Genomic DNA, 72,089 nt, shown 5'->3' on the forward strand with positions numbered 1-72,089 from the left:
ACCACTTCTCTACCATCCTCCCAAATCATGTCGATCATTTATTTGTGTTCCTTCTGTCTCAGCATGTTAAAGAACTTGGAACTTTATCACCATGTTGTAACCAATTAACTCTAGACCTAACTCTTATTCCCTATATCTTTTGGTGTTGCAGACCTCTCAACATATCTTTGGTGTGAGATAGAGCATGAGAGAGATTCAAATTGTCAAGGCTTTCTTGGTTTTGTGCATCCAATACTTGTAGATTGTCAACTAGATTCTTCGCAATCCTCCTCTCATCCTTGGCTTTCTTCCTACCTACTATCTATAGGAGGGGACCTTCTAACTCTTAATATTCACGTTCCATTTATCAATAGCAGATGAGGTGTGGATGTCCCACTTTTGTTTAATTGTATAATCATGTCGATAGCATTCTCAACATCTTAATCTTCCAAAAGACTGATGTTGAGGATTAAACTTACCCCCCTCATAGGGGGCGAGGCAAAAATTTCATTTAAGGCAATTTGTGTAATGACTGGATGGTGATTAGATAGGATAAAAGGATAAACTTTCACAGTACCATCTCCTTGTTGCTGGAATGACAGAAAGTCCTTATTCAAATCTAGAACCTATCCAACCTATAGTAGATTATTTCCCTTGTTGAAAGTTGCACCAAGTAAACTATATACTCATATTATAGTCCTTCTTCAATCCTTCAAGGGGGTCTAAAAGCCTAAGTTTACTCTTCATCCTTGCCTAGTGCAACTCTTCCCCACTTTTCTATTCTAGGTTCAATCCACCTAGCTTGTCCTATGGGTGTTCTACCTTGTTCAAGTCTACCCCAATGATCCAGGGAATATCAAGGAAAGTACACAACCATTTCCAAAGTTCAATCCTTTCCCTATAGTCATTCGAAGCATAGAGTGAGCAAATACCAACCTTAAAATCATGGATGTTAAGAATGATCCACACTACCCTATTACAAGGGGATTTACCACTACCTAAAATATTATTTCCCCATCTTCCATTGATTAAAATGATAGAGCCCCCTTTTCCCTTACCATGTGTAGTAGTGAATTGTATAGCATCTTTTTGAATGTATCAAAGATTTAATCCCAATGTCAAACTAACAGCTTTAACCTCTTGAAACATCATGATGTTAGTATTTTTATGTTGGTTGAGCCACCTTTTCACCACATAAATCCTATCAGGGGATTCAAGTCCTCAAACATTCCAAGATATACACTTTATAACCATCGGAGACCTTTAAGCAATTATATTCTTAGTAGCTTTGAAGCTATCAAAACACTTAGGGAGTTATTTTGTTATTATCCACTTTCTTGGGGAATGGGGATTGTTTTCGCTTAGGTCTTCCTCTTTTCCATCTAACTTTGATAAACAAACCATTCCTCATAGGCACCAAGATTTCATAAGTTTCAGATTTATCCTCTATAGATTGGCCTAGGTTATGCTCCTCTTTAGTCAATGAGTCACTAGATAAGGATCTCATTTTCAAGTCCAAATTCAATGGATGATCATCCATAATATCCTTACAGAGGCTCATTCTGGAATGATCATAAGGGACAATGGCAAGCTTGTGGATTTCATTAGAGACCAGATTTCTATTGGTAGGATCCGCAGTAATAATATTAAAATAAGGTCTATCCTTATCAAATTCATCCTTTTGGCTATCCAAGTTCGGAGTTTCTCTCTCACAAACTTGAGGGAGAGTGTTAGTTTTATTTATCACCAAGGAGAGGGGTATTCCTTACAATCGCCCCATCATGTGTTTCCTCATATTGGGTCTCCGCAAGAGCATTAAAAGTGTTAGAAAGATTCAAAAAATCAATTCTCCCCTTGGGAGTAATAAGACTAATAATCTCACTCAAAATCATGTTAGATTTCCTCCTTTCCTCAATACCCCTAACAATAGATTTGACAAGGAATCCATTATTATCTTCAATCATACTAACTTCAGGTTGTTGGACCTAAGAATCATCATCCATTGGTACAAAGCTTGGGTTGACAGACAAGCCCTTGGCAATCTTGAGCTTATCAAGCACAAGTTGTTGTGCATTTTTCTTTCAAATCTTACAAGATCTGGGCAACACAAATTGATCAAAATCATCCATCTTAGGGTTCTTAGCTTGAGACAAAGAAGCAAAGATGGATGAGTGAGGGGGGGCGACATTGAAATCCCTAAATTTAACCGAACTATCAAGAACACGGAGCCTATCAGATGCAAAGGTAACCACATTTTTCACTGCATCTTTTAATGTGTTAAGGTTCACCATAAGCGTTGTCTAAGAATTTCCACCATTATTAAGTAGAGACTCGAGGGTGGTTGAAGTGCCATTGTCAACGGCTTGCATAGAATGGTTACTAGTAGTGCCAGAATGGTTTGCAGGGGGCTTGTGTTTGGTTAGAAAAGGGAAATTTCTCCTAATGTGCCCTTCCCTTTTACAAATAAAATAGGCATTAATCCCTCCAAGGATTTCCAAGAGACGAAATAAGGGTTCTTCATCTATATTAACTTCAATAAACCTGGTGAATTCTTGGCTAGGGTTAATCAAAATTAGAACTCTAGCATCCATATGAGGGACAAGAGATTGGGTATTGTCTACCCTAATGACTTTCCCTAAAGATTCAAGCATCTAAGGAATGAAATTCCACAACAAAGGGGGCATATTTTTAATAACTACCCAACAAGGACAAGAAAGGGCTCAGATTTCATCAAAAACTACATCGAACCACCATTTAAAGGCCCTAAAAGTGCAATTACCTATAGACCAATATTGTTTCTCAACAACAGCCACCTGAAATTTAGCATCTTTAAAGAAAATGATAAATAAACCTCTTTTAATCATTCTATAGAATGAGAAATGAAAGCCTAATTTCTTAATCCATATAGGGGAAAGAACCCAGTAGTTGTGCACCCTAACTTCGCGCTTCTCAAAATCCTACTTGGAAATTTCAAATCACTCCGATTTTTTTACAGCAACTTACTTGGCAAGTCCCCTGCTTATAACTAAGGTTTCAGGGCCACATCATCAAATATGATGCCACATCAGCATGCTTTTTGCCAAGGTGTCCAAAACAGCCCCCCAAAAAAGTGAGACCAATAGGCGTGCAAAAGAGACCCCAATAGTTGTGCAGCTAACATGGCATCACCTGATTGGTTACTTTTTACAATATTAGTACATTTCTTAACAACTATTGGTACATTTCCTAACAACTGTTGGTACATTTCCTAACAACAATTGATATTTTTTGTTTCAAACAATAGGTTTTATTTGTTCAATTTTTGGAACAAAAGGTACCAACAACCCTCACAACAATTGGTACATTCTCAATTACTGGGTCCTTTCCCCTATTCTTTAACCATTCATCCAAGAATTTTCTAGTCGAGCACTTAGCAGTGTCCACGACTGCTAAAAACACAGCAATATTTTTTAGCCTATTCTTTTTCAATGTTTAGGGCATTAACCATATCCGAATTAGGGGTAATAGAAAGGTTGGACAGAGTAGGAATGGATTGCTTACCTCCTCCTTAGGACACGCCATTACCTTCAGCAATAGAGGAAATGCTTGCTTCAAATTTGGCAAAGTCAGAAATAATGACGGGGGAATCAATAAGGGCAGCCTTGAATGACTTCGCATTCTTAAAAAGGGTTGAGTCTAAATTAATGGGCAAGTCATCCACATTAATGGCCTCGACAGTCGAGGCATCACCCATGCTCGAGCATTAAACTCACCCTCTGCACAATTTGCATGGCACCATCACCACCACACAACAAATAACAAATAGAGATAAACAATAGCGAAAGAGAAATATCATGCTTGTGTGGAGGAGGTCGTACACCCTCCTCCACAGCCTGGCCTGACCCAATGCCAATGCACCAAACCCTCGACTTTCAAGGACATGTTTATTCTGGCTTCAAAACGGCAGTACGAATTGACTAACATGCATGTTAGTCGCGCATTTTACACCATCAATTTTGCAATAAATGGTTGTGATTGACTAACACATCACTATCACGTTGTACGAAAGCTCTATTTTGGAGCCAGAATAGCTTCGGCCCCAAACCCTCGACTTTCATGCCTTCATTACAGAGCATTTCTCCCTATCTCATTTGTTTTGAAAATATTATGTCTATTATTGAATTTAATATTTTGATGTGTAAATGGTTTTCATAATTAAAGTAAAAGATAAGAGATCTTGTTAACAGACTCATGTCATTACATTCGACCCTTTATAGAATGTCTCTCAATATTAAATATATATACTAAAAGATATTTATTTTTAAAAAAAGTTCTTTTTGAAAGTTCTTTTTATGCAATTTCATTTATTAAAAGAAGAGGAAAAGTCTATATTATAATCCAAATCCGATTAAAGAATTATAGTATGTAAATTTCTAATTTAAAATAAATAAATTTAATTGATAATGGTGGTTTAATGGTAGTTAGATATATTAGTATGTTTGAAGGCTTAAGTTCGAAATTTATTTAATAAATATATTAATATAGTATGTTCTCATTTACTTTTGGCAAAAGGATATAAGAAATTATTTTGTATTATTAAATAGTTAAAAATAAAAAATCTATCAAAAAAATCATTTTATTTATTCTAAATTATATTGTTACATAGATAATTGTATTATGCAATTTTTAATTTTTTTTCATAAATTTATGATTTCTCATGACGTGTGATATATGAAATAAATTTATAGTGCACAAACCCTACAAGAAGATAAATTAGAAACTAGCATAGATATTTTCTACATTAATTCTATGAAGAAAACATTTGCTTATATGATAAAATATTTTAAGCAATATGTAAATCAACATTTAGAAAAAAAGAATGTAAGAAAATAATAAAGTAGAGTGACACAAATATACTCTAGAAGAAACCCAATCTCAAATGCATGAATCAATATATTCTCTAATAATAATAGTCATAACACATTATCAAAATTAAAAAATTAACATGGAGATCAACAACCTATTCCTCTAGAGAAAATCCAACATAACTTTATAATGATATCTCTTTTCCACCCCCATCTCACTCTCTTAATGTATAGACTAAAGAAGTCCCAAAAAACCACTAGGGGAAGCGTAGCAATAGTCATTATAGCTAACTTTGTGCATCCATAGATTCTAAATGGTACATCAGAGTATTAGTTTTTTTTGTTGTCTCTATATGTGACTTAACTACTTATAGCTATTGTTCTAACTTCTAGGTAGTAATGATGCATGTTGTGGGATCCATTATGTGCACAAGGGTCAAAAAGTACACTTTCAAAGTGTTGCCCAATACCTACTTAATGATGCCCAAATAACCATGCACTTAAAATTGACAATATTTATGCACAAATGCCCAAGTAGTTGTGTGCTAAGGGTGCCAATAATGGTGCACAAATGTGCCAATTATGATCCAAAAATGCTAAAAAATAGGTGGCTATTGGTACATGAAATTTATTAATGGACTTTTAATTAAAATAAAAATCGTTCCTTTAAAGTTAGCAATTGAAGAATTGAGTGTGCAAGGAGTGAATGGCTATTGAAACATGAGTAGTAATTGGTGCTCTTCCCCCAAACAATGTTACCATGGACTCAAACAAATTCCCAAAATATCATGATAAGATTTATGTGAACCACATTTGATTTTGAACTCACTAGCTCTATTAAAAGATGCCTCAAGACATCTCATGACATATCATATATGAATAAAACTTATATAGCATAAGAACCCCACAAAAAGATAGCTCACGCTTCACCTTTTACTTTTATTAGTTTTATCTATCTCCTTGTTAACACCATTCCTTCTTTTCAATATGTGTGACAAAAGTACCTCCATAACTAAATTTTAGTATAGAACAAAAATAACAAATAGCATTGTACACACTATTCTGAACTCGTTATTATTATTAAAGATACTTTAAGACATGTCATGACATGTACTATAAATAAAATAAATACTTTCAGCCGTGACATATATACCACAGAAGAAATAAAATAAAATTAAAATAAAAAGGATACTTTAAGCCATGACATATCTACTAAATGAAATAAAATATCTAATGCACAACCACAGAGCAAAATAAAGCACATTTCATTTGTTTCTGTCATCTCCACGTTTGCCGTCGTCCTTTTTTCCAAGAGGACAATAATTGCTAAATTTCAAAAACAGTCAGTCTGAGAAAGTGATTATTAAGATCAATAAATTAACCACTGACAAAATATAACCTCACAAAAATCGTATTATTAACAGATGGTGATAAATCATTCATCTTATTAAAGGTGTATTACTCATGTCCAAGAAATTTGGACATGATCTCATTGAAACAGGGTTTTTCTCTCATAATATATCCGAGAGATTCGAACCCATAATCTCACTTCGATCCCTAAACAGAGTTTTTCTCTATAGAAGGAAGAAAATTACAGTTAGAGAGTCATTCAGATCTGAAAAATGGAAGCCCATCTCCAGCTTTATGAGATAATGCTTTCTGCTGCAAAGCCCATGGCTCTCAAAGCTGCTGTCTTGCTTAACATCCCACAGATTATAGCTACACATGGCAAAGAAAATCCTCTCTCTGTGGAGGAAATTGCTGAACATATTTCTGCCTCCACAAAAGATAAGGTTCCACAGAAGGAAAACTTGTCTAGGATTCTGAGATTGCTGGCTTCTTGTGGGGTCTTCACTGAAGATGTAGATGAGCAAACCAAGCAAATGAAATATGGGTTGAACAGTGTTTCAAAATTGCTAGTGAAGGAAGAAAACAGGGATTCCCGTGAGCAATTTCTGATGTTGGTGACAGAAAAAAGTTTATGTGGATCCTCAACACCATTTTCGTGATGATGTGTTGGAAGGGTGTCATCCCTTTATCAAAGTCCATGGCATGAGCCCATGGGAATATGTGGGTACAAATGCTGAAGCCAACAATCTTTTTAACAAGGCCTTGGCCTGCCATACAAAAGATATCATGGCTTCTGTGGTGAAGATGTATGATGGGTTCAGGAGTGTCAGAACTGTGGTGGATGTAGGTGGAGGACTGGGCTCTGCATTGTCTGTTATAGTTGCTCAATATCCACACATACAGGGCATTAACTTTGACTTGCCTCGTGTCATTGCAACTGCATCTCACATACCAGGTGACCAACTTCATCTCAATTTTCATTGTAGAAAAAAGTAATTGGTTTTGTTTAGTTTGATGATTTTTGGATTTGACTGCGTTAGATTATTTTTCATCGACGTTTCGGATAGTTCTCATCCTGATGATGGATCATGGAGCATGATCCGAAACGTCGATTTAAAATAAACTAACACAGTCAAATCCAGAAATCGTCAAATCAAACTATAATGGACTGTGAGACATCCATGCATTCAATTAGTTTTGTCTAATTTGTGGATTTATGGTAGAACGATTGGTGTGAACAGTTAGACACTTATTAGACTAATATAGATATCTTAAATACATCTATCTAATAAATGTGTAGAGATATCAACTTAGAGCTATTTTATTGTCTTAAAAGTTATTTCATTCTACTTTAAATTATTTCATTAGAGGAGTAGGGTCTGCTTTGTCTGTTATACTTGCTCAACATCCACACATACAAGGCATTAACTTTGACTTGCCTCATCTCATTGCAACTGCACCTCCTATACCATGCGAGCAATCTCATCTCAATTCTCATGGCAGGAAAAAGTAATGAGTTTTGTTTAGTTTGATGATTTCTGGATTTGACTGTCTTAGATCATTTTCCATCAATGTTTCAGATCATACTCTATGATCCATCATCAGGATCTAGTTCTCATTCCGATGATGGATCATGGAGCATGATCCAAAACGTTGAAGGAAAATAATCTAACATAGTCAAATCCAGAAATTGTCAAACTAAACTATCATGGACTGTGGAAACTTCATGCATTCAATTAGTTTTGTCTTATTTGTGGATTTATAGTGGAATGATTTCCGTGAACAATTTGACACTTATTAAACTAATATAGATATCTTAAATACATCTTTCTAATAAATATTTAAAGATATCAATTTAGAGCTATTTTATTATCTTAATAGTTATTTCATTCTACTTTAAATTATTTCATTGGAGGAGTAGGGTTTGCCTCATCTGTTATAGTTGCTCAACATCCACACATATAGGACATTAACTTTGACTTGCCCCATGTCATTGCAACTGCACCTCCCATACCAAGTGAATAATCTATCTCAATTTTCATGGCTGGAAAAATGGTAGATTTGTCTTATTTGTGGATTTATAGTGGAGTGATTGGTGTGAGCAGTTAGGTATTTATTAGACTAATATAGATATCTTAAATACATCTATCTAATAAATGTTTAGAGATATTAATTTAGAGCTATTTTATTGGCTTAAAAATTATTTTATCTTGCTTTGAAATTATTTTATTTATTCCATGTATGAAGACATAGATTTTATGTCACTTCTTTTGAGAATATTATATTTGTTATTATTGAATTTGATATTTTATGGTATAAATAGCTATCAAATTTAAAGTAAAAGATAAGAGCTTTTGTTAACTTATTCATTATAGACCCCCTCTTGTTGCCATTGTAAATTGCCTCTCAACATTATAGATATATTAAATATATATCTATCTAAAAGTTGTCAAGAAAAGTAAATTTAGAGTTATTTTATTTACTTAAAAGTTGTTTTTCATACAATAAATATGGAGACATAAATTTTATGTGTGGTTTTTTTTGAAAATATTATGTCCATTATTGAATTTAATATTTTGATGTGTGAATAGTTTTTGAATTTAAGGTAAAAAATAAGATTTTTTGTTAACACACTCACATCATTACACTTGACCCCACCTTGTTATCCTAGAATGTTTCACAATATTAAATATATATACTAAAAGGTATTTATTTGAAAGGAAAGTTTTTTTAAAAAGGTTTTTATGCAAATTCATTTATTTAAAAGAGGAAAAGTCTATTGTAATCCAAATCCTATTACAAAATTATAGTATTTAAATTTCTAAATTAAAATAAATAAAATTAATTGATAATGGTGGTTTAATGATAATTAGATATGTTAGCGTGTTTGAAGGCTTAAGCTCAAATTTTATTTAATATATATTTTAATATAGTATAATCTTATATACTTTTAGCAAAAGGATATAAGAAATTGTTTATATTATTAAATAAATAAATAAAAAATCTATTAGAAAAAACAATTGTATTTGTTTTAAATTTTACTATTACATAAATTATTCTTTAAGTATTCAATTTTTATTTCTTTTCATAATTTTATGGTTTCTATGTGTTATTTTTTAATCATAAGAGTGGAGCATATTGGTGGAAACATGTTTGACAAAATTCCTTGTGGAGATATAATTTTCATGAAAGTAAAATCATTGACATTAAGAAACAACATACTTTAGTCTCTTGTGGCTTCTTCTCTTTGTCTACTACATCAACACTATGCTTGTGTAGAGTTTCTTATTATAATTATTGCATTCTTTTATGAACTTTCTCCTTCTTTGTTACATGAATGCTACATTTTTTGAAAGCTTGATATTATATTTATTGCTGTCGATTTTACATGATTGGGATGATGATCATTGTATAAAAATATTGAAGAAGGGCTGTGAAGCAACACCAAATGATGGGAAGGTCCTAATCATTGATGCACTAATTGATGGTTCCCAAGGAAGCTTAAATCAACTTGGATTATTGTTTGACATACATATGATGATCTATACTATGGGTGGAAAGGAGAGAAGTGAGGAAGAATTTAGCCAATTATTTTTCAAAGCGGGATTTAAGAGCTACAATATCATGAAACTACCTTTATCCGAAGTTCTTATTGAAGTTTATAAGTCTTAAAGAATACCTAAGACATCATAATGTTACATTTTCCTTTAAATCATTCTAGAAGTATCTCTATCTTGAAATTCTCTTTTGAAATGATGTGAAGTTGTAAGATTATATTGATAAAATATATTTGTATATGAATGAGTAAGGGTTGTTCATTAGATATATTTCATTGAATGTTAGCATATCTTTGTTTCTATTTCTTTGTAAATGTAATAGTGAAAATTGTAGCTTAGCCCATAAATAATTAATGGCTAGTGTATAAGTAGTATATTTTTCATAAAATTGAAGAAAAAAAATATGAGTCTTCATTGGTTTCAATTTCTTACATCCCAAGAACATTCAAATTTCTTGTTCTCCACTTTAGATCAAAATCATGATGCAGAATTAAATCTATGCATAAAGATAAAATTCAAAAATTAAGCTAGTTCCTTTCTCATTATCCATCTTAAATTAAAATCGCAATGTAAAATTGACCTTTATGAATTTGAACTCATTTCCTCATTTTCCTACTAATTGTTCCCATTGACTTATTTTAAAATTTATGTTCATTCCCAGTCTTTCTACTAATTATTTCCTACTAACTTAAATGTAAGTTATAAAAAATTACTCTAAAATGGAAGTGAACAAATTTGAGGAATTCACTTAGTAATCGTATTCCATAGATATAACTACCATGATTAAAAATTCTTTTTAAAACAAAGCTCAAAACATACTTCTAGATTGAGTAATCTTAATTATACCATAATTAAGTAATTAGTCAAATATAATTAGATTATACAAAATAATTAAATGAAAAATATAATATAGTTATTTAATTTTATTAATTAGTTCTATCTTTATTTCACCTAAATAATGAATAATTAATTAGTTATTACATATAATAATTTTAAAAGTGTGAGGGATATTACATAATTTATACAATTATTATATAAATGATACTTTTTATTAAAAATATAATATTGCATGACTCTTCAGTGATTTTAATTTCATACATCTCACGATTTTTCATATATTTTTTGTTCCCCACATCTAAATCAAAATTAGGATAATAAAACCCTACACTTTTTAATTCAAATTTTAAATTGGACTTATTCCATCCCTTTCATATTAGCATTGATCATTAATTTGAGCACAAAATATTTCATTTTTAGGATTACTGAGTCATCAAAACCATTTTTTTCCAAATTTAGCAATTGTTTATGAATTATATAAATAATTATGATATATTTAAATACGAATGATATATTATTGATTTGTGATATTTTACATTTTGATTGGATTTATAATTTTTTAAGTTGGAACATATCATTTCCATTATTTTGTTTATTTTTTATTAGAATTTCTATTTATTTTTTACTATTTAATATTGTCAGATGTTTTAACATAACACATTATTTTTACTAGAAATAATAAGTTTTTTAATTTTTTTGAAAATTGACCATTCAATCTAATATATCATATACATACATTATTTGAAAATATTTTGCTAAATATTTTATTTACAATTATTTTTTATTAATATAATAGAAACTTGGATCTATAATTTTATCATAATATGCTTCACTTTTGCTACGTATAGAAAATTAAACTTTGTTAAAACATGAACATTCAAATGTAGTGTATTGTAATTGTTTTAACAATTATAACATAGTTTGCTAATGTTTCCTTTTGTATCAAATAGAGAATATCATTTTTTGTAATGGACCTATGTTACATATAATATACACACAAATATGGAAAGATAACTCTAAGGGAAATGTATCTATAAAATATCATCTTTTAGTGAATTCATTTGATATAGATGTGCAAATGATGTATGTTGGATTTAAGCTTTAAAATTGTAACAAGGCATATGCACAAAGTTGTGGTACCAAAAAGGTACCACACTTCATTTTTTTTCAAATTTGATAATTTGGGGTAATGCCAAATAAGGCGTGCATCCTATTTGGTGTGCACCAAACACAAAAAACCAAACTTAAAACCCCAAAATCATCATTTTTGTTTTATTTTGTTGCAAACTTGTGCCTTGGATGTATTTTTTCTCCTCTAACATACACTCGCCAAAGGAAGAATGTAGATTTTGCCCTTGAAGTTTTCCATTCTTTGCCAAAATGTTGCCATGACAATGAGAGGTCAAAGAGGTATGTATTTCTAATTTCTTAGTGTCAATTTTTTATTAAATTGTAGATTAAACTAGGTTTGTTAATTTAAATTTATTTTAATTGTTGGGAATTGAGATTCCACAAGAAAATATTGAAAACACTCAATCACCTCCTCATGAAGACCCTCTTGAAGAACAAGCACATCTAGAACCTCCTACAATCCCTAGACATCTCATAGGTACACAAGAAAACATATTAGGGTAAATAGAAAATAACCAAAAATAGCTTTAGGAATTGATCATAAGGCTAAAAGATCCTACTGGAACAAACTCTCATGGGACAAGCCTTGGTTATTCTTTGCAATCTATCATATCTCATATAGTATCAATGAGTAGGCAAATCAATTTTTGGTCTAATAAAAAGAGAAAAGAGAAAAAAGAAAAATTATGCTAACAAACTATCATATGAGAGAGTGAAGAAAAATAAAATTAACAAATTTGACATGTATGCACTTTTCACAAACCCTTGAACCAATCAACCTTTACACCTTGGATGCAAGAGGTTCCCTTTCCACTGGTGCCACCATGAAGGGGATTAAGAATAATTTTTGGGATAGGTGGTGGATGGTTTTTTATCACCCTCCATGCAATGATCATGAGGTACCCAAATACTTTTTGAGGGAATCCTATAGTGAGTTTCTTTGTAATTAAATCCCAAACTATTTTGACTATTTAGATTTCCAGGGTAGAGGTGGGGGCTCCTCACATGATAGAGTGGGGGCAAAACGTGATCCAAACTCACACCAAAACCCTTGGCCAAACCTATGGTGGAGAATATAATTATTCCTTCCATTGTGAAGGAGAGTGTTGAGGTTGAAACTTTAGATTCCACTACCTCACTCACTCAAACCCTTATACAATATGTTAGGCCTATAGTAGAGGGTGATGCAGGCAATTCTTCTAGACCTATACTTCCAACTCACTTTTGTTGATCTTGCGGCTCTCTTTTCACTTATGATCTTGAGAGTAGTGAGCATGCACATGCATGACATGAATCTGCTATAGAGAACATTGTCATGACAAAATCTTTGCTAAATGAAATATTCGGCATTGATACTCAAGTAAATTTAAATACAAGTTCATTTCATTCTTTTTATTAAATTTAATTTTAAAATATAAGAATATAACTAAATTAGTAAATAATTATGATAGAAAACTAGGGTCAAAGTGTTCACAATATTTGCAGCATTCCCACACCCACCCTTTTTCATGACTTTGTCAAAACCATAGGCATGTAACCAGTAAAAAAATATAATTAATATATGTGGATATTTCAACCTTGTGTGAATGATTTTCTCATTACTCATTTTGGATGTCAAATAGTTTGATGTTGGAGCCTCAACTTCGACACCTTATAATGAACATCGTCAACAGACTAACACCTAGGTAACCAATTTATTCACTAATGTTGTTGTAAAATAATTTAAATAGTTTTGGTAATTAAACAACATTACCAATTTCAGTTGCTTTGACAGAGGTATGAGACAAATTAGTAAAATTAACATTATATTTGTTCTTTTGGTAGTATATTGTTGAAAATTTTAATGATGCTTGTATTTAATTTGATTTCTATCGTGATGCTTGTAGGAGGGGCTTGTCACTCCAAATCATGAGTGTGCGCATGTTGTGGATGAACATCATGATTATTTATATGTGGTAAGTGATTATTCTTTTATATGTCAATCTAAACTTTAGTTTTTGTATATATTTACATCTATAGTTTTTATTGTATCAAGTGGAGGTATAGAAAAGTTTGAAGAGGAGGTCAAGTAGGCACACTCATAAGACACCTACATCATATACATCTCCATCCACTCAATAGACAAAGATGTCTCGTGATCGGTTTCCTTCTCCTAGAGGGAAATCACTAGATTAGGGTCCTATGTTGTATGCATATATTGCATTTTTAAACATTTGTTTTGTATTATGGATATGTGACATTCTATGTCCATATGGCTTTTGGCAAGCCTATTTGATTTTATTGGATACATTTTATGTTGGAGATTGATGGAGTTTGTTGATAGCATGAGCTTGTATGGTTGTCATTGATGCCAAACCTGGTTATCTGGATGGATGTTGGTTCATATATGCTTTGCCAAACCTGGTTATTCAAATGGATGATGGTCTAGATATGATTTTGGTGTTGGTTGTGTCATCCAGTATTCAAGGTGGTCCATAATGGTTTTGGTGTCATTCAAATATGTTGCTAATTGTATTCCAGTTTGGTGGATCATATTCTTTTGGTCTGGATATGTGTTGGAAGATGTTTTGAGATGGTAATTTGGGTCTCACCATGGTGTGTGGAGATCCGTATGGAATATTTTGCATCTAAAGAGGTTATATGGTTGACTGATTATTAGGTCTACATGTTACACTTTGTAACACCCTTTGGAGTATGTGTTAGCATGTGCAGATTGTTGGATCATTCATGGAAGGATGTATTGTAATATGTTTTGATTCCCTCTTTCTCTTGGAGTGAACTAATCTAAATATTTTAGGTCCGGGTGGCTTATTTTGTGTAATATTGCTTATTCTATTTTGGTCAACCCTTAATTAGGATTTCAATGTTGTATCTCATAATTAAGATGTATAGATGAATGAATTGTGTGTGGATAAAAAGTGGATTGTGTGAGAAGTGTATGTGAATGATTTGCAAGCAGAGTTGAGTTTGTGGTGATGCAAAATTTGGTTTGAGAAGAGCTTTGAAGGTGATATATTCTACAAGACAATGTGTTGGGGCAGTGAATATTATTAAAGATGTTTGCCATGATATTGGTTGCTTGATTCAGTTGTTCAAGGACAATTTCATGATTAGGAGAATCCTTCTCAATTTCAATTCATCTATTTCATTCATTGTTGACTAGCAGTGAGCCCTTCGGCAACAGTTTTTATCTTGTCCTGAAGAAGGGTATGTGCATGATCATGGTGTGCCAAAACAGGCCCTTAAGTGGCAATGAAATTTCTAGAAAAACAAAGTTATGCAACTTGACATTAAAATTTGAGTAAGTTATGAACATTATTTTAAAAATGTGTAAGAAGAGAATCTGGAGCAAATTGAATGTAGTTTCTAAGCTACTAGTTATTTTTTGAAAAAAAACTATATATTTGATGAAAATTTGAAATTTCAATACACTGGTACTAAAATTTCAGGAAAAAAATAAGAAGTAGGTGTATGTCTGACCACCCTAATCACAATCAAAAGATAATTATTTTTTATAAGATTTATAATATAAGTACTAGACTCATGTCCGAATGTGACACATATTTTGGTGTAATTTTTTATGAAGTAAATAAGTAATTATGAATATTTTATTACAAATTTTTAGAATTTCAAAAACTCCTACGTCTGACCAGCTTAACTTGGTGTAAACTTTATGAAATTCAATTTATTTTTTCTATAGTAGATGAAGCATAGAATGTGTCGCATTTTTGGATTCAAAAAAAGTGATATCGTTTGAAAGTTACGTGTGTTTTTCAATCAACCTATCAATCAAGACTTTAGTTAGAATTCAATTAGAAAATAAATAATAATTATTTATTAAGGTCAAAATATAACAATCCTTATATTGTTGGAAAACTGAGAACGTCCTTAAAAAAACCTTTTTGTTTTATCAATTTTCGCTAAAAGAAAAGTCGTCATCCACTAATGCGAAGTCTAGAAAATCAAAGAATACTCAAAAAACACGTTTTTTCTGTTGAGTTTTTAGGCTCGTCATTTCCAAGACAAATCCCAAAGCATTCCCAAGCCAAATTTCAAAATTTGAAATTTATCTCATAAAAATCGAATATCGGATATCTGATTCTAACAGTTATGATATTAATAATATTCATAATATTAATATATTAATACAATATTAATATATTGCATTAATATATTAATAAATTATATATTAATATATTGTATATCAATATATTAATATATTGAATATTATTATATTAATATAATAAAATTTAATATATTAATATATAATAAATATGTTATATATAAATACTATAATATATAAATGTATATATTATAAATATTTTTGTTAGTGGTCATATAGTATTCTGAGGGTTCACATGGTGTCATTAGGCGTCATATAGGGTCGTAAGGGGTAACACGTGTTAGAATAGCATATGACCCCTTACGACACCATATGGACATCATATGGTCCTAAAGGGTCATGTTGTGCACTAGGATGTTAAAAGGGGTCATATGGTTTCCTAAGAGGTCATAGGACACCATATGACCCCTTAGGACACCATCTGACACCTAAGGACATCATATGGTGTCCTAAGGGGTTATATGGTGTCCTAAGGTGCCATAGAACACCATATGAGCCCTTAGGACACAATATGACCCTAGCAATACCATATGGTGTCCTAAGCAATCATATGATGTCCTAAGGGGTCATAGAACACCATATGACCCCTTACGACACTATATGACCCCTAACGACACTATACGATATGCCTAGGAATCATATGGTGTCCTCAGCGGTTATAAGACACCATGTGACTCCTTAGGAACCCTTATGACACCTTACGACGCAATATGGTGTCAAAAGGGGTCATATGGTATCCTAAGGGGTTATAGAACACCACATGACCCCTTAGGAAACCATACAACCCATAAAAATACCATATGGTGTCTTAAGGGGTCACCAAACACCATATGACCCCTTAGGACACAATATGACCCCTAATGACACCTTAGGGGTCATATGGTGTCTTAAGGGATCATACGATGTCATATGACTACTATATGACCCCTAAGCAGACCATACAACCCCTAATGACACCATATGGTGTTCTAAGGGGTCATAGGACACCATATGACCCCTTAGGATACAATATGACCCCTAACGACACCTAAGGGGTCATATAGTGTCGTTAGGGGTCTTAGAGTGTCCTAAGGGGTCATGGGACACCATATGACCCCTTAGGAAACCATACGAACCCTAACGATACCATATGGTGTCCTAAGGGGTCACAGGACACCATATGACCCCTTAGGACACCATACAACCCCTAACAACACCTAAGGTGTCATATGGTATTGTAAGGGATCGTATGGTGTCCTAAGGGGTCATAAGACACCATATGACCCCCTAGGACACCATATGGTGTCCAAGGGGATCATATGGTGTCCTAAGGGATCATAGGACACCATATGACCCCTTAGGATACAATATGACCCCTAACGACACCTAAGGGGTCATATGGTTTCATTAGGGGTCATATGGTGTCCTAAGGGGTCATGAGACACCATATGACCCCTTCAGATACCATACAATACCTAATGACACCATATGGTGTCCTAAGGTCTCATATGGTGTCCTAAGGGGTCATAGGACACCATATGACCCCTTGGGACAACATACAACACCTAAGGTTTCATATAGTGTCATTAGGGGTCGTATGGTGTCCACCATATGACCTCTTAGGACACTACACAACCCCTAACGACACCATATGGTGTCCTAAGGGCTCATATGTTGTCTTAAGTAGTCATAGGACACTATATGACAATTTAGGATACAATATGACCCCTAACGACACATAAGGGGTCATATGGTGTCGTTAGGGGTCATATCGTGTCCTATAGGGTCATAGGACACCATATGACCCCTTAGGAAACCATACGACCCCTAACAACACCTAAGGTGTCATATGGTGTCGTTAGGGGTTGTATGATGTTAGGACACCATATGACACCTAAGGTGTCATATGATGTCATTGGGGGTCGTATGGTGTCCTAAGGGGTCATAGGACACCATATGACACGGTGTCCTAAGGGCTTATATGGTGTCCCTATGACCCCTTACAAAACCATACGATCCCTAATGACACCTAAGGTGTCATATGGTATCGTTAGGGGTCATATGGTGTCCTAAGGGGTCATATAGTGTCCTATGACCCCTTAGACACCATATGGTGTCCTAAGGGCTCATATGGTGTCCTAAGGGGTCATAGGACACCATATGATAACTTAGGATACAATATGATCCCTAACAACACCTAAGGGGTCATATGGTGTTATTATGGGTCATATGGTGTCATAAGGGGTCATAGGACACCATATAACCCCTTAGGATACCATACAACCCCTAATGACACCTAAGGTGTCATATGGTGTTGTTAGGGGTCGTATGGTTTCCTAAGGGGTCATAGGAAACCATATAACCCCTTAGGACACCATACGATCCCTAACGACACCATATGTTGTCCTAAGGGCTCATATGGTGTTCTAAAGGGTCATAGGACACCTTGTGACACCTTAGGACACCATACAACCCCTAACGATTCATTAGGATTCATATGGGAGGTGTCGTTAGGGGCCATATGGTGTCCTAAGGGTTCATAGGACACCATATGACCCATTAGAACACCATAGATCCCTAAGGACACCTAAAGTGTCATATGGTGTCGTCAGGGATCGTATGGTATCCTAAGGGGTCATATGGTTTTGTATGGTGTCTGAATGGGTCGTAGGACACCATATGACACCTTAGGACACCATACGACCCCTAACGACACCATATGGTGTCCTAAGGGTTCATATGTTGTCCTAAGGGATCATAGGATGCCATATGACCCTTTAGGATACAATATGACCCCTAATGACACCCAAGGGTTCATATGGTGTTCTTAGGGGTCTTATGGTGTTCTAAGCGGTCATAGAACACCATATGGCCCCTTAGGAGACCATATGAGCCCTTGAGACACCATATGGTGTCGTTAGAGGTTCTATGGTGTCCTAAGGGGTCATAGGACACCATATGACCCCTTATGACACCATACGACCCCTAACGACACCATGTGGTGTCTTAAGGGATCATATGGTGTCCTAAGGGTTCATAGGACACCATATGACCCCTTAGGACACCACACTACCCCCTAACAACACTTAAGGTTTTGTATGGTCGTATGGTGTCCTAAGCGGTCATAAGACACCATATGACCCCTTAGGACACCACACAACCCCTAACGACACCATATAGTGTCCTAAGGGCTCATATGGTTTCTTAAGGGGTCATAGGACACCATATGACCCCTTAGGACACCATACGACCCTTAACGACACCATAACATGTCCTAAGGGCTCATATGGTGTCCTAAGGGGTCATAGGATGTCATATGACCCCTTAGAACACCATACGATACCTAAGGTGTTGTTAGGGGTTGTGTGGTGTCCTAAGGGGTCATACGACACCATATGACCCCTCATGACACCATACTACCCATAAGGACACCTAAAGTGTCATATGGTGTCATTAGGGGTCGTATGGTGTCCTAAGGGGTCATAGGACACCATATGACCCCTTAGGACACCATATGAGCCCTCATGACACCATATGGTGTCCTATGATAGGACACCATATGACCCTTTAGGATACAATATGACCCCTAATGACACCCAAGGGGTCATATGGTGTCATTAGAGGTCTTATGGTGTCCCAAGGGGTCATAAGACACCATATGACCCATTAGGACACCATACTACCCCTAACAACACCCTGTTATTATGAGGGATCTGGTAACTACTGAGAGGGGTGGTGAATCCGTAGATAAACAAATTCTGCAATACTTCAAAACAGTTCAAAAACCAGTACCGGTAACTACTCAAATAGTCCTTTAAACTGATTTACCAAACCATTCATTAAAGTGTTCATCAACATGCAAATAAAGTAATGATATCAAATCCACATATCAATAATGCATCACCACATGAACACAAATATTTTTTCACATAAAATCCCAAATGGGAAAAACCACAGTGGGAATTAACACCCACAAAATATTTTCACTCTTTTGGAATGTGTCCGGTTAAAGGCCTAGCCCAATTAGGAGCTTTACAATATGCCCAATTAAGAGCAAACCCTATTAGGAGTCACCCGGTGAAGGGATTTCAACCCTAGCTCTATTAGGACCTCTACCCTATTAGGAGTAACCTTGTAAGAGGATTTTAAACTCAAGCTAATGAGCCACCCAGTGAAGGGACTTACAAATAAGTCCTATTAGGATCTTCCTGGTTAAGGGATTTCAAACTCATAGAATTGTTAGGGAACAACAGGTTAAATGATCTGATTACAACACTTCCTTGCTTGCTAGTACAGATCCTTTTTAGCTCAATTTTACTTCTCACATGGAGACTCCTCAATCTGGCTCGACACACTCTTCTTCTCAAAACCACCGACACAAAATCTCTTCTCCAACTCGAACTAAATACACTTTTCAACTAGGTCGGTTACATAACCCTAACCACATTCAAAATACATTGAATTTATATCAAGCATGGAAAAACAGTCTGCCAAAAATATATTATAGATCATTACAACAAATTTCAAGACAATTTACACCATTGAATGATCACCGCACATCACCGCACATCAATTTGATAAGCAATCAAACCCTTATCACATTCTGCTAAGCACTTTGTTGTTTCCTAATAAATTTGATCCTTGTACGTGCTTAAACATCATCTTATCATTACACATGATTTCTGACACATCATCACTAAGTTATGAACATGATAAAATCAACCGCCAAACCATTAATCATTATTGGTCAAAAGATTTGTTACCTGTATACCCCACTTCTCATCAATCCACGGTGAAAGATCTTCAATTAGTCCACTAGATTGATGCCTCAACAACATCGTATTTGACCTTTGATAGGGGTATAACCCTTAGCTCACCTCTGAGATATTCAAAGATAGCCTTAGGCAATGGCTTAGTGAATATGTCCGCCAACTGCTCCTTACTAGACACATGCTCCATCCTGATTGTCTTTTCCTGCACTCTCTCTCTTAGAAAATGATACTTCAGTTCAATATGCTTTGTTCTAGCATGCAATATTGGGTTCTTTGAAATACTTATTGCACTTGTATTATCACAATATATGATCACCAGTTATGTCATAGTCTCCTTGAATCCTTCCAATACATGTCTCATCCATATAGCTTGTGTACAATTCATGGATGCAACCACATACTCTATTTTTGTTGTAGACTGAGAAATACAACTTTGTTTCTTGTTGGTTTAGGATACCAGTCTTCCTCCTAGAAAGAATGCTCCACCAATTGTGCTCTTTCAGTCATCTACATTACCTTCCCAATCAGCATCAGTGAATACCTGCAAAGAGAAATTTCCTTTGTATGGATACCGTAATCCATAATCAATAGTCCCTCTAAGATATCTGAAAATTCTCTTCACTGCCACCATGCGAGTCTCTTTAGGACTTTTTTGAAATCTAGCCACAATACCAACTGCATGAGCAATATCCAGTCTGGTATGAAAAACATAATGCAATTTTCCAATCATAGATCTATAATCAAGTTCATCTACTGGATCTAAATCATCTTCTTTTGATAATCTGCAACCTGTAACCATGGGACTTCCAACCGGTTTACAGTCTTCCATTCCAAAAGTTTTCAATACCTCCTTCACATACTTGGACTGACTAATAAAGATGTCTCCTTTCATCTGTTGGACCTAAAAACCAATGAAAAAATTGATCTCACCTAGCAGAGGCATTTCGAACTCCTTTTTTCATTTCTTCTACAAAATTTAGACTCGAATCATCATCTCCTCCAAATATTGTTGGCATTATTGGATGAATTGATTGTGTTGCATTGGTGTTTTGTCATTGATGTCAACACTAGTTGTTATGGTTGGTTATCGATAGAAGATCTAGTGTTACCGATAGACAAGACTATCTGTTGGACACTTCTGGGACGTTTGGATCTATGGAATATGTTTGGTTACATGTGGTACGTGCTTTTGGAGCATGTTTTGGTTAGTTGGTATTGACTTGGTAATCGAATGTTATCATACATTTTGGTAAACCCTTACCAGCATTGGTTTAAGGCTTTATTGGCAGATCTTTCATTGAGGAATCTTGACAGGATGCATAATTGGTATTGGTATAGCTTCTACATGGATTTCAGGATGTTGAAGATGTTCTTTGATCATGCTTCAACTGCTTGAAGATATTCCTTTGGAGTAGTGGAACCAGAATAGGTCTGGTACCTATGTAGGTTATGGACCGGTATCATGACAACATGTACTCTACATGTTACCGGGATGTTTTGAGATGATTTATGGATTTTTTATTATTGTTTTCATCTTAAGACGACATGGCATATCATTGTAATATGGATTTATGTAATGATCTTATTGTAATATCTTTCAAGTCGTTGACCTAATTGGTTTAGGCCTTAGGGTTTGTATAAAATGATGTAAGATCTCATTGTAGATCATGGCATGTGTGGAATGGTAATGGAATAAGTGTTCGTGGTCTTGGAATGCAATATCATATGCAAAGGAGATTTGGTCGATCATAGGTGATCAAATTAGGCTTAAGGAAGAGGTCAAAGGCCTCCGGTATTGAGCTTAACCGAGACTGTAATCAGGCATGGTAGATGTTATTTCTGGTAGTTCACTCTATTGTATTGTTTTCCATTTATCTTGAGATGGTTTTAGCATCTTTGTAGTCAGTGAGACTCTTTTGTAATGAGCAGTACACTCTAGGCAATGTGTCTTCCTGCATGTGCAGGCCCCTCATTGTAACACATACTTTCTGTAGAAGTATCATCTGACTATGGGTAGGCTTCCCATCATGGTTTTTCCCTTCTCGGTTTTTCCACGTACAAGTCATGGTGTTATGTGGTATGGTTGCTTTGCATTGATTATTTGTTTAATTGTTAAGTTGTATTGTTTACCAGTATCTGTTCCTACCGGCATCTGTATGCTCTTTACCGGTACTTGATCTATTTAAAGGTTATTAAGTGGATTAAAAGTTATAATATGTTAACAACTGATTCACCCCCCTCTTAGTTGTTCACCGGTTATCCTAACAAATATGATATCATCTACAAATACTTCTACAATTAATAACTTGTCTCCTTTTGTCTGCAAGTAAATGTTGTTGTCCTCACTGGTTCTTTGAAATCCAATCTTTATCAAGTGTGAATAGAGTCTCTCATACCAATTCCTTGGTGTAATCCATACAAATCTTTATGCAGTTTGCATACCATATCCTTGTCTTGATTCAATGCAAACCCATCTGATTGTTCAATATAAACCTCTTCTTCTAGGATTCCATTCAAAAATGCAGACTTCGCATCCATTTGGTAAACTTTGAATCCCTTAAATTCTACAAATGCAAGTAGCATTATAACTTCTTTAAGTCTAGCAACCAATGGAAAGGTTTCTCCATAATCTCCCCCTTCTTCTTGTGCCTATATTTTGCAAACTAGTCTTGCCTTGTTCCTAACCACTTCACCATCCTCATTCAGTTTGTTTTTAAACACCCACTTAGTACCAATTACATTTTTGTCAGTTGGTCTAGGGACAGGTGACCAAGTGTTGCTCTTCTCTATTTGATCAAGCTCTTCATTCATAGCCTTTATCCAATCATCATCCTTGAGAGCTTCTCTTACTATCTTCGGTTCAATTGTGGAAATTAGACAAGCACTTTCTCTAATCTTTCTTCTTGTTTGTACTCCAGCATTCTTTTTACCAATTACCTGATTTGCTGAGTGATTTAACTTAACATATCTAGGTATAACCGGTTCTGGTATAGAAGTTTCTTCTTGTTCTTGTTCTTCATCTTCATCTTTTGGTTGAGTAGTATCATCCATATTATTCTTCTCAGCATCATTTTGAACTTTCAGTTCAATAATCACTAGCCTATGTTTCTCAACTACATTAGACTTGCTGGTATCATCAAATTTGTCAGAATACTCATCAACTTTCACCTTAACACTTTCCACAATTTTCTTAGTTCTTTTGTTAAATCACTTGAATGCTTTGCTCTTAGTTGAATAGACAAGGAAAATTCATTCATCACTCTTAGGATCAAACTTTCTAGTATACTCATCTCTCTTTATGTAACACCTGTTGCCAAAGACTTTGAAATAACTAACATTAGGAGTATGACCATACCATAACTCATAGGGAGTTTTGTCACTACCTTTCTTGACCAATACCTAGCTCATTGTGTATACTTGAGTGCTAACAAATTCTCTCCAAAACATTTTAGGTACATCTCCTTGTATCAACATTGTTCTAGCTACTTCAACTATGGTCTAGTTCCTCCTTTCTGCAATTCCATTCTATTGTGGTGTCCTTGGTGCAGACAGTTGTCTCTTGATTCCATGCTCATCACAATATTTCACAAATTTTGCAGATGTGAATTCTCCACCCTGGTTAGATCTCTAGCACTTTAGGTTATTTCCTATTTCTTTCTCTAGTGAGGCTTTGAATGCCTTAAACTTGTTGAAAGCCTCTAACTTCTCCTTTTAAAATGTAACCCACATCATTCTTGAATGATCATTAGTAAATATCATGAAATATTTATCACCATAAAAAATCCTAGTCCTCATAGGACCACATAAATCAGTGTGCACCAAATCTAAAATATTCTCAGAAGAAAATCATTTTCTCTTAAAAAAAGAAGTAGTCATCTTACCCAATTGATATTCTTTACAAATCACACTGTCTGGTTTGAGTAGTTATGGCATACCTCTAACCATACTTGACTTGCTGACCTTAACCAAATTATCAAAATTAACATGGCAAAATATTATATGCCATAACCAACTGTCCTCAACTTTTCCAACCAAACAACTATTAACATTAGTATTTAAATGGAATAAGTTACCTTTTGTCTATTTACCAGTAGCAATTAGTTCTCCTTTCTTTCCTAAAATCTTGCACACTCTACTCTTAAACTCAAGATGATAACCTTTATCATTTAGCTAACCAATACTCAACAAGTTATGCTTCAGTCCTTCAACCCAATACACATCATCAGCATTACTTTTTCCATTTAATGAGATAGAACCTTTACCTTTTAGCATACATGGTGAATTGTTGCCAAATCTCACTACTCCACCATCAAATTCTTTAGGAGATATGAACTTGTTCTTGTCATCGGTCATGTGATGTGAGCAACCATTATCAATGACCTACTCATCACTGTTGTCAATATGAGATACTAAAGCTTTCTTGTTAGAAAGATCTTCCTTTACTGCTACAAAAAAAATCTCCTCATTGTTTGCATCCTTAGATTCCTCATCGGTAACGCCTTCATACACTACAACATAGTATTATTTCTTACCTTTTCCTTTAAACCTTCTGAACTTTTCCTTCTGACCACTGTTAACAAAGTTTACAACAATGTCCTATTTTGTTACATGAGATACCTTTAAAAGGAAGCTTGCCTTTGTAATTAATAACTTGTCTCCTTCTGTCTTCTAGTAAATGTTGTTGTCCTCACTAGTTCATTGAAATCCAATCTTTATTAGGTGTGAATGGAGTCTCTCATACCAAGTCCTTGGTGATTGCTTTAATCCATACAAATATTTATACAGTTTGCATACCATATCCTTGTCTTCAGTCAATGCAAATCCATCTGGTTGTTCAATATAAACCTCTTCTTCTAGGATTCCATTCAAAAATGCAGACTTCACATCCATTTGGTAAACTTTGAATCCCTTAAATGTTGCAAATACAAGTAGCATTCTAACTCCTTCAAGTCTAGCAACCAGTGCAAAGGTTTCTCCATAATCTTCCCCTTCTTCTTGTGCATATCCTTTGAAAACTAGTCTTGCCTTGTTCCTAACCACTTCGCCATCTTCATTCAGTTTGTTTCTAAACACCCACTTAGTACCAATCACATTTTTATAAGTTGGTCTGGGGACATGTGACCAAGTGTTGTTCTTCTCTATTTTATCAAGCTCTTCATTCATAGCCTTTATCCAATCATCATCCTTAAGAGCTTCTCTTACTATCTTTGGTTCAATTGTGGAAATCAGACAAGCACTTTCTCTGATCTTTCTTCTTGTTTGTACTCTAGTATTCTTGTCACCAATTATTTGATCTTCTATGTGATTCAACTTAACATATCTAGGTGTGATATGGTGTTGTTAGGCGTTGTATGGTGTCCTAAGGGGTCATAGAACACCATATGACCCCTTAGGACACCATACGACCCCTAACGACACCATATGGTGTCCTAAGGGCTCATATGGTGTCCTGAGGGGTCATAGGACACCATATGACCAATTAGCACACCATACGACACCTAAGGTGTCATATGGTGTCATTAGGGGTCGTATGGTGTCCTAAGGGGTCATATGGTTTCCTATGACCCCTTACGATACCATATGACACCTAAACCATATGGAGTCCTAAGGGGTCATAGGACACCATATGACCTCTTAGGATACAATATGACCCCTAATGACACCTAAGGGGTCATATGGTGTCGTAAGGGGTCATAAGACACCATATGACCCCTTACGACACCATACGACCCCTAAGGACACAATATGGTGTCCTAAGGCGTCATGGGACACCATATGATCCTGTAGGACATCGTACAATGCCTAACGACACCTAAGGTGTCATATGGTATTTTTAGGGGTCGTATGGTGTCCTAAGGGGTCATAGAACACCATATGACCCCTTAGGACACCATGCAATCCCTAAAGACATCTAAGGAGACATATGGTGTCGTTAGGGGTCATAGGACACCATTAGACACCTAAGATATCATATGGTGTCGTTAGGGGTTGTATGGTGTCCTAAGGGGTCATATATTTTCCTATGACCCCTTAGGACACCATATGACCCCTAACGACACCATATGGTGTCCTGAGGGCTCATATGGTTTCCTAAGGGGTCATAGGACACCATATGACCCCTTAGGATACAATATGACCCTGAACGACACCTAAGGGGTCATATGGTGTCATCAAGGGTCATATGGTGTTGTAAGGGGTTATAGGACACCATAGACCCCTGACGACACCATATGGTGTCCTAAGGGGTAAGGGGTCATAAGACACCATATGACCCCTTAGGACACCATATGACCTCTAACAACACCTAAGGTGTCATATGGTGTTGTTAGATGGCATATGGTGTCCTAAGGGGTCATGGGACACTATATGACCCCTTAAGACACCATACGACCTGTAAAAAAACAATATGGTCTCTGAAGGGCTCATATGGTGTCCCTATGACCTCTTAGGACACCATACAACCCCTAACAACACCTAAGGTGTTATATGGTGTCGTTAGGGGTCGTATGGTGTCCTAAGGGGTCATATGGTGTCATATGACCCCTTAAGACACACGATGATCCCTTAGGACACCATATGGTGTCGCTAGGGGTTGTATGGTGTCGCTAGGGGTTGTATGGTATGACCCCTTAGGACACCATAGGACCCCTAAGGACACCTAAAGTGTCATATGGTGTCATTTGGAATTGTATGGTGTCCTAAGGGGTCATAGAACACCATATGACCCCTTAGGACACCATACAACCCCTAGCGACACCATATGGTGTCCTAAGGGCTCATCGTGTGTCTTAAGGGGTCATAGGACACCATATGACCCCTTAGGAGACCATACAACCCTTAGCAACACCAAAAGGATCATATGATGTGGTGTCATTAGGGGTTGTATGGTGTCCTAAGGGGTCATAGGATACCATATGACCACTTAGGACGCCATGCAACCCTTAAGTACACCTAAGGGGTCATAAGACACCAAATGACCCCTAAGGATGCCTAAAGTGTCATATGGTGTCGTTAGGTGTCATATGGTGTCCTAAGGGGTCATAACACATGATATGAAACCCCTTAGGACACCATATGACCCCTAACAACACCATATGGTGTCCTAAAGGCCGATATGGTGTCCTAAGGGGTCATTGGACACCATATGACCCTTTAGGATACAATATGACCTCTAACGACACCCAAGGGGTCTCATGGTGTCCTAAGGGGTCATAGGACACCATATGACCCCTTAGGACACCATACAACCCCTAACAACACCTAAGGTGTCATATGTTGTCGTTAGGGGTTGTAAGGTGTTCTAAGAGGTCACATGACACCATATGACCCATTAGGACACCATACGACCCCTAACGACACTTTATGGTGTCCTATGGGCTCATATAGTGTCCTAAGGGGTCATGGGACACCATATGACCCCTTAGGACACCATACAACCCTAACAACACCTAAGGTACCATATGGTGTCGTTAGGGGTTGTATGGTGTCCTAAGGGGTCATATGGTGTCCTATGACCCCTTAGGACACCATATGAGCCCTTAGGGGTCATATGGTGTCCTAACGTGTCATAGGACACCATATGACCCCTTAGGCTACAATATGACACCTAAGGGGTCATATGGTGTCCTATTAGGACACCATATGACCCCTTAGGACACGATTCAACCCCTAAAAACACCATATGGTGTCTTAAGGGGTCATAGGAAACCATTTAACCCCTTAGCACACCATACAACCCCTAACGACACCTAAAGTGTCATATGGTGTTGTTAGGGATCGTATGGTGTCTTAAGGGGTCATAGGGCACCATATGACCCCTTAGGACACCATACAACCCCTAATGACACCATATGGTGTCCTAAGGGGTCATGGGACACCATATGACCCCTAAAGGCTCATATGGTGTCCTAAGGGGTCATAGGACACCATATGACCCGTTAGGACACCATATGACCCCTAACGACACCATATGGTATCCTAAGGGCTCATATACGACTCCTAATGACACCATATGGTGTCTTAAGGGCTCATAAGGTGTTCTAAGGGGTCATAGGACACCATATTACCCCTTCGAACATCATACGACCCCTAACATCACCTAAGGTGTCATGGTGTCATTAGGGGTCGTATGGTGTCTTAAGGAGTCATAAGACACCATAGGACCCCTTAGGAGACCATACAACCCCTAAGGACACCTAAAGTGGCATATGGTGTCGTTAGAGGTCGTATGGTGTCCTAAGGGGTCATAGGACACCATATCACCCCTTAGGACACCATACGACCCCTAATGACACCATATGGTGCCCTAAGGGCTCACATGGTGTCTTAAGGAGTCATAGGACACCATATGTCCCTTTAGGATACAATATGACCCCTAACGATACCCAAGGGGTAATATGGTGGCATTAGGGTTCTTATGGTATTGTAAGGGGTCATAGGACACCATATGACACCTAAGGGGTCATATGGTGTCATTAGGGGTTGTATGGTGTCCTAAGAGGTAATAGGACACCATACAACCCATAACAACACCTAAAGTGTCAAATGGTATCACTAGGGATCATATGTTTTCCTATGACTCCTTAGGACACCATACGACCCCTAACAATGCCATATGGTGTCCTAAGGGCTCATATGCTGTCCTAGGGGCTCATAGGACACCATATGACCCCTTAGGATACAATATGGCCCCTAATGACACCTAAGGGGTCATATGGTGTTGTTAGGGGTCATATGGTGTTGTAAGGGGTCATAGGACACCATACAACCCCTAACAACACCTAAGGTGGCATATGGTATTGTTAGGGGTTGTTTGGTGTCATAAGGGGTCATAGGACACCATATGATCCCTTAGGACACCATAAGACCCCTAACAACACCATATGGTGTCATAAGGGTTCATATGGTGTCCTAAGGGGTCATAGGACACCATACAATCCCTAAGAACACCTAAGGTGTCATATGGTGTTTTTAGGGGTTGTATGGTTTCCTAAGGGGTCATGGGACACCATATGACCCCTTAGGACATCATACGATCCTTAAGGACACCTAAAGTGTCATATGGTGTCGTTAGGGGTCGTATGGTGTCCTAAGGGGTCATAGGACACCATATGTCTCTATGTCTCATTCATTGTCTATCTCTCTCTCTTCCCTTCCCCCCTTCTATCTCTATGTCTCACTCTCCATCTCTCTCTCTCTCTCCCCTTCCCCACCTTCTCTCTCTCACACTTTCCCTCCCTTTCCTCTTTCCCCCCTCCATCTCCCTTTCCCCTTCTCCCCCCACATCTCTCTCTCTCTCTCTCTCTCTCTCTCTCTCTCTCTCTCTCTCTCTCTCTCTCTCTCTCTCTCTCTCTCTCTCTCTCTCTCTCTCTCTCTCTCACACACACACACACACACAAATTATTCCTCTCTCCATCTCCCTCAAGTATCTCTCTCACTTTTCTTACATGTTAAGAAATTTGATATCGGATTATATCCAATATCCGATTTGTCTTCATTAGGGTGCCAACGGGAATTTTTTGTAGGGCTAGGGAAAAATATGTATAAAAATCAGATATCCTATTTTTTTACCATACAAAAATAGGCTTGTGGGTCATTTTGTGTATTCCAATGGCCCACACATTCATTTTGCGGGAAACGTTCATGGGTTTTTAGACAAAAAGTCATAGAATACAGCTTTTCAGAGATTCTCGTGGACAAATTTGACATTGTCAATCATTGAGGAGCAACAGTCATCGAAATCATAAATGTAAAAGAAAGCTTTCAAATGACCAAATAGAAGTATATAGACAAAGAGATAGAGAAGGTCATAGAAGGAGAAGACATGGTATGTCAAATATTGGTGAAGAATTTGCAAATGTTACTTCAAGTGAAGAAGAAATTGAATTTGAAAATGTTGAGCAAGTTATTGAAAATGAAAATGAAAATGTTGATTTTTATATTGAAAATGTTGAACATGATATTCAAAGTGGGAATGACAATGTTGAAATAGATATTGAAAATTATCAACATGATATTGAATTTACGAATGAAAATGTGGGAATTGAAAGTGTAAATGTAGTAATTGACAATGAAGGTGAAAATGTGGGTGTTGGCATTGAAGGTGAAAATTTGAGAATTGACATTGGATGTGACCATTTGGGAAATTTTGACATTGAAGGTGGAATTGTTCAACCAAGTGGGTCATATGTAACACCGAACTACGTGAGAAATGAAGACCCTCTCATGGATGAAAGGAAAATTCCAAATTCAAGACCTTCAAGGACCCCAGAATGGTTACTTGAAATTGATGAGAACATTATTGCCAATCTTGAAGGAAAGAGGTCAACAAGAACCGTTCATTAGTGGGCTACACAAATTTTCAACCAACATTTTAGCAATAAGACATTGATTGAGCAATGCCAACTTTTTGTTCAATTGCTAAAGATGTAAAAGATGAGACCATTACTAGCCAAATTGAAGATCCGTATGAACAAGAAGATGGAGAAAAAATTTATTATTGTAAAAAATATTTTTGATGCTCTCAATTCTATTGGAAATAATAGCAAGGAAAAAGATAAGAGATCCTCTCGAAGAGTGATTAAAACCTCCTTAGTAAGCCATCAATTTAGGAAGGCTCATTTTATGAGACAAACTTGTGTTGATTTGAACATAAACCGTAACACTTTGAATAGAGCACTTGCAAGAAGACAAATACTCGATGATCCCCTTCAACATGATACATGGGCTTTTGGTGGGAGGCTTCCACGTGTTGATAGAAATTTGACCAACAATGTGAAGGAGGAAATTCAACAATTTTGGCACTCTAATTGTAGAGTATCACCCAATGTAAAGGATGTTTTAAAATTAAGAATCGACAACCGAGACAACACACCACATCCCAAACATTTCTTGGAATCAAGCCAAATATCACAAACAATGTTGTACAAAAAAATTTGTGAAGAACATCCAACTTTGAAAATATCTCAAAGGGCCTTTGACTCTTTGAATCCATTTTATTGTGTACCCATTAAGATTCGTAATACTTGTTGTTGCAAATACCATGTTGAGTTTTCAATGTACCATGAACTTTTATTTTATATTCGTTCTACAATGCATACTAATGATATGTTGCAAGAGTGTGGTGCAATGCAGTTTCCAAAATTATCAAGAGACTTGCTAGATCTACTTTTGTGTCGTACAGATGATGGATGATTTTTCTATAGAAATGATTGTTTGAATGAGAAGTGCTCGGAATGTGGTGGGTTTTCAAAATTTGTTTCGTGTTTTCATGAGGGCAGCAAACATGAGTTTGGAAAGAATATTGTTGAGAAAAAAAGATATGAGACAATGGAATATACTTTGAAGAGTGGAGGTGGAGGTTCTAGATGCGAGTTGGTCTCTAAAGAAGTTAGTGTTGCTGATTTTATTTTGGATTTTAAGGAAAATCTTTTCTACAAGTATGCAAGGCACACCCATAAGTCTCAATGGTTGGATCAATAGTTCAGGATGTGTATGAACTCTTTCCCGTTTATCACTATTATATCGTTGGTTATTTTGTAGAAAACTATACATTGCAACCACAAATTGAGGTATAGTCTCAGTATTACAATTCAATCCAGATTGCTATTTTTGTTCACATAACATATAGGCATTCCCCTAATAGTATAGAAGAGGACAGGAAGATAATCCGGGAGTATCATTTTTATATGAGTGATGATAGATCACACTCCTCCAAGTATGTGCAACATTGTTTCAATAAAAAATTTGAGTTCTTGCAAGAGAAAGGTATTTCAATTGACCGTCATCTCATATGATCAGATAACTGCATAGGTCAATTCAAGAATTCTCGTAGTTTTTATTGGTTGATTAGAATGCATGTAGAGAGGCGTATACCTCATAGTTAGATTTTTCTTGAAGCAGGGCATGGGAAGGGGGAACATGATGGAGTAGGTGAATGTTTGAAGAGAACTCTAGTTGAGGAATTGAGGATTTCAGGAGCAAAATTCTCTTATGCACGTTCTGTTGTTGATTGGTGTACTTTAGCATTGTCACAAGGAGGGACACGGAAGGAGACACATTGGATTGTTAAACAATTAAAGATTCTTCAAAGATGCATTCATTCTGCATCTCAGATGCAAGTACATGGACCATTTGTACATGAGAGTTGGCTTGTTTTTGTCAGAGTTTTGTTCAACATGGTTGGGATCAGTGCGAGTCAAGTGAGTGGATTGATACATGGGTTCCACAATATCTAACTCCTTTATCTCAAAAAAAATCAATGTCAAATGATGATACGGAAAGCTCAGTTGAGTATGACCATCTTTCAGATCTTTTAAATCTAGGACATGTTTTTGCAGTGGTTGCACCGCAAGGAAATGAGGAGAGATTAGACTATTGGTTGGTACAATGTGTACAGGGAAAGCTAAAGCTAACACAGTCGGTCATAGATGATGATGGGTTCACATATCCTACAAGTTCAGTTGTTGTTGCAAGAACTTGGTTGCGAACATGCATGATTAGAAAGAATGGCATACCTGCATTTCAAGACTACAAGAGACACAAAACCATTCTCATGTATTCACACCTTATCATAGCTACAAATGTCAAGTTGTTGAAGTATCAAGCAAGAATGAAGAACAAAAAGCTATGGACAAAGAGTAGTGATGATCACGAAGCAATACTGGATACTCTTAAGAAAAGAGATGACCCTTCAAGCACACTTGAGTAGGTCTTTATTATCTTTTTTTCAATCATGATTTTTGTCTCAAATAATGATCATAAAACCTTAATGTTCAAGTTTGTTACATATATATTAAGAATGTGTTAAAAATGTAGGTCTACTTTGATGAACATTACTAATGCATCACGATTTTGCATGCATGTAGTGGGTACACTCAATATAGTTTGTATAATCCCACCTCTTTGTTAATCTGACATCTTTGTTTATTATCATGCATTTCATTTCAAATAATTATCATAAAAACTTTATGCTAATGCAGGTCTTTTTGAATCATTACAACACCATTGCAATATGATTTTTGCATCAACGTAGTGGGTACACTCAATATAATCCCATCTCTCCATTTATCATTATGTTTTTATGTGTTTATTAACAACTCTTGAAAATGTAGGTCTTTTTGATGTTCAAGTTGCTTATGTTGGTCTTCATTTATATGCATGCATTGATCTACGTAAGCTTTGCTCTCATGACATGAGGATGTCTGATGCACATGAAGTGGGATGTTGTATTTGTATATGAGTACATTGATGTAACTTTGTTATGATGATATATGGTGTATTTGTACATGACTACAAATATATACAATGTATTTACACATGAGCACATTGGTGTAGTTGTATTGCTGATATATAATATATTTGTACATGAATGAACTGGTTTAGTTGCATTGATGATATACAATGTATTTGAACATGAGTACATTGTTGTAATTGTATTATTTTGTTCACCTTGATTTGGAGGGCTATCAATTATCAATTGAGAAAATAAATTCCTTGAATCTAAAAATTCTTTATTATATTTCAAGAATGGGATTGTTCTTCATTTCTCATTTAAACCCCAATTCAACCCACTCTTTGTGTTCATCTTCTCTATATATCCTCATCATGCTTAATTCAATGTGACAGATTGTGTTTCATCTGCTGCTTAAAGAATATGGGGCAGCTAAAAAATGTGACAGACTGTGTTTCATCTTCTCTGTATATCCTCATCATACTTAATTCAATGCAATGGATTTTTTCGCCAACTGAGAAATCATTGTCCTAAAAGTATCACTCTAAATCTTGTAAATATGAGAGAGGCTTTTGTAGGCAGCCTATTAGTTCCCAAATCAACAAATCCCAGATCCTAGAGAAATAACCACTAACTCATAGATAGAATTAGGATTGGTTTTGGCCAACGAACAAGATTTAGTACAAAGGCTGTGATCTTCTACTCTTTAGGCTCTGCATGACCTACGTGGGTACCCCTATTGCAATGTTTCACAACATTTCAACTTTACATGGACAGACATTGCAGTGTATAGCAGATGCTTTCAATGAAAATATACCAAGGAAAAGTATGATATACTACGAATTCTGGCTCAAACCTTAGTTTGTACTACTTTGCTTGCATTGAAAACTGGTTCTAATCTATTTTACTCCTAATGCAGAAAAACTAGAAAATGAAATATAAAGGGTAAAATAAGAATGTTGAAATGATCCTAAAACCTTGAAAAGTATAACCAATGCCTGTTCAAGGGAGACAAAGAGTCAAATAATAGGTTTAAAGATAGAAAATATCACAATATCACCATTAAAGTTCAATACTAAACATCCAAGACTTGTTTAAAATGCTCGGACACCGAGAACGTATTCACAACTTCCTCACAAATCCTCTCACACAAGTGTTGTAGTATTCAAGACATAATTTCATTCATTTACTTGAAATGAAACCTATCAAGATATACACATTTTCCATTAGAGAAGAAAAATTGAACATATCATTAACATAACAACTCATACAACACCATACAAAAGATATGAGCAAGAAAAATAAATGTCCTCTTTATTGATTTTCAAAATAAAAATGATACATTCATTATAAATTGTTGTGCTAAATAAATTTATAAAAGACTATCTATCATAGTATTGCTTCAAATCTATCCTAGTACATACTAAGCAGAATTTTTAGAATCGTTCTTTTTCACCCTGGATTCCCTTTTATAACACAAGGGAGCAAAACAAGCTTCAGGCCAAGAAGACACATGTCAAAAGTACAATGCTTTACAATTCGCCATAAGGCCCATTCTTGTCCTTGTCAACATGCGTGCAATCTTCCTAGTTTCATTAAATGCAGGCGGCTAGGAAGTAACCATCTTGGAAGCCTTGGACTGCAAGTCTAGAAAATTTCCCTTTCATTGGTACCTTGACACATGCCTCTGTTAGGAACTGAAGTACACCATGGCACCTAGAAGTAGGTAACCTAGAGAACGGTCCTTCATGATTGAATGCTTCTATCAATCCTCCTCAAAATTAGCAACCTGCACAATAATTCAAAGTAATAAAATAGGAGAAATAGACTAGTCTTCTCCATCAAGCTGCTCTTCCTCCAAGGAGTAGTACCTTTTATTCATGGCTTCAATCTCGCCCAATGGAAAAGTAAAATTCCTCAAACTCTCCAACTTATCTATTGCTTCCTTCATTTTATAGGCAAGTAGCGGTATGGCCTCCAAAGTAAATCTATAGTGCATGAAATCTACCTTCGTGATCTTATCAATGATATTGAAATATGAGTCACTTTGGGTCAGATCAGTAGCTAAGGAAGTCAAAGTTGCATTTATGGTGTCTTGGAAGCCTTTCTTCCACTCCTCTAAGCTCTTGATTTGTCCTTCGCCTCTCAAAATTGTGGAGATATCCCACTTCTTCAAACCTTGGAAAGAATCAAACATTTTAATCAATGTCATTTTCTCATCTTCAATGTTAGGCAATTCTTTGATTAATAAATTAAAGTTTTTCCATGTTACCCCTACAACTTGGGGTGGAGAGGCCACATTCTTAACTGCCAGCATGACTTCTTTTAAGTCTTGACCTTTTGGCATCCAAGTAGCCCTAATTGGATGAAAGAATGAAAGAATTTCCTCCAGCTGACAGAGGAGCTGTGAAGTCAAAGAATATGAGGTGTGCACCTCGCTTAATTTCTCAATAACTTTATTTGCCACCTTCAAAATTGAAGTCTTTCTGATTTCAAAACAATTGTTCTCAGCTTCATCCTTGACTCTCTGTATTTCTTTATTCATTTTTTCCAATTCTTCAGACCTAATTCCTCCTGAAGAATTTGTTGTTACTTTCTTTATTTTCTCCTTCAATGTGCAATTTTCAATGAACAATTTATTGTAATTTGCATTGAGAGATACATGCATATCCTTTAATCTCAAATTCTTTTTCTCAAGATCATCTACTGATAATTGAGAAAACCGGACCACATGTGATGTGATTGCTATGGCCTCTGATGCAGTTGTGTCTTCAAAGGTCCTAATTATTGCATACCCTATCTTTTGTTGTCCACCTTGTAGAAACATAGGCTTTTGGACATTGGACGCCTTTGACCATAGAGAAAAATCCTTTAGTCCTACACTCACCCCAGACCCATGATCTTTGAACTCTTACAAAATTGGCATCCTTCTACCACATAATCTGATCTAACAAAAAGATTTTCTCAAAGTCCTAGCTAAGGACAAGAAGCATGCCACTATTTCTAATCATCTCCCTGCCTTCCTCAAGGGTGCATCTAAAGCTATTCCTATTAAAATTTCTCATTTCCTCATTAGATGAATCCTTCAACTTTTCCCTAAGCCAAAAATATTTGAACTCGGGTGAGTTCACAAAATTGTCATCTGCTATGAAGTTTTTTGAGGAAATGATCCTTTCATCATCCGCCTCCTCAACAGATATTGAATTCGGGATAATGGCTCTATCTGATTCATTTAGGATCTCAGTATCCTCATCTTCATGGAATGTTTCTCGAGGGGGAGAAGGGGGTGGCACATTTGTATCAAAATCCACCTGGTCATCTACAAAATTAGACATTTTTGTCTTTCCCTTTTCAACCCTCCTGACCTGTTTAGTTTCCTACCCAGAGGTTCCCAGAGATTTCTTTTCAATTATTGTTGTATGCCCCTTCACCTTGTATACTATAGGGGCAGGGTCAATAGACCTTGTCTCAAATTTAACCCCTTTATCCCTGACATCCCTTCTCTCCATTTCCATTTTTATTATATCATCTGCCTTTCTAATCATGAAAGACATCCTGGCAAAATCATTGTGGAATTCCCTGTAAAAACCTTCAAAATTTGGATCCTCTTGCTTTGTTTCCCGCTCAAGCTTCTTCATGAGCTCCCATTTCTTCTTGTGTTGTTCTACTTCAGCAAAGTGATAATTCTTATTAAATCCTCTCACTCATCAAATGAATGAAAATATCCCTTCTCCTTTAGCTTGTACACTCTGAGGTCATTTACACATCCCTCAGGGTCAAAATGTTGAGCTTGGGCAACCTTCAATGTGTAATTTTTTACTAGGAAATCCTGCACCTTTTCCAAGGTATCACATCCTACAATGAATTCTTCAAAATTGATCACCCTGGGGAGGAGTCTCCCTTTCTTATCCATTGTAATTTGTGTCCTCTCCATCCATATTAATTACCAAATTAATTCAATGAATGCTAGCCTAAGAGAGACAAAAAGTGACAAAACATGGGGTGCTTTCTCACACCCATATACCCTGATGATAATGTAGTTGCCATACAAAAAGAAGTTTTCAAAATTGTGGATGAAAGCTCCCTCTGGATATAGCACTCTATCACCCCTGCAACTCCTTATCCTGAAAATTTTAATAATATTTTTTGGTAGCCTGGGTAGCTTGACTCCAAGTGTAGTGCCCCTCCCTGATTCATCTTGTCTTTTTGTACATCAAAGGAATATATTGATCTAGCTTAGTCTACTTTATGATGATTTGATGGTATCATGTTATGTACTAACCCTATTTCATGATTGTATTAGATATGATGATGGATCTATATTTGATCATTATTCATGATGGATGATATTGCTTATGGGATTTTGATGATAATATGATTATGCTAACCCTACTATATGATTATGATGACTGCATTAATGCTACGATGTTTGTGATTATCTTCTAGTGTCTTCGTGATTAGAGATGATGTCATACCACTCATTGCGAGCACAATATGACGTTGCGATTCTCTATCATTTGCTTGATCATTTATGATGTATATGTGTGATATATATATATATATGTATATATGTATATATATATGTATATATGTATATATATATATATGTATATATATATATATGTATATATTATGTTTAGTGGTGGATGGAGGATTGCTAGTACCGGACATCAACTCCACCTGGTCTCACAGGTCTGAGTGTGTCTTTATCCCAATGGCAAGTTGTTGGAGATGGATCTATATTTGATCATTATTCATGATGGATGATATTGCTTATGGGATTTTGATGATAATATGATTATGCTAACCCTACTATATGATTATGATGACTGCATTAATGCTACGATGTTTGTGATTATCTTCTAGTGTCTTCGTGATTAGAGATGATGTCATACCACTCATTGCGAGCATGATATGACGTTGCGATTCTCTATCATTTGCTTGATCATTTATGATGTATATGTGATATATATATATATATATATGTATTTATTATGTTTAGTGGTGGATGGAGGATTGCTAGTACCGGACATCAACTCCACCTGGTCTCATAGGTCTGAGTGTGTCTTTATCCCAATGGCAAGTTGTTGGAGATGGAATGTGTTTCCCTCTCATACTCTAGGCTTAAGTTGATACCCTTGTCAATTAGTGTCTTGGCTTGAGTCGTTGGTCTGTGTCATGTGGTATGTTGTTCAACCTTATGTCAGGTTGCCTTGTGAGTTTGTGATTGTTTATTAATTAATAATTAATCGGTTTATATAGTTTATCAATATTAAATTAAATCAATGGATTACATTAATATTTAATATTAATGTGCGTTTATTATTATTAGAGAATTATTATTCATTAATGTTCATTTTATGGATTTATTATTTTATTAGTTATTTCGAATTATGGAAATTAATTAATCAAATTACTGCTTATAGCCATTGGCGTAAATTATTAAATAATGGTTAGTACGAATACAATATATTTATACATATTTATTTACTAGGAGTTTATAATTGATTAATAATTAAATTGGTGGAATTATATTAATTGAGTATTTATGCTTATCAGTACATCAATCTATTTATTTATTATTTATTTGATTATTTTATATGTATATGTATATTTAATTATTTGTTTATTGTTTATCTATTTATTTATTTTTGGCTCATCTATTTATTGGTTATTTATTGTAAATAAGTAATTGGTGGATGGGTATTTATGTATGTTCATACATTTATTTATTCATCTTCTTTATTGATTATTTATTTATTTGCATTTTTTGTTTTATTTATTTGTTATTATTTATGTACCTACCCCTTGTTATGATTATCTCTCTTGGGAGTTGTGATTGTGAGGATAATATTATTTATTTATTTATTTATATTAATTATGGTTTTATATTTAATTGGAGCATTTATTTATATTGTCTTTGATTTATTTTATTGGGCTTTAATTTATTATTACTATTACATTCTCTTGTTACTAATTGAGTAATTAAATATTATGTATATACCTACCCTATTAGTTTATTGTTTGAGATTTGAGGGTAAGTAAATAGTATTATTTTATATTCTTACCTCGATTTTTGGAAGGGGGTTGGTATAGAATATATTTTATTGGAATATTTTGATTGACGGATATTCTTCTGTAGTTTTGAATGAGATTCTATTTATTGGCTTTGTGAGCATTTTTGTGGGTGTGCTTTTGGATATTTTTCTGCAACTTTTGGATTTTAGAATTGCTTGGAGTGAGAATTGCTTGGTTGGGTTAAATTTTGAAAATCTTGTTGGTTTGGATTTTTTCTCTTCTACAATTGCATTACCATCACTCTACTTCTAGGTTGGAGATCTTTTTCCATTCTTGCATTTTTTTTTTTGAAAAGAGATGTTTTCTCCATGACTGCTAAAAGATCTTTTAGGGAGATTTGGGAATGAATGATTATTCTATTATCAGTAATTGGGAGTAATATTTTGGGGAAAAGATTTATATATGATTTTATGAATATGTGTGTTGTATTGCCGAAAGAGGGCATTTGTGTATGTTGATATGTTGATTATAAGTTGGTTGTGAACGTATTGTGGTAATGGTTAGTTTTGTGAGGTTTATTTGTTGTTGCATACCCTGGGAAAAAGATTTATATATGATTTTATGAATATGTGTGTTGTATTGCCGAAAAAGGGCATTTGTGTATGTTGATATGTTGATTATAAGTTGGTTGTGAATGTATTGTGGTAATGGTTAGTTTTGTGAGGTTTACTTGTTGTTGCATACCCTATCTTGTGTCCATTTGGTTTGATTAGATCTGGAGTGGCTATGTCAGCAATATTTTATGTGCAATTTATTATCGGTATAAGTTGGAATTCTTGGATGCATTGTATTGTTGGCCTTATCAAGGCTTTATTTTGGTTTCTTATTGGCTTTTAGTGACTTTTGGATCATATTTATGCCATTGTAAGGCTCGTGCCCGAATCTGGGCAAATTTGAGTATCTTTGTATCCCGTTTTTTGTGAGTTGGTCCTGTTGGGTCTCAAATCAACAGATTGGATAGGTTCTAAGGAAATGCCAGTCCCTATGGTCAAACCCTCCAATTGACTTGGCCAACATGTAGAGTGAACCTGTTTGGTTGCTTACTCTCTCACTTTAGGCTCTGCAGGACCTAGGCGGGTATACCTATTCACTGAATGTCTCCAATAAACAGTGCTTTTTATAGCAGATATGTTATCCTAATCTGATATCTCCTGATCTTGAAATGGCATGAGTTCCTTGAATGGAGATATAGCAGATGAGTTCAAGATTGTTGTTATGATAATTGTTTGCTTTATGTTTCTTAATTACTTCTATAGCTGTCAAAATGAAGAAATGATGAGGGTAATTTGTAATTTAGCCAGTGCCTTCTTCGTTAATTGGGTTGCAGAGTCATTACAATTTTCTTCAGGACTTATGGTGCGAATCTACGAGACAGTTTTTAATTCATCCCTTATGAACCTGTCAGTTACTATTTCTGTTAAAACCAAATGAATGCTTGTATTATATGCTGATTGAGTGAATTTAACCCTACCCTTAAGGGACCAGTCAATTAAGCTTTGCAAGGAACAATTACAATCCGCAAGCAAAACTTTTGTTGCAACATTATAACATAAAGCATAGATTTGATCTTAAGAACATGAATAACCTTATCTTTATCAGACAATATCACAGACGATTGCCAAAAGAAAATGAAATAATCCACAACACACATGCAGGGAAACAATTGATCAAGATTTGTATTCCATTATAGTTCGTACACAGAAGACTTACAGGCTGTCGTTCTTTCGCTCTTAATCCTATCTAATATCTCCCCCCTACATTACAAAAATCATTCTCATATATATATGAGGATGAAAGCTCTTCACGAAGAGACACGACCCTTTACAATATTAATCATTAACTTTGGATATTTCTAAACTTAAGTAAAAAGAGATTTAAGAGCCCCAAATGATGAATGTAATCATCGTCTTTGAATGTTTTGATTCGAGGAGTTTGCTTCTTCAATTCATCCCCCAGCGACAGATACTTGAATATTATCTGGTTGACAGTAGGGGCCATATCCTTACTCCGATCAATCTCTGACAAGGCCCAATCCTTGACGCTGATGAGTTCTTTTCGTAGATCCTCCAAGGATATCACCTCTCCTTCCTTGTAGACGGAAGGCATTCCAACGGGTTTATCATCATCTAATTCTTACAAAAATTCACTCAATTCAACTGTAATCGAATGGGCAACTTGTGCACAGTTAATGTTCTGCATCTACAACGGCTACTCAAGTGTTTAAACTTAATTGCAGATGTGACACTTTTCAATTGGGCCTTTAACTCTTTCGCGGGAAGTACAGTTCACTCAAAGTGCGCACATTTCAAGTCATCGATGAAACCCTTGTCTTCGGCCGAGTGTGTAAACCTTCCATCGAAAGCTCATTTTCTTCGATACAATTGTTTCGGTGAACAGCTCATGTCGAGAGGCCGCTTTTAAGACTCATCGAAATCACTCTTTCATCGAAAGACCCCTTTTTCGATAAGTCGCTCGCAAGTTTCATCGATGTCATACTTTTGATGAGTTTCTTTCTTCGGTGTAGGCTTATGCGCGTTCATCGATATCCCTTTTTCATCGATATCCTTCTTTATCGATGAAACAGCCTTACTTTTGTTCGACACTACGTTCATCGATGAAAACTTGCATTTCGATGAATGCCTTTTGAGTTTCTTCGGTAATGACATTCCTTCAAAATCACCCTTTTGCCTTTATCGCTTTTTGCTTTTACCTTTTCGATGAAACTTGGAGTATTGATGAGCGGTTTCCTGCGTTCATCGAAGGTAATTTTTTGCCAAAATACCCTTGCTTAGTGCTTTATATGCCCTGTGTCGATGAAAACACTCTTTCGATGAAACTTCCTCTGCAGTGCTCGATACAGTTTACTGGCCGAAATATCCATTAGTCTTCACGCTTATGGAAACATACATTATTATTTTTATTTTTTTTATTTTCAAAAATAGTGCTCAACAGGTCCCTTGTTGCAATAGCGCTACTCTAGGATCTAATAGTGCCAAAAGTAGTGTCAACAGATTTCTGGGTTGGTTTTTGAGTCTCTCAGTTGATTTCTTTGCTTGGTCTTCATTCCAGAGGCTTGTTTTATTATCTTTGAAGGTTTGGGGGCACTGTGTCATTCATTTGTGATGTGTGTGAATCTATTTGGGCTCCAGCAAGTGCTTTTGTGCTTGTCCATTGAGGTTTTGATATGTTGCTCTAGCAAGTTGAGTGATTCCTTACTGTTGAGGATGGTTAATTGTAGCTCCAACGAGAGGTTATGTTGTGCCTCATTGTGGTGGATCATTCTATGTTATTGGATTCATGTTTTTCCCCTATTTATGTGTATTTGACATTCTTGGGGATCTCTTTATTGTTGAATTTTGGCATTATGAGCTCATGTCTTGATCCTTGCTAAGTTTATGTCGATGACTATCTTTGTGATTTGGTTGTATTAGTTTTGTAATTAGTTTTGGATGCTTTCCATGTTGAAATTCGTGTTATTTTTTTATGTGTTACACTATGGATTGGCATATGATTAGGGGGAGTGGGATTCCTTGTGATGACCGAGGTCACGTGAGTTAGGTTGCTTGGCACCTAGACCGCCAGGGCACATTGGGAGTTTTCCTTTTTGTAATTTAGTGATAATATTTAATAATTGATTGGGTTTAGGTTTCACCTAATAAGATAATTCTATTTGGTTTGGGCCATATGAGATGGCGAGCTGATCTCTATTGTACTCACATAGGTTGAGATGGCTCCACATGTCTGTTAAGAGATTGTTTTCACCATTTTTTTGTGAGGGTAGCTTGTATGTTGATTAGGAGTATGGATTGCTCTTCTTTGTGAGGATAGCATACATGTCTACTATGGGTGCATATCTACCTTCTTTGTGAGGCTAGCATGTAGGAACCTGACTAGTAAGGATGGCCATATTACCTTCTATATGAGGATAGCATGTGATGAGACTCTAGCCCTACATGTGACCATGTCCATATGCCATGATTTAGTGTACACCTCTAGAAGAGTTTATTGTTGATTTCAGCCTTGTGTTGTCATGTGATTATTGTTGTGTTGAGTTCATTATGCGCTATGTTGAGTCCCATGGTTGTTAGGTGTCAACCTAGGTCTTGAGTGAGAGTTGGAGCCTCATGTCATCTCCTAGCACGGGGGGTGGTTCCTATTTGGTTCCATATGGTCAGGTGGTTTGATGCCTTCTTCCATTGGGATATTATTCTTCTTGGATATTAGCGTGTGTGGATTGGATTCTTGGATTCTTCATTATGTGGATATTCTTGGGAGCTGATTTCTATGTACTTGAAATACAAAACATTTTATCATGATTATTTGTATTTGTAGATGAGATTATGTGCCCCTAAGTTATGTATATTCATGTATTTGTTGATGTAATTCAAAGGGAATATGATGTAGTAGTTTAGGAGGAGTTCTCATTGTATATTCATTGATATATTGGATACTCATTTATGTAATGTTAGAGTATTGCTTTTATGTGAAAGAAAGAGATAGTATTTGTATGTTTGTATTGTGTGAAATTGTAAGATGGAATTGTATGTATGACCTTAAGGAAAATTTAAGATTTGTTATAGACCTTGTTTAAGTAATGGAAATCATTTAGGTGTGATGGATTATATTGCTTAGGAGATTGAGCTTCTTGGCTTAGAGATTTTTAGTAAAAACTTAAAGGATATTTTAGTCTTTTTAAAGAGAGTGGTTATATTATCCATGTTTCTTTTATGATGAATGAAAGAATGGAAATTAGGAGTATTTGATTTGGTAGTTTCTAAAAGAATCTAAAGAGTATGTTATGTGACTAAGTTATGCATATGTGTTAAGGATTTATCATAGTTGTATGGAAAGTAAATGAATAGATGGATAATAGAATATGATGTTCTAAGATGAATATGAGATGTGTTAAGATTTTGTCAAGTAGCGACGTTGAGATACCCTAGCGAATGGATTTGCATTTTATGAGTTTATATAGAGTTATATTAATGATTCAATGGTTATTTTGATTGCGTAATATGATTCTATGGTTATGCTCTTGTTAATTTATGTATTCATGTATATAGTTAACGATGCATTGATGAATAATGGTAGTAATGTTGCATTAATAAATGCTAGTAATAGTGTAGTTGTAATGGTTATCTTAAAAGAAGAAAAAATTATCTCTATTTATTGGTAGATTTTGGTTTAATTCTCTAGGGTATTTTGGCGGGCATTACACCAAGCCTTATCAAAAAAATTTGTTAACACTATTTCAAGTTGAAGTCCATGGGACAAATTTTGGTCGGGGATCCTCTTTCCTTTTCGCCTTCCAGCTGCGCTCAGCATACATGCCAAGTGTCATCTTAGTGTTGCTCCCGATGACCCATTTTTTATGTTCAAGGTTTGAAGGAACACGGATCTGCCAAGTGGCTCTATTTTGATGACTCGACATTCTATTGGAACCCACCCTGCATCTTGAGAAAGATAGGGACACATGGTGTCTCTGCGCTGCCTGTATTATTTCTGTTTGTATGCCCTTTTGCAGATGTCCTCAGAGCTGCTACGTATTTTCTATGGTGAGTTGTCCGTCAAGCTGCGGTTTGCACAAAATATTGTTTGTTCGGGCAAGAGTGAAGGTTACCATGGTAGGGTGGAAGTAACAACCCCAGAAGCAATTTTGTTGGGTGTGTTCTTGCGAGATGCCATGGTAGTGTTTTCTATTTTAGAGGCGGTTGTGCATGGTTGGTGGATGTTTTGAGCTGTTAGCGGAGCTGAGGGATCTATTTATGCTTTGGTTTTCCCTGTTTTAGGGTTTCAGAACTTTTAAAGAAAAATAACAATTAAGTATCTTTGATAGAATTTTAGCCTTTTAGTTGTTGTTTTTTCTAAGGAAAGGATAATCAAACTATGCCTACGGCCTTTGTGATGCCTCTTTTCAGTATGCTTTGATAGTTTTTTGTGCTTTCCTGTAATTCTGATGACTTTAGAGATATATATCTACTACTCTACTGATTAAACTATGTTTTGCACTGATTATCTGGTGGATGCGTGATTTATATTTCTTTATGTTTTCAAGGGATCTTGATTGTGTCTTAATTGTGGCTTTGTTCGGATATGTAGATTGTTGAATGAGCTTTAAAACCATGTCTCTGGGTTTTATATGTTGTTAATTCTTTTACAAAATGTTCTGGCACATCGCCTCAATAGTTTAGATCATTTTGCTTTAAGCTCCTTCTTTCCCTTTTCCACAATCATCAGGAAGAGATGACTTCTTAAATCCGAAGGTCATTCAGTGAGTCATGCATAATAGGTCCCCCATCACTGAATTTCCCATAAGTTTGTCTTCTTTTGAAGTAAAATTTAGAGTCAACACTTTCATGACAAAATGATCAAAGAAAACAAAATAACTGCCAAACATGGATCCCTTGTCCCACACCTAGGTCCATCTTTGTACTTGCCATGGAAGACCTATGTGTGAATAATTTGTCCTTATTGTCAATTATGGGCCCCAATAAGCCCTATTCTGATAAAGAATCATATGACACAATAAAGAATAGTGTTTGAATTCCAGCTTCTCTTTTTTATTTCTTTCTCCCATTAACCCTTCATGGAGCTTATCATGAATAATAGCTACAAAATCATACAGCTCATTTATTGAGATGTGCTAAATATTGATGGAAATCATCATGAAATCTATGGGCATTTGAGTAAGCCCACAATCTACCACAAGAACCTGCCCTAATGCATAGTAGGTCTTAACAAAATAGGGCTCAAAGAACTCTAATCTGAAAGGCTCCCTCTCAGATGGCAGGACATAATTCAGTGAATTTTTTAAAATTTTCTTTGTAAAATGAGGAACAAAGTCTTTTCTATATCTGTCCTTTTTGTATTGGTAATTCCCTTCCAAATTATTTATGTTTATTTCTTTGATGATAGACTTATCCAAACCAAAACAATCTACAATAGCCCTATGTGAAATGTCCAATAGGACATAGCCATCTTCAGATCTTGCATTCCTGCTTGGGGGGTCATAGGAAACAACTTGCTCTCTTGTTAACATTGGTTCTACAAAAAAATTAGACACTAATAGCTTCCCCAAGTTCAATGTCCAAGGATTTGACACTAGGACAGGTTTGTCTCTATTTCCATAAAAGGAATAAAATACATCCCACCCTCTTTCATTTGTAAGTGCATCCCTGCATCCTGCCTTTTTATCATTGAAGGAAATTCTGATGTTGTCATTCATAGAGGAGACCTCAAATAATTATAATAGGTATTTATGGAGGCTTCTCATTTGTCTATTCAAACTCTTTGCAACCTCTACAGTATTTGCAGGAGCAAGAGGGGTAGTTGGCATTGTTTCTGGTTACTCTTTCTGAGCTAATGACTCTCCTTTATATGCTTTTCTAGGTCTCTTGGGAGATTTGGGAGTTGAACCTTTTGCAGAAGCAGTTTCCCTCACTTGCTCAGCAGGGTTGTCCTTTTGCAGGGTTTGATCCTGAGGAATTGGGTTTTCCTCAATGGGTGGGTTTTCAGTAGAAGGGGCACTTTCTATAGGTAGATGGGCTTTAGTGGTATGTGTTTCAATGGAATCTTTTTGGGCAACCCTTCTCCTCTTTTGAATTGATTTCCTAGCTTTAAGAAGAGGGGCAAGCTCATCTGAAGACTCGCTGTCAGAAACAATAGTGATATTATTTTGAACTGTCTTTTTCTTTCTCTTCGCAAACTTTTCCTTAGGAGGGGAGCTTTCTTCGGCCTCCTCAGAAATTTGTAATGCAGATTGAGTGCTTGGCTCAATAGCGGGAGCATTTTCAATTACTAGCATAGACGGAATTACATCAAGGGGAATAGCATGGGTAATCTCTGGCATCGTAGAGCTAGTGCCAGCTTTAGGGATATTCTCAGCAACGGGAGTAGCAAAGTCCTTGACAAGGGAGGACATTTTAATTTTAAAAATGAAGGAGAGCTTGGGAAATTAAAGACAGACGCAAACCCTACAGACTCTAGGGCACACACAAAAGCTTTGCATATCACAACTACAACCTAGCAAATGCACAAGGATGGTGGAATAATTAACTTGTCAATCTTCCTTATCAGGCTGAATTTGCTAGAGGGCATGTTGATTTTCTGAAATTCACTCTTCTTCTCGCTTAGGGATTCTCTAAATTCTTCTTTAGATGCAAGGTATGGGAGAAAATCAAATAATTTGTCTTTTATGATGACATCATTAATTCATTTGGGTCAAACAAAGCCAGTCATTCACACCAAATTTGAATTTCATCCATTGATCAGGAAGTGAACGGTCGAGATTTCCTTTGACAACCCTCGAATGATGACATGGAATTTATTAGATTGTCCTGGCCAACTCAGACTTTTCAAAATTTATGTCATTTGAACCTACTTTTATGATTTTATGCCTTTTACCATCTCTGCAGGATAAGCCTTCCTTAGATTTCTCTTTATTTCTTATCTCGCACCACCTTTTGCTATCTTAACAATCCTCACGGGATAAGGTTTCCATGTATTTACCTTTGCCTTTTATCCCATGCCACCTAGAATCATTCCTCTTATCCTCATGGGAGAAGGCCATGCCACCTTTTATTTATCGACATCCTTTTATCCTTATCCCACAAAACATTTGTCAATGTTGTCTCCTCTCGTGGGATAAGGCCTTTGTATGTCCTCTGAGCATCCTCTTATCTTGCGTTGATCATATCTCCCTATTGTCTTCTACTTAAGGGCACCTTTCCTTGATAATTTTTCATCGTGCGGGATAAGCCTTATGAGCTTGCCTTATCTTATCCACAATCCATCTCTTATCCCTGCAGAAACACACGGAATAAGAGATCCTATCGATCTTGCCTTTTAATCCCTATCCCATGACCATCACTAAGTAGAAGAAAACCCTTGCGTGATAAGGTTCTTTGCAATCCCTCATTAGCTCTTATCTTGTGCCATCATTGTGGAAGCCTATAAACATTGCAAGATAACTTTACCTTATAACTCTGAGTTGTTTACTGTCACGTGGGCCCATCAGGGCATCTTAAAACCACCGCAAGATAAGACTCTCCTCTCTACTTCTTATCTTTTCTTATCCCACATGAGCCTTTTGCTATTATGAAATGACAGGGAGATAAGGATCCCTTTATTGCCTATGTCTCCTCCTTATCCCATGGGGCTTAATCGTGGCTTCAAAGGTGTCATGGGATAAGTCTTATTCTTTAAGCTTTGTAAATTCCTTATCCCGTATGGTTGTGACCTCTCGTTGAAAAGCCCGGAGGATAACATTTCTTTGCATTTCCTTTGGCACGCTTATCCCACACAACTATGAGACTAAAGCAGGCACTTAGGTGGATCATTTTAGCATGTGGAGACTAGTCAAGGGTAAAGTGATCATGCGTGGGGGCCTTCCTAGGGAATTTTAAAGGCAAAACTAGAGGGACACTTAATATTAGGCATATAATAAAAAATAAAGCGACAGCCTCAAGCGGTGATGCCTAGTGCGCAGGGTCAGTGAACGAACAACAAAGGACCCTTTTGATGATGACTCAAAACCAGGCCACCAATGATCACAAGTCATCTACAGAACATAACATTTCCCGAGAGAACAAAGGAAAACCTTAACAACTCTAAAACCCTTTTCAAAAATAGTAAACCCTAAGTTCCAATACATAGGCACGGGACAAATAAGACCAATTTTAAAACCTTCCAACACAACCCTCATGCGACCCTATTGGTTCAAATGGATCATTCGCAGGTGCCACGGATTTCGAGATACGACCTATCAAATTTTGATAGTTTTTCACACTTAGGACGTTCAAGGGAGAACGTCCATAGGGTATAGCCCTGAGTGTTCACCCGAGTGGGGGGTAAGACAGTATCATGCCTAGGGTAAGAATGCCTAACCAAATGTGTTGGGACTGACAATTCGCACCCACAACATGCAGAATGATAAATTCTCTCAATGGCAACATTTCATTGAATGAAACTGACGATTTTTTTGCCAACTGAAAAATCATTGTCCTAAAAATACCGCTCTGAATCTTGTAAATTCAAGATAGGATTTTGTAGGCAGCCCTCATGTGACCCTGTAGGTTCAAACGGATCATTTGTAGTTGTCATAGATTCTGAGATACAACTTGTCAAATTTTGACAGTTTTTCGCACTTATGGTGCTCAAGGGACAGCGTCGGTAGGGTATGGCCCTAAGCATTCAACCGAGTGGGGGGTAAGATAGGAGCATGAATAGAGTAAGAATGCCTAACTAAATGTACTAGGACCAACAGTTCGTGCCCACAACCTGCAAAACGCGAAATTCTCCCCATGCCAACATTTCATTGAATGAAACTGATGATTTTTTTGCCCACTGAAAAATCCTTGTCGTAAAAATATCACTTTGAATCTTGTAAATCCGAGATAGCCTTTTGTAGGCCGCCCTCATGCGACCTTGTAGGTTGAAACGGATCATTCCCAGGTGTCGCGCATTTTGAGATACGGCCTGTCAAATTTTGACAATTTTTCGCACTTGTGGCGCTCAAGGGACGGTGTCAGTGGGGTATGGCTCTGAGGGTTCAACTGAGTGGGGGGTAAGAATGCCTAACTAGCCATTCTCGGACTGACGGTTCATGCCCATGACATGCAGAATGAGAAATTCTCCCCGTGACAACATTTCATTGAATGAAACTAACGATTTTTTTGCCAACTGAAATATCGTTGTCCTAAAAAGACTGCTCTAAATATTGTAAATTTGAGACAAGATTTTGTAGGCAGCCCTCACGCGGCCTTGTAGGTTCAAATGGATCATTTGCAGGTGCCATAAATTCTGGGATACGGCCTATCAAATTTTGATAATTTTTCACACTTAGGGCGCTCAAGGGACGACGCCAGTAAGGTATGGCCCTGAGCATTAAACCGAGTGGGAGGGGGGGTAAAACATGAGCATGCCTAGGGTAAGAATGTCTAACCAAAGGTGTTGGGACCGATGGTTCGTGCCCATGACATGCAGAATGAGAAATTCTCCCCATGGTAACATTTCATTGAATGAAACTGATGATTATTTTGCCAACTAAAAAATCGTTGTCCTAAAAAGACCGCTCTAAATCTTGTAAGTCTAAGACATGCTTTTGTAGGCAGCCCTCGCGCAGCCCTATAGGTTCAAATGGATCATTCACAGGTGCCACGTATTCTAAGATATGGCCTATCAAATTTTGATAATTTTTTGCACTATGAGCACTCAAGGGACGATGTCGGTAGGGTATGGCCTTGAGCATTTGACCAAGTGGGGAGTAAAATAAGAGAATTCCTAGGGTAAGTAGGAGATTTTTCCAAGATCTAGAGGCAATGGAAAGTACAAATAAGAGAGAAAAAAAATTTTGGGCGTTCTGAGTGCAATGGCAATGACGGATTTGGCCAAAAATGCTCCAAAATTGCAGATCGTTGTCGGAACAAGTCACCACCCTCCACCTTCAAACGGCTCTAGATTTGGCCTCCGATGTCAGATTTGGATGAAATAAAAGGCGATTCTGACTTTCTCGAACCTCCTCCATCCAATGGTGACCTTAGATTTGACCTAACAAGCTCCAATAATAACCTTCAATAGAAAGCTCCAAAATGCAAAACCCCAAATTTCTCTCAATTGGCAAACCAAAGCTAATACCATGTGAGATGTTGCCAAGATCTAGAGGTAATGGAAAGCACAAATAAGAGAGAGAGAGAAAATGTACGATAGGAATAAACTATATTCTTATCAATGATGCAAAATGTGATCAACTTAATCATCAAGATTGTTACATATAATGTAGATGAGCTTGCTTATATAGGCAAGGCTATATGGATATGTGAGCACACAAACATAACATGTGGCTCAATAAGAAACAAGGGTAGGTAGGAAATAGGTGTGGTAGGTAGGAGAAACAATATAATATTCCACATGAGGTGGATCACCCACCAAAGGTGAAATGTAACAACAAGATAAGACCACAAAAGGTGGAAATTCTCCTACACACACTATCTCAATGTGGCACAAACACCCAAGTGTCTCATACCCAAACTACTATGAAATGCATTATCCTAAGTAAACTTAAGTAAGGTGTAACAATATCCAACATGAATAATTAATTACACCAATACTAAGAATGCCTAACCGAATGTGTTAGGACTGATGGTTCGTGCCCATGACGTGCAGAACAAGAAATTATCCCCATGGCAACATTTCATTGAATGAAACTGACGATTTTTTCATCAACTGAAAAATCATTGTCCTCAAAAGACCGCTCTGAATCTTTTAAATTGGAGATAGGCTTTTGTAGGCAGCCCTCATGCGACCCTATAGGTTCAAATGGATCATTCACAGGTGCCACGATTTTGGGATATGGCCTGTCAAATCTTAACAATTTTTTGCACTTAGGGCGCTCAAGGGATGACGCCAATAAGGTATGGCCCTGAGCAGTCGACCGAGTGGGGGGGAGGGGTAAAAAAAGAGAATTCCTAGGTTAAGAATGCCTAACTGAATGTGTTGGGACCAATGGTTCGTGCCCACGACATGCAGAATGAGAAATTCTACTTGTGGCAACATTTCATTGAATGAAACTGATGGATTTTTTGCCAACTAAAAAATCGTTGTCCTAAAAAGACCACTCTGAATCTTGTAAACCTGAGAAAGGCTTTTGTAGGAAACCCTCATGCAACCCTATAGGTTCAAACGGAGCATTCGCAGGTGCCACAGATTCCTGGATATGGCCTATCAAATTTTGATAATTTTTCGCACTTAGAACGCTCAAGGGACAATGTCGGTAGGGTATGGCCTTGAGCGTTCAACTGAGTGGGGTATAAAATAAGAGCATGCCTAGGATAAGAATGCCTAATTGGACATGTTGGGACAGATGGTTCGTGTCGATGACATGTAGAACGAGAAATTCTCCCCGTGGCAACATTTCATTAAATGAAATTGATGATTTTTTTGCCAACTAAAAAATCATTGTCCCAAAAAGACCGCTCTGAATCTTCTAAATCTAAGATGGGCTTTTGTAGGCATCCCTCACATGACCCTATAGGTTCAAAAGGATCATTCACAGGTGCCATGAATTATGGGAAATTATCTATCAAATTTTGACAATTTTTTGCCCTTAGAGCGTTGAAGGGACGACGCTAGTAGGGTATGCCCCTAAGCATTTGACCAAGTGGGGGGGGTTAAGAAAAGCATTTCTAGGGTAAGAATGTCTAACCTGATGTGGTGGGACTGACTATTCACTCCCATGACGTGCAGAACAAGAAATTCTCCCTGTGACAACATTTCATTGAATGAAATTGACGATCTTTTTGCCAACTGAAAAATAGTTGTCCTAAAAAGACCGCTCTAAATCTTGTAAATCCGAAATAGGCTTTTGTAGGAATCTCTCACGTGACCCTTTAGGTTTAAATGGATCATTCATAGGTGCCACAGATTTTGAGATACGACCTATCAAATTTTAATAATTTTTCACACTTAGGGTGCTCAAGGGACGACGCTGGTAGGTTATGGCCCTGAGAGTTCGAGCGAGTGGGGGGTAAAATAGGAGCATGCCTAGGGTAATCATGCCTAACTAGACATGTTGGGGCCAATGGTTTTCACCCACGATGTGGAGAACGATAAATTCTACCTGTGGAAACATTTCATTGAATGAAACTAACGATTTTTTCACCAATTGAAAAATCGATGTCCTAAAAAGACCGCTCTGAATCTTATAAATCTGAGTTAGCCTTTTGTAGTCAGCCCTCACATGACCATTTAGGTTCAAACAGATCATTCACAAGTGCCATAGATTTTGAGATATGACTTATCAAATTTTAATAATTTTTCACACTTAGGGCGCTCAAGGGACGACATTGGTAGGGTATGGCCCTGAGCGTTCAACTGAGTGGGGGGGTAAGATAGGAGAATGCCTAGGGTAATAATGCCTAACCAAACACATCGGAGCTGATGGTTTGTGGTCATGATGAGTAGAACGATAAATTAGCCCCGTGGCAACTTTTCATTGAATGAAACTGACGATTTTTTTGCCAATTGACAAAACGCTTCCCTAAGAAGCCATAGTTAATTGGCCAACCCCTAAGAATGCTAGTGATGTCAGAATTTTTCATGGACTTGCTCAAATGATCTAACAGGTGGTGTAATCTTGGATAACCATTCCATTGTTTGTCCTCCCAAGCTTCTTGGGAACAACCTCATCAGATAAGTGTCATCATGAGCAAATTCAAGACTCATGGTACAAAATTCTCGAACATGGTCCCGAGGATCACTTTTCCCATCATATTTATCGAATTTGGGAACGTCTGAGTTTGGAGGGAAAGGTACCATGTTTAAGCTTCTATCAAATGGATAAGGACAGATTTCGTTTATAGAGTACCGCACTGTTGTCCCTTGTTGCATATCGTGCATTTGTCTTTGCAACATTTGCATTTGCTGAGTAAGAGCAATCAAGGGTGCATTATCTTGTCGAGGGAAGAGTTCTTCCCTCGTATTTGTTCTTAACTGAAAAGGTGTAGTAAATGGTATGTGTTGTTCTGGGGTTTCGATTTCAGGTATGCGCATTTCTGGTATACATTGCTCTGGAATATGTTGTTCAGGTATGCGAGTTTCCTCTTCTCGTTGTCGTTCTTGATATGTATATTGTTGAGACCCGGTTTGAAAGACGTTTGCGTCGAAATCTTCAGGAAGTTTGATGCCTTTACTTGTAAGCATGAGTAGATATTTCTCTTTGTCATTTTCCATGAGTTTTTCGATGAGTTTTTGGAATGAAGGATTTTCTTGACATTCCTGAAGAATTGCGTCGGTAATTTCAGGCTCATCTGAGGATGGAACTTCAAAAGGATTGGATAATCTGCGATTCATACTTGATTCTGCGGGTGTCTCGCTTTGTTTGTTTCGTTGAGAGTGAGTGATAGGCATGTTAATAGAAACTTTCAGTGATGAAAGGAACAAAGTCCTCGTTGATGTTTTGCTCGGGCGTTGGTGGTTCTGGTCGAGATGTGTTATATGTGATGCACTCGTCGGGCAAGAATGCTGGATTGATCTTTCCTCCGCGGTTTATCTTTTGATTAAAAGCAGACTTTTGACAGTATGCTCTTGTTTTCAGGGGTTCTTTGTCAAATTCGCTGGATTTGTTTTGGATATAGCGTTTGACATGATGAAGAAATACCCGATGGGATTTGAAGAGTTGATGATTGATGTATAAAAATTTATTTCTCTTGACGAATTTGGAAAAGCTAGGTTGTTGTTTCTTCAACGCGATGTTACGATAGAGGTTCTTTCTTCTCAGAATAAGGGGATTAGTCATGCATGAGTGATCAATGATTTCCTTTGATTTGTTTGGATTTAGTTGATTCTTGTTTTGAAAATTTCAAATTTTACTTTATCAGAATGAAGGTTTAGATATCCCTTCACGATAAAGCATGTCAAATGATATGGATAAGAAGTTTCCCGATCGGGAAACTGGATTTGACAATTTGAAAATTTTTAGACAAGTGTTTTGAGATAAAAATCCGTAAGATGGTAAAGGATTTGATTGATACTGATGATGAAAATTTTCCGGATTATGATAGGAGAGACGTCCTCTATTGCTCGATTCGTTTTCAGATTCTGACAACTTTGTTTGACACAAATTGAACTTGAGAAAAGTTTTTAACGGTTTGTTTTTGTTACTCTGGTTTAAAAAGATGATTTTCGATGAGGTCCTCTAAAATGTTTTTGAATTTTTCAAAAAATTTCAGTTTTTAACTCTCAGTTTTTTTTGGTTTTGGATCACGCGCTAGAACAGAAGTTGAATGCACTACTGAATTTCCCTGATGCGCTAAACTAATAAACACATGCACTAATCTGCCCCTCCATACGTGCTAAAATTTTGATTCTGGAAAAATTTTGCTTTAGCAGGTGAAAAATTCACGCGCTAGATTGGGATTGACACGTGCTAACTGTTTCGGTTAATGCGCTAAAATATGGTTTCCACGCGCTAAGCTGTTTGTTTCACGCGCTAAAACTCAGGCCGTTGAAATTTAATGTTAAGTTTGTTTGGAAAAGATACGCGCCATACTGGGCATTAGATGCGCTAACTATTTTGACGAATGCACTAATATGTATATTCCACGAGCTATAATGTACCTTCCACGCGCTAAAACAGGACTGTGGAAAATTTTGTGGAATTTGTTTTGGAAAATCTACGCGCTATACTGGGCCTGATACGCGCTAGCTGTTTTGTTTTATGCGCTAACTTTGGATACCTACGCGTTAATATGTTCCTGAGACGCGCTAGAATGTGTTTTAGATGCGCTAAAGAATTGTTCACTGTTTTGCCTTAGGATTGAAAAACTACTGTTTTAGTTGCACGTGCTAATTTGATGTTTGGATGCGCTAATAGAACTGTTATACGTGCTAAGATGTTTCTCTTATGCATTAGACTGCCCTGATTTTTTTCTTTTTTGTGATTTTTGTGAGAATTTTGAATTTTGTTGAGAAAATTTTCAAGTGTGATGGATGATTTTCTGAAATAAAAAATGTAAGCACGACACACAAAGTACAATCATTTTGCCTAATCTAACAGAAAGTGTATGTTCTAGCGAGGATGTGTTCAAATCCCCAATGTTTTAACAGGTTTTGATACGAAGTAAGACACTTCAAAAAGACTCTTTATTCAAGGGTCATAGGTAACATCATAGCCCACTAGTCTCGATACTCCATCAGCTCAAACAGCCATGTCACCCCCTAGAGGGCGCCCTTTTTTTGCCTTTTGCCAGAAGTTAACCCAAAGTGAATTGCTTCACAATTGAGTAATTATCTTGGGAGATATATGGTGAGTAATCTTGGGGGCAGATTCTTCCCCACCCTTGCACTATGATGTTACAAATGTTTGGATACTGACTCGGCTCAAAACTTCTAATTCTATGGTTCGTAATCAGGTTTCTTGTTCGTTCGTCAGTGATAAACTCCCTCAGGAGGCTTCCCAACCTTTAGAACAAAGGCTTTACGTATCTCGAAGATACTGGGGGAAGGCTAATCACTGCGCGCAACCGTTGAAAAGGACTTTCATCACTTTCCACATTTGATTATAGTGGGTTGGAATTCTTGGCGTCAAAGTCATTCCCCACTTAGGTCGTTCCCTTCACACCGGCCATAAACGGCTTTAAGAGTTGATTGCAACTCCTCAGGAAGGCAAGCCTGCTAAAGGATTTAAATGCGTGAAGTACTGAAAGCGTAAGAGTGGTTTGGCTTTTTGATACACACACACAAGACTTCTTGGTGCAAGCTATGGAGTAACGTAGCGTTACTCAGCTTCCCAAGGAGGGTCCCATGGTTCTCTATCTCACAATGTCCCTCAAACCAACGTTTTTGCTCTCAGATCACTGAGCAAAATGGTTTAGGGATGGCAAATATGAGAACGAGAGATGCTTTTGCTAAATTTAGTAGGGTATATTAGGGCTAAAAGGGGAGCGCCTAGGAGGGATATATTAGCGCGTAGAGATGTTCTAGCGCATAGGATAGATTAGGTAGCGCAATGGAAGAAAAGAGTAGCGCGTAGATATATTCTAGTGCATAGGACATATAGATTAGCACGTAGGACAAGCAGCCTAGCGCGTGGGTTTGTTTTAGCGCATTGAAGGTCTGTTTTAGCGCATCCGAAAAAAATTTTGCAGTTTTGGCCGAGTTGAAAAGTTGTGTTTTTGTTTGCCTGTCGCGTTTTGATGCATTTATCCAAGATGAGTATTTGTATAACTTGTTTTGATGTGCAATTTTCCAAGTTATGTATAGATTATCAAGCTGTTGTTTTGATCAGAATATGATGTATTTGCGTTGTCTATTTCAAGTTCAATGTGTATGAAAGCCTGAGTTGTTTTACAAGCCGATATGGGTTGGAAACTTGAGTTGTTTTACAAGCTGATATGGGTGGGAAACTTGAGTTGTTTTACAAGTTTATGTGATTGTGGTACTTGAGTTGTTTTACAAGTTTTGATATGGTTTTTGAAAACTTGAGTTGTTTTACAAGTTTTTATGAAATGATAGGATGTTGAACTTTGATTGTAGATGAGCAAATTGTTTCATGTTTTTGATGTAAGTTTTATTTTGATATTTTTGTGTTGATGTGGAAACTGATATTGGATATATTTTATTTGTTGACATGAGCGATTGGGTATTGTGCAATCGAGGGAGAGATTCGCGAGACCCTGGACGCTGATACCACGTCTGTCACAGGCAGACTTGGATATTATAGAGAGATGTGGATTGACCTCGCTTCTAGATATGCCTCGATTCACTGTGAACCGGGGACTTTTGACAGCATTAGCAGAGAGGTGGCATAGCGACACGAACACCTTTCATTTTGCCACTAGAGAGATGACCGTGACACCGGAGGACTGCTACCGGATTTTGCGCATTCCTGTGGTAGGGGCTATTTTACCCTACGAGCAGTCAGAGGAGGGCGGCATAGAGGCACTGCGCCGCATATTTCATGATGAGACTGTCTGTGGATACGAGATCCCCTGGTAGGATTTTTTGAATTTGGATTATGCACCGCTGCCATCTGTATTGGCAGGATTCATTAGGGGATTCCTTTGTCCTGATCGCAGGTCAAAGGGATTTTCAGTAGGATGGGGGCTGGTCCTAGAGCAGATGGTTACATAAGGTCAGAGATTTGCGTGGGGGTCAGTGATGTTGGCCCATCTTTACAGGAGCCTGCATGAGGTAGTATACCTCGGTTATGGGAGCTTATCAGCGGGTGTGACCCTATTACAGGTATGGTGCTGGGAGCACATCCCAGTAGCGAGGCCATTGGCAGATAGAGATAGGCTCGTAGGCGCAGCATACGCCTATGGATACAGAGGCCTAGTTGTCCAGCGTAAGCTGGGCAAACTAGAGCACTGGAGGAGAGTTTTTGATGACATAGATACGGTCACCTAGAGACCGTATACAGGTTGCGAGGTGTGGGCAGAGGATGGTATAGAAATGCCTTTCATTTTCATGACAAGGTATCTGATTGGGAGGACTCCATTCGTCATTGAGTGGTTTTTGGTGACCCGAGTTTTGCGGCAGTTCGGGAGGCAGCAGGGGATTCCGCAGGGAGCGTGCTTGTATGCACGGCGGCAGCAGGATGTGGCCGATTGGGGGCTGACTATTGATAGTGCCATGGCCATAGAGGATTTCACAAGGCTAGCAGGACAGATCTGGGACTATGCCCCAGAGATACAGGATGCAGGGATGACTGATGAGTTCGCTCATTTATTTGCTGCGCGGGCAGTAGCGAGGATCTCAGATCCAGAGGAGATGAGGTCAGCATTTGATTCGGATGGAGAGGAGGGGGGAGATGATGGAGATGACAGAGAAGATGGAGATGATGGAGGAGGTAGAGGAGCCAGGGGGAGGCAGGGTGGCAGAGGTGTACAGAGAGCGGTACGGCAGGGTAGGATTGAGAGGGGAGAGGAGGATTTGGCCATTGAAGCCGGGAGAGAGGGGAGAGTGATAGAGGTGCTAGCTGCAGTGGGGGGAGAGGAGGAGGTGGTGAGACCAGCATAGAGGAGGAGAGTGGATATACTCCCACCTCCCGTACCTAGGACAGGCCGAGTGGGAGGGGTGGCGCCAGCACAGGTACCACTGCGGGTCCGAGTGCCGAGTCATGTAGAGGCTGCTCAGATCCGGACCCTGTAGATTACTGTGCAGCAGCTACAGGTAAAGATTTTGACCTATCAGTGGCAGATTTCTCAGTTCACCACTGAGAGAGATACAGAGATAGAGCGGCGGGGTCGAGCAGAGGAGGCTTTAGCGACGGTGCAGAGAGCAGTGGCGGGTGGTCCATTGAGAGACACCCTTAGAGAGCTGACACGGAGAGTGCAGGAGGCTGATTATTATAGACAGCATTATGAGGCTGCAGTTCCCAGAGACCGGCGTGTAGAGAGCTTTGCACAGTCGAGATCGAGTCGATCTCGAACTGCTGGGACACGATCTGAGAGCCGAGGTGTGACTGGGCCAGCGAGACAAGACCCTCCTGGAGATCCAGGGGCGAGTGCATCTGGAGCGAGGCAGGACCCTCCTAGAGATCCAGGGGCGGGTGCATCAGGAGCAAGACCATCTCCATCAGGGGATAGTCACACTTGAGAGACATGGTCTCTGTTGTATTTTTGAGCATTGTATTCTTTGTACTGGACATAGTTTTGACACATTTTGCAGATTTTGATCATTTTTTGAGAGATATATATATACAGCACCATTTTTGATCGATGGGATGTGTTTATGGATGCATTGTTATGTGTGCCACTTCCTTTTTATATGATGATGTAATGTTTACATATATGATGTAATGTATGATGCAGGATGTATGTTTTTTATATGATGTGAGCTGTATCTTCAAAATGAGATGTATGATCTAATATGCTGTTACATGTAATATGATATGATGTAAAATGATGAAATAATGATGCAAAATGATATGTAACTAATTGTAAAATGAAATGCAACTAATTGTAAAATGAAATGCAACTAATTGTTTTTGGGGCATCTCTTATTCTGTATTTGCCATCCGATATAACCATTTATTTGCTTTCTTTGTAAATATCATCATGGAGCATTTATTGATTTTTGGATATGTTGAAAATTTATACAAGCATAATGGTATAATTGAACCATAATGACCTGAGTAAAATTTACATGATATTTGATTTTGCAAGATAGCACAAGCGTCGAGGTATAATTGAACCAGGATGACCTGAGTGCGTATTGCGTAAACATACAAGAGTAGATCATTTATATGCGTGAAATGGAATCAGGTCTTCAGTGATATGTAATGTATCACATCTCGAGGCAAATATTCACACAGTACAAATGATGGCCTCCCAGACAGAAGACTAAGAAAATTTTTGGAAGTTCCTCATGATCTCTAGCTTTGAAGCTTTTTATGAGAGAAGAAGAAGATTCCAACAATTTAAAAAGTTCAAAATGCAAAATAATCAAGACTTGTATGCGATAATGCAACATTTAGTACTTCAGAAAATCATCCATCCTTGAGATTCTTGTGTATTTGTTTGTGTTTTGGTTGTTGTGATGAAGCGTAGTTGTGTTTGTTGGATATCATATGTCTGAGTTTTGCAATAGTTGGCATGTTTTGAATGTTTGTAAGTTTTTGAACAATTTTAATGCCCCTAGCTGAGTGTACCTCTGGATATGATTATGTACAGTGATTTCCAAGCCATGGTGGAGTGTAGTAGATGGATAACTCAGGATAGTGACTACGCTAAGTATGTCCTGAATGGATATATGCTAAGTGTCGGGCGATGGCCGATAGTCTTTTGATGGATAAAATGGCATGGACATAGATAAAAGAGCCGATCTTTCACAAGGGTGTCTGTTTACCAGATTTTCACCATTTGTTTTTATTGTACTTTGTATTTTTGCTTTTTCTAGATTTTTTGATTTTTTTGTTTGTTTTTGGCTTTTTCCGTGCACTAGGCCATCTTAAGTATAGTACTTCTTCAGATGAATGTTGTTAGTTGGATCATTGAGCACATCTCCTTCAGAATTTGTTAGCTGATAGGCACCTGATCCATAGATTGAGATGATGGCATAGGGACCCAACCAGTTAGGTTCAAATTTTCCTTTCTTTTCTCTATCTTGCTGATTTCTTGGATTTTCTTTTAGGACTAGATCACCAACCTTGAAGTTGCGAGGAATGACCTTATGATTGTAGCTCCTGTACATGCGTTGCTGATATGCTTTGAGATGAGTATAAGCATGTTGGCGTCTTTCGTCTAATAGTTCCAATTCCTGCAGTCGGTTAACTCGATACTCTTCATCGGGGATCAAACCTTTCAAAGAGACTCTAAGAGATGGAATTTCTACCTCCAAGGGTAAAATAGCCTCGGATCCATATACCAATGAATATGGTGTTGCCCCTGTAGGCGTACGAATGCTGGTCCTGTATGCCCAAAGTGCTGGATTGAGTTGTACGTGCCAATCTTTACCTGCATCATTCACTGTTTTCTTGAGGATTTTTAGGATTGTTTTGTTAGATGCTTCTACTTGACCATTTCCCTGTGGGTAGTATGGTGTAGAAAACCGATGTTGGATTTTGAATTTGGCACATAGTTCCTGCATATCTTGGTTTTTGAAAGGTCATCCATTATCTGTGATGATTGAACTTGGAATACCATATCTGCAGATCAGATAATTCAGGATAAAAGAGGCAATTTGTTTCCCGGTCACTGTGGTCATGGGAATTGCTTCGATCCATTTGGTAAAGTATTCTATTGCAGTTATAATGAACTTGTGTCCATTTGAAGATGAAGGATGTATTTGGCCAACCAGGTCCAATCCCCACTGACAAAAGGGCCAGGATGTTGTAAATGGCTGCAATTCCTATGCTGGTGCATGTATCAGATTGCCATGGATCTGGCATTTAGGACATTTCTTGGTGAAATGATATGAGTCTTTCTCCATTGTGGGCCAGTAGTATCCCATTCGTAAAAGCTTTTTAGCAAGAGTAGTGCCACTTGAATGTGTGCCACAAATACCTTCATGAAGCTCGTGTAAAGCTGAATCGGAATCATTACGATCAAGACAATGAAGAAGAGTACCATCTAGACCTCGACGATATAAGGTATCAGCGGTAAGGGTGTAACGAGCAGCTTGGCGAATAAAGTTACATTTTTGGTTACGGGATTGGTCAATGGGTAAGATATTATGCTTGAGGTAGTTGTATATTGGTCCATATAATGGAGAATCTGAACCGGTTAAGGCATATATAACTTGGGATTCAGAGTGGTCATAGGCGGGAGAGAACAGTTGCTCTACCAGGAACTCATAACGACTCTGTTGTTCCAGAATTTGTAGTAATGAAGCGATTGTAGCCATTGCATCGGCTGCTTTGTTACTCAACCTTGGTATTTGTTCAAAAGTGATGTGCACAAAATACTGTTTGAAGTCATCCACCATCCGTTTGTAGGGTAGTAACTTGTCATCCTTTGTCTGATAGTTGTTGTTGATTTGATTGATGATCAGTTGTGAGTCTCCGTAGACTTTTAATTCTGCGATTTTCCATTCGACAGCCATTTTGATGCCTATGACCAATGCTTCATATTCAGCCACATTATTTGTACATGGAAACATAAGCCTATATGATCTCGGCATAGTGTGTCCTTCAGGGGTGATGAATAGAATGTCGGCCCCTGAACCATGTTGTTTATAGGATCAATCAAAGTATAGGGTCCAGTGTTTGGAGAAAAGAGCAAAAACATCCCTGTCTGGAAATTCAATGTCCATGGTTTGTTTTCCTAGTAGCGGTGCTTCAGCCAGTTGATTTGCAATTGCTTGTCCTTTGATGGCTCGTCGTTCTGTGTAGTGGATGTCAAATTCACTGAGAATCATGACCCATTTAGCCAATCGGCCTGTGAGAGCTGCCTTGCTGAGTAGATACTTGAGAGGATCAATTTTGGCTACTAGCTTGATAGTGTGTGTTAGCATATAATGTCGGAACTTTTGAGATGCAAAAACAACTGTTAGGCAAGCCTTTTCAATGAATGTATAATTGAGTTCATAGCCATTCAATGTTCTACTGATGTAATATATGGTGTGTTCCTTGCCTTGTTGATCTTCTTGTGCCAATAGTGCCCCCAGTGAAACATCTATTGTTGAGATATATAGTATAAGAGGCTTTCCTGCAACTGGTGGTACTAGAACTGGTGGATTCATCAGGTACTGTTTAATTTGGTAAAAAGATTCTGCACACTTAGTCTCCCATCTGAATGGTACATTTTTGTGTAGCAAGTGGTTAAACGGTAGACTTTTATCTGCTAGTTGAGCGATGAATCGCCTGATTGATTGAAGTCGTCCTTGGAGAGATCGAAGTTGACTGATATTCTTTGGTGGCGACATATCCATGATGGCTTGTACCTTGGCTGGATCAACTTCAATACCTTTAGCTGAGACGATGTAACCTAGTAACTTGCCTGATGTAACCCCGAAGACACACTTCTTAGGGTTGAGTCGAACTTGGAATTTTTGCAATCGATCAAAGATCTTTGTTAGGATGCTGAGATGTTCAGCTCTGGTGAAAGATTTTGCTAGTAAATCATCCACATAGTCTTCCATAAATGTGTGCATCATATCATGGAATATGGTTGTCATTGCTCTTTGATAAGTGGCTCTAGCATTCTTTAAGCCAAAAAGCATAACATTCCAACAGTATGTTCCCCAAGGATAGGTGAATGTTGTTTTGTCTTGATCTTCAGGAGCTATTTTGATTTGATTATAGCCTGAGAAACCGTCCATTAAGGAGAGCATTGCATGGCCTACTGTAAGATCTACAATTATATCAATACTTGGCAGAGGAAAGTCATCCTTTAGACAAGCTTTATTGACATCCCTGAAGTCAGTGCATATCCTGATACTACCATCTGGTTTTGACACTGGAACAATGTTGGAAATCCATTCTGCATAGTCAATAGGTCAGATGAATCCGACATCTAATAATTTCTTTAATTTCGTTTTGACCATGAGTGCTACCTGTGGATTCATCTTTCGTAGCTTTTGCTTGACTGGCTTGACTCCTGTAGAGATGGACAAGTGATGCATGATTAGGTGTGGATCTACTCCAGGCATATCAGCATATGACCAGGCAAAGTTAATTTGTTGTCCTTTAAAGAAGATGATGAATGCTAATCTTTCTTCCTTTGTCAGAGATTCTGCAAGGTGAATGTTTCGGACTGCCTCTATGGTAGGTACCATTGATTGATTGAGTGGGCTCAATCAATATGGGTGATCGCTCATGAAAATGTTCAGGAAGAGTGTCAAGTCTCCCATCGTTAGGTGCCTTAAAAAGGTTTTCACCCTCAGATGCGTCCTTTATTTTTACTTTTTTGGGATCTATAGCTGCCATTGACTAGTTTTCAGCATTAGATTCATTATTTGATTCATTTTTGCGACTGAGAGACTTGGCACTCCCTGAAGAACAGACATCATTATTTGGTTCACTGGTAGAGCCTGTTTCGGGATTTATGGTACATAGGTAATGGATAATAGATTCATCATCTGGAAAAATTGGGATATCATGAGTCTCAAGTTCATTCCAGTCGATGAGATCAGGGAAGACAAGTGGTAAGGAGTCATTTGGCAGGTCAAGTTCAGCTACTGTAAGTGTTAGGATAGAGTTATCATCGTGATGGGTCTTATTTTTAAAGAAGTCTAGGATTTCATCGAGGTCTTCGATGGTATCATCTTCTACATAGACTTGTTCGTAATATTTCTGTTCGCTTTCCTGAACGTCATAGATATGTTGTGGTCCAAACTCAAGAGGTCTATCCTCTACATTATGTTCTTTTTGAGAAATGGATATGAAATCAGTATCATCTGGGATATTTGTAGTAGTATCAGAGCAGGTACCCCATTCATATTCATTTGAATCTGTCTCATAGTCATTATCCCAAATTCTTTCTGTGCTGTAAACAGGTATGTTGTATGGGGAAAACAAATCTTTGATAATGGACACTATTTTGATATTCTGTGTTGATTTTGTATCCGATCCATCTTCCATGGTCTGGATTTGTTCATAGATTGTGTTTCCTCAGGGAGGAATAACGGTTTCTTGTGATGACATGATTTGTTTTTGAGCCATTGGTGTGTTAACATGAGCCACTGCTGCAGATATGGCCTTCTTATGATTTAAAAGCTTTCCCTGATGTAACTTCTGATCTTGACGTTCTCGTGCCTTACGGATTGTTTCAGCTGATTCAAAGAGTGCTTCCTGCCAAGATTCTTCCTTGTACTTCTTCTTTTCCTTCCATTGAGGTTTTGCATTTGTGTGTGGCGGCCGTTTCAATAGGAAGGTGAATTTAGAACCTAACCCTGCTTTATTTCTACTAGGTTGTGAAGGAAGATTTATAGGTTCAGTGACTCCTTCTTGGCGTTTCCCAATAGGTCCTTTACCGCCATATCCCATTTGTTTCATGATTAAGTAGCCTTTTCCATACAAGTGCGTCGGCAGAACAATGTCTAGAGCGGCCGCTCTATTAGCTTCTTCTTCATCTTTGTATAGCCAGTTAAGAACGTCTTTATCTTCTGATTCATGTGCTAGAGTCCCCAATTGGATGAAGGTACCATCAAATTTATTTATGGGCTAAGTTGCCAGATGTGTTGATATAGTAGGTAGACCATGCGATCTAGGTGATGTTGGTAATCTGGTCAAACATAAAGGCTCCATAGAATATTCGCCCATGCCTTGGTCTTTGATTTGCATTTCCTGTTTGAAGTCTCCCCATAAGGAATGGGATTTTGCTGTTGGTGGATTGGGTGTTGAAGATCGCTGCTTTTCTCTATTATAAGGAACCAAACTGTCTTGGGCTGCCCCCATTGCGTTGCAATGTTGAAATGGATTGTGATCAGCTGATATGGAGATTTCTTGTCCATCATAAGGAAACTTGACACACTGGTGATATGTAGAAGGTACTGCTTGCATTTCATGTATCCAAGGTCGTCCTAATAAGATATTGTAAGTGAGATCAATATCTAAGACCTGACAGATAGTATCCTTTTGCACTGGTCCTACTTGAATAGGTAATATTACTGTTCCTTTAGAGGACCTTTCCTCATCATCATATGCTTTTATAGTAATCTTTTTACAAGGATCAATAGATTCTTCTGAGAAACCTAGTGCACGGATAAGCTTTAAAGTACATATATTAAGTCCGGCTCCTCCATCTATTAAGACTCTTTTGACGCGGTTTTTGCAAACAATGACTTCAATATGTAGTGGAGTATTATGCGGATGAATCAACGAAATATTATCATGCTCTGAAAAGGTGAGGTTATGAGATTCTGTCATATGGGCAACCATGGCTTGGAATCTGTCTGTATCCAGATTTTGAGGTACATTTGTTTCCAATAGCGCTTGCTCTAATATGTCTTTGTGTTTTGGAGATAGTTTCAACAGTTCCAGGATAGATATCTGAGCTGGAGTCTTGCGTAGTTGGTTAATTAAGTCGTATTGGATCTTTGGTGTGGTAGTTGGAGGTGCAGTATGTCCCTTCAAGACATATTTCTGAGTCCGGGTTGTTACATTGACAGATTCATGATCATGTCTATCTCGAATGGTTATAACATTGACTTGATGGTCTTCGGCTGATATGTGGTTGATTGTGTTGTTGTAGATGTGATTAATACGAGCTCCGCGTGTATCATTTGAAGTTGATGCTCCATCTTTGTTGTAATTTGGGAGAGGATCTTTGAAGGCTTCATGATCATTATTTGTTTTGAGACCATCCACCGTTAAGTCACCTCGATCAATCATGTCTTGAATTATGTGTTTCAATCTCATGCACTCGTTTGTTCTATGACCCTTGTTGCGATGAAAATCACAATAGTGTGAATCATTCCACCAAGGTGGTTTGATTGGGGGTTCATAATTGTTGATTGGAGGTGAAGAAAGAATCTTGTTTGCCAACAATTCTCTGAATGCGGACTCTAATGATTGGCCCAATGGTGTGAAGATACGCTTTTGGAAATTGTTGGTGTTGTTGCGTGAATTGTTGTTGTTAGGCCCTGGATTCAGGTTTTTGTTCTGATTATCATTGGTGTTGTTGGTATTGAGTTGTCCTTGAGCATTGTTTGGTGCATATGTGTTAGCATTGGGAGTAGCATTTTTAGGATTTTTTCGTATTTTGAGTATTTCTTGATAAGGCAAGCACTGGTTGTTTAGATTTGGGATCATATGATTCATTGTTGCCTTCGTTTTTGTTTCGAGTCCAAAATCGAGTTTTGTCCAGATTGGTGTTGTTTTGGTTATTGTAATGTAATGAGTTCGTTCCTTCTTTGTAGAACTTGAGTGTTCCCTTTTTGACACAAGCTTCCTCTACTTGGATGCCATTTTCAATCAATTTGGCAAAAGATGGTATGCATTGAAGTTTGAGTCTGTAACTCATTTCACCATTTAAGTTATCAATGAAGATTTCCATTTTTTCCTTTTCAGGAATATCTCGAGGATATCTTGATACCATGCGTCGCCAACGTTGAAGGAATAACATGAATGTTTCGTTATTTTTTTGTTTGGTGTTGCAAACATCTAGCATGGTTATGGCATGTTGGATGTTGTAAGAATAGTGGATGATGAATTTGTTAACAAATTCGTCAAATGATCTCACAGGTGGTGTAATCTTGGATAACCATTCCATTGTTTGTCCTCCCAAGCTTCTTGGGAACAACCTCATCAGATAAGTGTCATCATGAGCAAATTCAAGACTCATGGTACAAAATTCTCGAACATGGTCCCGAGGATCACTTTTCCCATCATATTTATCGAATTTGGGAACGTCTGAGTTTGGAGGGAAAGGTATCATGTTTAAGCTTCTGTCAAATGGATAAGGACAGATTTCATTTATAGAGTACCGCACTGTTGTCCCTTGTTGCATATCGTGCATTTGTCTTTGCAACATTTGCATTTGTTGAGTAAGAGCAATCAAGGGTGCATTATCTTGCCGAGGGAAGAGTTCTTCCCTCGTATTTGTTCTTAACTGAAAAGGTGTAGTAAATGGTATGTGTTGTTCTGGGGTTTCGATTTCAGGTATGCGCATTTCTGGTATACATTGCTCTAGAATATGTTGTTCAGGTATGCGAGTTTCCTCTTCTCGTTGTCATTCTTGATATGTATATTGTTGAGACCTGGTTTGAAAGACGTTTGCGTCGAAATCTTCAGGAAGTTTGACGCCTTTACTTGTAAGCATGAGTAGATATTTCTCTTTGTCATTTTCCATGAGTTTTTCGATGAGTTTTTGGAATGAAGGATTTTCTTGACATTCCTGAAGAATTGCGTCGGTAATTTCAGGCTCGTTTGAGGATGGAACTTCAAAAGGATTGGATAATCTGCGATTCATACTTGATTCTGCGGGTGTCTCGCTTTGTTTGTTTCGTTGAGAGCGAGTGATAGGCATGTTAATAGAAACTTTCAGTGATGAAAGGAACAAAGTCCTCGTTGATGTTTTGCTCGGGCGTTGGTGGTTCTGGTCGAGATGTGTTATATGTGATGCACTCGTCAGGCAAGAATGCTGGATTGATCTTTCCTCCGCGGTTTATCTTTTGATTAAAAGCAGACTTTTGACAGTATGCTCTTGTTTTCAGGGGTTCTTTGTCAAATTCGCTGGATTTGTTTTGGATATAGCATTTGACATGATGAAGAAATACCTGATGGGATTTGAAGAGTTGATGATTGATGTATAAAAATTTATTTCTCTTGATGAATTTGGAAAAGCTAGGTTGTTGTTTCTTCAACGCGATGTTACGATAGAGGTTCTTTCTTCTCAGAATAAGGGGATTAGTCATGCATGAGTGATCAATGATTTCCTTTGATTTGTTTGGATTTAGTTGATTCTTGTTTTGAAAATTTCAAATTTTACTTTATCAGAATGAAGGTTTAGATATCCCTTCACAATAAAGCATGTCAAATGATATGGATAAGAAGTTTCCCGATCGGGAAACTGGATTTGACAATTTGAAAAATTTTAGACATTTGTTTTGAGATAAAAATCCGTAAGATGGTAAAGGATTTGATTGATACTGATGATGAAAATTTTCCGGATTATGATAGGAGAGACGTCCTCTATTGCTCGATTCGTTTTCAGATTCTGACAACTTTGTTTGACACAAATTGAACTTGAGAAAAGTTTTTAACGGTTTGTTTTTGTTACTCTGGTTTAAAAAGATGATTTTCGATGAAAAGGTCCTCTAAAATGTTTTTGAATTTTTCAAAATTTTTCAGTTTTTAACTCTCTGTTTTTTTTGGTTTTGGATCACGCGCTAGAATAGAAGTTGAATGCGCTACTGAATTTCCCTGATGCGCTAAACTAATAAACACACGCGCTAATCTGCCCCTCCATACGTGCTAAAATTTTGATTCTGGAAAAATTTTGCTTTAGCAAGTGAAAAATTCACGCGCTAGACTGGGATTGACACGTGCTAACTGTTTCGATTAATGCACTAAAATATGGTTTCCACACGCTAAGCTGTTTGTTTCATGCGCTAAAACTCAGGCCATTGAAATTTAATGTTAAGTTTGTTTGGAAAAGATACGCGCCATACTGGGCATTAGATGCGCTAACTGTTTTGACGAATGCGCTAATATGTATATTCCACGGGCTATAATGTACCTTCCACGCGCTAAAACAGGAGTGTGGAAAATTTTGTGGAATTTGTTTTGGAAAATCTACGCGCTATACTGGGCCTGATACACGCTAGCTGTTTTGTTTTATGCGCTAACTTTGGATACCTACGCGTTAATATGTTCCTGAGACGCGCTAGAATGTGTTTTAGATGCGCTAAAGAATTGTTCATTGTTTTGCCTTAGGATTGAAACGCTACTGTTTTAGTTGCACGCGCTAATTTGATGTTTGGATGCGCTAATAGAACTGTTATACGCGCTAAGATGTTGCTCTTATGCGCTAGACTGTCCTGATTTTTTTTTTTTTGTGATTTTTATGAGAATTTTGAATTTTGTTGAGAAAATTTTCAAGTGTGATGAATGATTTTTTGAAATAAAAAATGTAAGCACGACACACAAAGTACAATCATTTCGCCTAATCTAATAGAAAGTGTATGTTCTGGCGAGGATGTGTTCAAATCCCCAATGTTTTAACAGGTTTTGATACGAAGTAAGACACTTCAAAAAGACTCTTTATTCAAGGGTCATAGGTAACATCATAGCCCACTAGTCTCGATACTCCGTCAGCTCAAACAGTCGTGTCACCCCCTAGAGGGTGCCAGTTTTTTTGTCTTTTGCTAGAAGTTAACCCAAAGTGAATTGCTTCACAATTGAGTAATTATCTTGGGAGATATATGGTGAGTAATCTTGGGGGCAGATTCTTCCCCACCCTTGCACTATGATGTTACAAATGTTTGGATACTGACTCGGCTCAAAGCTTCTAATTCTATGGTTCGTAATCAGGCTTCCTGTTCGTCCGTCAGTGATAAACTCCCTCAGGAGGCTTCCCAACCTTTAGAACAAAGGCTTTACGTATCTCAAGGATACTGGGGGAAGGCTAATCACTGCGCGCAACCGTTGAAAAGGAATTTCGTCACTTTCCACATTTGATTATAGTGGGTTGGAATTCTTGGCGTCAAAGTCGTTCCCCACTTAGGTCGTTCCCTTCACACCGGCCATAAACGGCTTCAAGAGTTGATTGCAACTCCTTGGGAAGGCAGGTTTGCTAAAGGATTTAAATGCGTGAAGTACTGAAAGCGTAAGAGTGGTTTGGCTTTTTGATAACCCAGTTAAGGGGAGAGCATATACCTTCCACTTTCGAGACAAAGCAAACAATGAGGTCTTATTTTATCCTTTTAAATCAGTGATTGGCTAAAATCTATGCAGAGATGTTGCTCCACAAAAACATGATGTTTTTTTTTAATTTTTCAAAGCAATGATTGTCTGATCTATGAAAAAGAAATAGTCAACAAAGCAAATTCAATGTTTTTGGAGGTCAACAAAAGAAAATTGTTTTGCGGTAAAAGTAAATTTCCTCGCTTTACTTGCAAGAAACCGTTAAAACCCTGCAAACGAACAAAGAGATAAAATTGTCAGTTGATTCGGGGGACTTCTACAAGTCTAGAATTTTAATTCGATTACAATAAATTTTCTTTTTTTTTTTCTTTGTTTTTGTTTTGTCTGTGATGCGCTACAGAACAAACTGTACGCGCTACAATATGCTTCAGATGCGCTATAGTTGCTTTTCTCTACGCTATTCTGTTACTTGGATGCGCTACTATGCGTGTCGTAAGCGCTACTCTATGTTTTTCTTTTTCCCACGGTCAGTTATGTAAGAAAAGTTTAAATCTGATGCGCTAATGTCTGGTTTCTACGCGCTGGAAGATGTATTACATGCGCTAAAAAGTGGATCGAATGCGCTAATCTATTAGGTATATGTGCTACTATGTGTTTTGCCCGCGTCGACACCTACAGGAAAATTTGTTAAACTGCATCATGCGCTAAGGAAAAGTGTTTACACGCTAAGACAGAGGGCCCACGCGCTAAACAGTAGGCTAGAAGCGCTAAACTGTTAGGCGGATGCGCTAATATATCTTTTCGATGCGCTGATTCTCGTTTCCCGCGGACCTGCAAAAATGATCAATTTCAAAAAATGATGTGTTATTGGGGTTCGAGCCCCACGGTGGGTGCCAGAAATGTATGTGGAAAAAGTGGGCTGATATAATTTAATATGTGAAAATATGTTAGAATACCAGTCC

The 72,089-nt window shown here is 37.3% G+C and overlaps 2 protein-coding genes across 2 annotated transcripts; both read left to right on the plus strand.

Annotated features, from left to right (window-relative positions):
* The first annotated feature begins 6,445 nt into the window (after positions 1-6,445).
* LOC131066798 (nicotinate N-methyltransferase 1-like) lies at positions 6,446-6,832 on the plus strand. The gene has a single exon (XM_058001647.2). The coding sequence runs from the start codon at positions 6,446-6,448 to the stop codon at positions 6,830-6,832; it is 387 nt and encodes a 128-aa protein (XP_057857630.2).
* A 43-nt stretch (positions 6,833-6,875) lies between these two features.
* On the plus strand, positions 6,876-45,618 carry LOC131874080 (caffeic acid 3-O-methyltransferase-like). Its single transcript, XM_059217311.1, has 4 exons — positions 6,876-7,128; positions 13,461-13,474; positions 13,585-13,653; positions 45,406-45,618. Exons 1-4 carry the CDS (start codon positions 6,876-6,878, stop codon positions 45,616-45,618), a joined length of 549 nt encoding a protein of 182 aa, XP_059073294.1.
* Positions 45,619-72,089: the final 26,471 nt, after the last annotated feature.

Source organism: Cryptomeria japonica, chromosome 3 (genome assembly GCF_030272615.1).
Source record: "Cryptomeria japonica chromosome 3, Sugi_1.0, whole genome shotgun sequence".
Taxonomy (NCBI): domain Eukaryota; kingdom Viridiplantae; phylum Streptophyta; class Pinopsida; order Cupressales; family Cupressaceae; genus Cryptomeria; species Cryptomeria japonica.

Coding starts and splice junctions, on each gene's coding strand:
- LOC131066798 (XM_058001647.2), top strand. CDS start 6,446: ATGGAAGCCCATCTCCAGCTTTATGAGATAATGCTTTCTGCTGCAAAG.
- LOC131874080 (XM_059217311.1), top strand. CDS start 6,876: ATGAGCCCATGGGAATATGTGGGTACAAATGCTGAAGCCAACAATCTT. Junction 13,654..45,405: donor ATCATGATTATTTATATGTG/GTAAGTGATTAT, acceptor GCCCTTTTGCAG/ATGTCCTCAGAGCTGCTACG.